Source organism: Zingiber officinale, chromosome 6B (assembly GCF_018446385.1).
Source record: "Zingiber officinale cultivar Zhangliang chromosome 6B, Zo_v1.1, whole genome shotgun sequence".
Lineage (NCBI taxonomy): Eukaryota > Viridiplantae > Streptophyta > Magnoliopsida > Zingiberales > Zingiberaceae > Zingiber > Zingiber officinale.
The window spans coordinates 77,665,985-77,738,073 of NC_055996.1; the positions used below are offsets into that span (position 1 = coordinate 77,665,985).

Below are 72,089 nucleotides of genomic sequence, written 5' to 3' on the forward strand. Positions count from 1 at the left end.
TCTCCTGAGTGGAGTAGATGAGGACGCGTTCCCCGTAGAGGGAACAGTAGGCGTCGGGTCGACCTAGGGTTTCCGGTCGGAAATCCGAAGTCAGACCCGGACAGTCCGGAGACTGTCATAATATTCGTTATCATATTCATGCTGCTGGTTATGCTAACTTTGTGTTGCAGGATAGTTGTTTGGACTAACATGTCTTGCAGGTACAAAATAATGAAGTTTTCCCTCGGATGAACAGTGTCCGAGGCGCCTCCATGGAGCTTGGAGGTGCCTCGGGTGCAAAAGCTGACCTGGCTGCGAAGCTTCAATGGAGGCGCTTTGAAGGGAGTATAAGGCGCCTTGGAAGGCGCCTTGAGTAGGGTTTAAGGCGCCTTAAGCAGATGAAGTTCGACCAGATCAAGCTTGATCCACGCGAAAGACTCGGCAGCATGGAGGCGCCTTGAACAGCCTTCAAGGCGCCTTGAACACCCTTTATAAGGGGGTTTCGACCAGCACTTCAGATCATCAAGTTCCAGGCTTTCTTTCTTCAACATGCTTCTAACAAAGTCATTCCGAAGTGCTGCTGTAACATTCTGACGACCCGGAGCTCTGTTTTTTCTTCTTCTTTAAGTTGTCAGTATAAAGTTATTTTAATACTTTCATTATAATTTGTAATTCTTATCGAGCTTATAGTTGTTGCCCACCGGAAGCGATCAAGGATCGCGGGCCTTCGAGTAGGAGTCGCCTTAGGCTCCGAACGAAGTAAATCCCTTTGTGTCTTTGTGTTTATTCTATTCCGTTGCGTTTTAATTACTCCGATAGTTTTCTGATAATCGAACGAAATAGCCGCGAGCGCTATTCACCCCCCCCTCTAGCGCTTCTCGATCCAACAGGACTCTTTAAAGACATGAAAACTATTTTTCATGAACCTTGGAAGGTGGTTAACCTTCTTTTCAAAACATGCTCAAGGTTGAGCGTTTGAACTTTAATGGGGAGTGGATATCCTCATTGTTCAAGTGGTTTAAGTTAAAAAAGCTCACGGATGGCCATTTGACTACATTAATGGGAGAATGTAGGGTTAAGGATAATGAAGGGTATGAGACTTTCATTATCGTGTTGATCACAACGAGTGAAGTTGTGAATAACGATGAGCAACTCTTCAGGGGGAGAGTCTCAAAAGGGAGAGTTTTCAACAAGTGAATTTGTTGATGTATGCCCAAGGATGGAGCATGTTGTTGATGTGTGCCGATAGGGGGAGAATGAAGGGTTTAAGTTAGGACTTCATTACGTAGAGGGAGTTTGCCCTCTAAGGAGGAGAATGAAGGGTTTAACTTATGCATTCATTACCTAATGGCATGAAGGAGGTTTAGGCTATGGGATTAGTCTAACTTACAAGTGGTATTGTCAAATATCAAAAAGGGGGAGATTGTTGGTGCAATATTCCTTAGGTCAAGGTTGACCTGTTTGACTGGGCTTGAAGTGAGTCAAGCTCGAGTCTTGATGATTTGGTTTCGATGTTTGACAATACTTGTAGACAACACATGAACATTGCAGGTGCAATTGTTCATGTGGGGAGATTGTGAAGGAGAGTCAAGTAGGTCAAGGTTGACTGGATACTTGACTGAAAATCTTAGTGAGTGAAGCTAGGTGAAAGTCCTGGTGACTGAAGCCAGACAGAAGGAAACCCTAGTGAGTGAAGCTAGGTGAAAGTCCTGGTGAGTGAAGCCAGGCAGATGAGAAGACCTAGTGAGTGAAGTTAGGCAGAAGGGAAATCCTGGTGAGTGAAGCCAGGTGAAAGTCCTAGTGAGTGAAGCTAGGCAGAAGGGAAATCCTGGTGAGTGAAGCCAGGTGAAAGTCCTAGTGAGTGAAGCTAGGCAGAAGGGAAATCCTGTGAGTGAAGCCAGGCACGGTGAAATCCAGATGGGTCAAGGTTGACCAGACATCTGGTGAAAGTCCAAGTAGGTCAAAGGAATTAACCGGATACTTGGCAAGAGGAGAAAAGTCCAAGTGGGTCAAAGGGATTGACCAGACACTTGGTGAGAGAGTCCTAGCTGGTCAAGGGTGACCGGATGCTAGGTTTTATGTACCAACAAGTCATGGTTGACTGGATGTTGGTTTAGGGGGCTTTGGACTTGCTTTTGGGCAAAAACCAAGATATGGATTGATCAGTTGATTGATCCGGCAGATCTGGATCGATCAGCCGATCGATCAAGCAGATCTGGATCGATCAGCCGATTGATCCAGTAGATCTGGATCGATCAGCCGATCGATTGGATCATACCCAATCGATCAGTTGATCGATCGGGTGAGTCCCCACGAACAGAACACCTTTGGATCGATCCAGAGGTACCAATCGATCAGTGGATCGATTGGGAGCTGCTGTTTTTACGCGATAAGCCCTGGATCGATCAGCCGATCGATCCAGGCTATTCCAGAGAGCACAGAGGCGCTCTGAATCGATCGGTTGATCGATCCAAAGCCTCCCCGATCGATTGGGAGCAATCCAATCGATCGGGATCCGACCGTTGGCGTCGTATTTAGCTGCAGACGAGCGTTTCCTTCAGCAGAGCTTACACGATTCATCTCCGATCTTCACCAACGACTCCACAGCTCTCTCTCAAGTTCAGATCGCCAGTTCTTGAAGATTCTTGGAGGTTCTTCCAAGTTAAGAGGCGGATCAAAAGCAAGAAGCGAAGTTAGGGTTAGGGTTTATTGTAAGCTTTTGCTTGTATTTCATATCCTTTCCTTTCTTCTTGTATTGAGAGTTTGTAAAGGCTTCTCCGCCTTCGGTAGTTACCGTAGAGGAGTGTGTTTTATAGTGGAGGGTGCGTGAGTGTGTGGATCCTTGGATTAGTCACCTCTTGTGAGGTGGATACCAAATAAAATCCATTTGTTAGCGTTGTATTTTGTTTTCTTGTACATTTCCGCTGCACATCTTTGAAGAAACAAGCAACGCCAACCACGAAGCATGCGACGAGCTATTCACCCCCCTCTAGCTACTTTTCGGTCCCAACATGAACATCGTGGGGCCCTTCCCCATGGCGATGGGTCAAAGGAAGTTCCTGCTCATTGCAGTGGACTATTTCTCCAAATGGGTTGAAGCCGAGCCGCTGGCGAGGATAACCAAGTAGATGGTCATGAAGTTTATTTGGCAACACATCATTTGTCGGTTTGGGATCCCGCACCAGCTCGTCTCCGATAATGGAAGACAATTCGTGGGCTAGAGGCTTAAGGAGTGGTGTGAAGGGTATGACATTCAACAAGCCTTCACTTTGGTAGCCTACCCTCAGAGTAATGGACAGGCGGAGGTTGCCAACCGAGAAATACTTCAGATCCTGCGCATTCGGCTCGACCACATCGGAGGGAACTGGGTAGATGAACTCCCCAACGTGCTATGGGGGATCCGCATGACTCCCAAGGAAGGGACCGGGGCAACACCTTTCCACCTGGTATATGGCGGCGAGGCGGTTGTCCCCATCGAAGTCAAGGTTGAATCCGATTAGATACAACACTATAACGAAGACAACGTCGATCGGAGGCTTCTGGAGCTGGACGAAGCACGTGCTAAAGCGGCCAACCGGCTGATGACATACCGACAAAGAATGAGGCAGAGTTACAATCGAAGGGTGATCCCAAGATCATTTCAAGTCGGCGACTTGGTGTGGAAGAAAGTAAAGTCAGTTGACGATGTCACCAAGCTAGAAGCCTCATGGGCTGGACCCTTCAGAGTTGTGGAGAAGCTCTGTTCGGGCGCTTATTACTTAGAGGACAAGGACGGGCGGCGAGTAGAATGACCGTGGAGTGCGAACCATCTCCAGCCTTACCGAGCCGGATGAGAGGTGCGTCAATGTGATCAATGTACCTTTATATCCCTGTGTTCCTTGGATGCAGGACAGGAAATAAAAGATTAAGCTTCCAAGCTTTGTGCCGAATGGCATGCAAAACGGTCGAACGACGACCTTAAACCCCGGTCTTCACCAACGGTCGAGCGACGACCTTAAACCCCGGTCTTCACCAACGGTCGAGAGGCAACCTTAAATTCTGATCTTCATCAATGGTCGAGCGGTGACCTTAAACCCCGATCTTCACCAATAGTCGAGCGGCGATCTTAAACCCCGGTCTTCACCAACGGTCGAGTAGCGACCTTAAACTCGAGTCTTCATCACATCATCGAGCAGTGACGTTAAACCCCTGTCTTCACCAACGGTCGAGCGACGACCTTAAACCCGAGTCTTCGTCAGATTGTTGAGCGGTGACGTTAAACCCCGGTCTTCACCAATGGTCGAGCGGAGACCTTAAACCCCTATCTTTGTCAAATCGTCGAGCGACGACGTTAAACCCCGATTTTCACCAACGGTTGAGCGGCGACCTTAAACCCCTATCTTCGTCAAATTGTCGAGCGGCGACGTTAAACCCTGATCTTCACCAACGATCGAGCGGTGACCTTAAACCCCTGTCTTCATCAAATCATCGAGTGCGCGACATTAAACCCTGGTCTTCACCAACGGTCGAGCAACGACTTTAAACCCCTATTTTTGTCAAATCGTCGAGCGGCGACGTTAAATCCTGGTCTTTACCAACGGTCGAGCGGTGACCTTAAACTCGAGTCTTCGTCAAATCGTCGAGCGACAACGTTAAACCCCAGTCTTCACCAACGGTCGAGCGGTGACCCTAAACCCATGACTTCACCAACGGTCAAACGGCGACCCTAAACCCACGACTTCATCAAATCATAGGATGGCAACGAGCAAGCACGAGTCCTCATAAATGATCGAGCGGCGACCTTAAACCCGAGAGAAACAACCCTACTGATTTTATCAGCGGTCGAACTACGACCCTAGCTCAAATATACTGTCTGCTCGGGATGATACAGTCAAAAACTTGCTAATAGCGAAGATAGCAAGACAGACCGGTGGTTATGCTGACTGGGAGGATCAAAAGCGGGCATACGAGCAAGGAAAATTTGTAGAAAATAAGATCTTTCATTAAGAAGAAGTGAAACAGCCGAACGGCTAACGTACAGACATACTTCAAAAATTCTTACAAACCCTCCGACCTCACTCAAGATAATCGAAGACGTCATCAGACATCGAGTCGTTGAGCTGGCTGCGATTGATGACGCCGTCAGTCAAGGCCTCGGGGAGGTGACGACAACAGTGACACGTGGCCCACGCCTATAGGGCAGTATTTAATGAATGCCATTAACATGCGTGGACGCGTGCTCAACTTTAAGGGAGACGATTTGCACGAATGCCGAGGGGATTCGGATGATGTCAACGTTGATCGCTCTTAGACAAGGATCAAAACTGCAAACTTCTCAAGTGCAAATATGTGAAGTAACAATCAACCTCAATGAACAATCACAGGGTTGCCCGACACCCTCGGGCAGACCGGACGGGGTCCAACCAGTACCACGACCAATCGACCAACCGATCTCCAGACTAACCCGTCCAGTCAGTTGGACTTGCAGCTTCATTTGAATAGACTTGAGGGGGAGGCATGTAATCTGGTGATGAGGAGGGGACCGATCAGCAGGGTGGTTAATGACATGGTGGAGGTCACAGTCAAGATTGGTCAACGCCCCGGTATCATCGTCCGATCGGGCAACCCCCTTTCCCAACTGGGAAGAAGAATTGTCGAGCCTACATGAAACAGATGTTAGCACAACTCGGTCATGTACCGAGCTTCCGACGCTCAAACAGACAAGGTATGCGCCGAGCGGTCAGCCCTCTCGGACTCACATCGGCAGACACTGACGACCGAGCATACTACATTCAGATACAACTTCTCCGTTCTGTATAGCAGTGGAGCTCGAACAGTGGGATATTGGCCGAGTAGCCATTTCGCTCGACTCGAGGACACGATCGCCCAGACGACCGATAGCTGGCCGAGCGGGTCTTCCGCTCGGCCTGCAACAGATAAAAGGAGGATTAGAGGATATCCTTATTGGAACCTGTGCCGTCGATAGACAACATGCTTAGCGGCATGGTCAGACAGAAGATCGTACGATGAAAGGTTCCACTGTCTTGTCAGAGACGTGCTTGGGTCGTTGACGTATGGTGTCAGGGATGCTTTTCTGACATGATTTTTCAGGGTATACTTTGAGGAGCATGCACGTCTCGAGAAGCGTGCACGTGCTCCTCGGGAGTGCTATATAAAGACCCCCAAGTTTCGACGAAGGTATGCATAATCTCTACTGAAGCTACAGTTACCCTACCGTTTTGCTTCCTCGTTTCTTCCACATCGCCGGTGTTTGATTTAAACGTCGGAGGGCCATCGCCGGGGAACAGGAGCGCCACGTCCCCAGCATCCATCGTCTCTACTCTCGGATATGATGACGATACATATCAAATCCAATCCAACAACATATCAAATCCAATCCAATATGGTATCTAATCCAGTTCAACAAAGATCAATATCCAAGACATCTCAAATTTTACTAATAAACATCTAAATCCAATAAATTGAAACACATTACCATCGATAATAAATGTTAGGACCGAAAAGTAGCTAGAGGGGGGAGGGGGGGTGAATAGCTCCGCGTTTGCTCGTCGTGCTTCGGCGTTGCTTGTTTCTTCGAAGATGTGCAGTGGAAAATACAGAAACAAATCACACAACGCTAACACGGTTGGTTTACTTGGTATCCACCTCACAAGAGATGACTAATCCAAGGATCTACACCAACACACACACCCTCCACTAAATAAAACTCTCCTTTATGGTAACTACCAAGGGCGGAGAAGCCCTACAAGACTCAATACAAGAAGAAGAAAGGGTAGTAAAGAAATACAAGCTTACAAGCTTACAATGAGTGCACAAACCCTAACCCTAGTTTCTTCTTCTTGCTTTGATCCGCCTCTTGACTTGGAAAAGCCTCCAAGAACCTTCAAGAACTGGCGATCTCGAGCTTGAGAAGAGCTGTGGAGGAGCTGGTGAAGATCTGAAATGAATCGGTGAAGAAGTGCCGAAGACAACGCTCGCCTGCGGCTCAAATACGACTCAACGGTCGGATCCCAATCGATTCGATTATTCCCAATCGATCGGGGAGGCTTTGGATCGATCCACGGATCGATCCAGAGCGCCTCTGTGCTCTGGAAAAATGCCTGGATCGATCCGCGGATCGATCCAGCGCTTATCGCGCGAAGCAGTAGCGTCCCAATCGATCCATTGATCGATTGGGACCTCTGGATCGATCCACTGATCGATCCAGAGGCTTTCTGTTCGCTGGGAAAGGTCTGGATCGATCCATTGATCGATCCAGAGCCTGGATCGATCCACTGATCGATCCAGTACTTGGTTTTTGCCCAAAACCAAGTCCCAAACCTCTCAAACCAACATCCGGTCAACCTTAACCTGTTGGTATGTCATGCCTAGCATCTAGTCACTCCCTTGACCTGCTAGGACTTCCTCACCAAGTGTCCGGTCAATCCCTTTGACCCACTTGGACTTTTCTTTCATGCCAAGTATCCGGTCACCCTCTTGACCTACTTGGAATTTTACCTAGCTTCACTCACTAGGTCTTTCACCTGGCTTCACTCACCAGGATTTTCCTTCTGCCTGGCTTCACTCACCAGGACTTCCATACTGCCTAGCTTCACTCACTAGGACTTTCATCTGGCTTCACTCACCAGGATTTCCATCTGCCTAGCTTCACTCACTAGGACTTTCATCTGCCTAGCTTCACTCACCAGGACTTTCACCTGGCTTCACTCACCAGGGTTTCCTTCCAGTCAGGTATTCCTACTTGACTCTTCTTCATTCACACTGATCAGTCCCTGATCAGAATCTCCCCATATGAACAACTGCACCTGCATTGTCCATGTGTCTACATGTATTGTCAAACATCGAAACTATGACCAAGACTCAAGCTTGGTCAAACTACCCAGTCAACCTTGACCTAAGGGATATTGCACCAACAATAAAAACCTCATAGATATATCACATCCAATCTAATCCAAAACTAGTTATTAGTATCTAATCCCGTAGAAAGTATAATACCATAGGTTATTAATTAAATAAGGAAAAAAACTAGTCATATATCATCAGAATTATATGAATCAAATTGATTTTAAAGTAAATGGTGAACACTATAATAAAAATATATTGGCTAGACAATAGTTTTATAAGTTAAAAAAAAAACCTGAATGCTAGTTTGGATATCTGCTGCTGATGATGATATATAGAATACATTATTATCTAAAATGTTCTTGAAAAGATATAATACAATTATAGATGCATCTAATATCAAAATTAATAGATCTATTTTACATGTTTTATGAGTGGTAAACAAAAAAAAAATTAAAGGTGAACACACCTCTCAATCAGCTACTAATCAGTATCATGAGGATCCTGAATCTACTCAGAGTCAAAAATCATATGGCTTTTGATTCATTCGAGCCATGAATTCTTGCATTTCCTATCCAATTTGTTCATATCTCATTTGGGCTTGCCGAGACTCTTCAAATTGTTGCTCTAATGTTGAGAGTCAATTCTTCAAATCTAGATTTGCTTCCCTTAAGATTTGTACTTCAGTATTTGATCCGCTAGGATGACCCCCAGCTCTAGGAGCCATCACACGATCATATACGACTCTCGTTTGTGAGTTAATACCGTAGAGGGAGGAGGTTTTTTTCCTTCCATCGACCTCATCATAATAAAGCTCATTTAACTGGTCGATGGATAGAGTTTGGGCCTCATCTCCCTCTATAGCAGGCTGAGAAGCTTATGCAACTTTAGTAGTCATTTCATCCTATTTAAATAAAAAAATATTCATATCAGATATACAATTAGAAAAGCTATTAATTGTTAATCTTAAAGGTATTCAAGTTTATATTCTTACATCTAATGTCTTCGATCGACGATCAACAAATGCATCATCCTTTTTCTTGTGTCTTGCTAAATTCCTCCCAACAAGAAGGAGGTCGCTATAGTTCATTTGCTTGAATATTAATAATGTAATTCAATCAAAATAAATCCATTGATAATTAAAAAAATTCTTATATAAATTTATTAATTGTAAACTCACCAAGTCTATGGCATACTCTACGATCAATCGAGATTTAGCTATATGCTTTGTGAATTAGGTACTAGGGCCAGTTAGCTCAGTATTTCTATTAACTTGAGCTATCGCTAAATTTGACTATCATATTTCTACAACCCAAATAACTCGCCATACATCCTAAATATCTTCTGATACAAAGGATGACATTGTTCTCTTTCTTCTATATTTGTATAACATATCCTTGTAGAGTTTAGCACAAGTACTATTTCAGGTTGCATTAAAGTCCACCTCCTGCTCTGTCTCCCAAGTATATTTTTCTGCAATAATAAGTTCAAAAATTAGTATAAAATAGAATAAAATTCCTGATAATAAAAAATACTTACAAAAATTTTTGATAATAAAAATCTCACATCTCGTGGTCTACACGCCTCTATAGAGTTTCAGTAGCGCACACTCATTCTTTAAATTTCATTCATATAGACATCGCCACCCGATGACCATCTGGAGTAAAATTGCTGAAGAAAAATGAATGTATGAGAAATATGTTACAAAAAAAAAATTAGATAAATTGGAAATTACTAATAACACCAATACTTACCAACTCCTAACAATTCACGCATAGTCTAGCCACTGGGTGCTGCCACTTGATCTGACATATCTATATGTACACAATAACATTATAATACATATACATTTGAAATAATAATCAAATCAGAACAATAATATCTTATATAGTATAACTAGTGAGATTTACATCTAAAAACAACAATTACAACTTCTGAATTGGTGAACATTAATGCTAATATTTAATCATTATTATAATCTAAATCATTAACATTAACATTTTGTAAGTCCTCGCTAGACTATGTTAGTTCAACAAGCTCCTCATTGTTGGACCTCTATCCATCATTTATCTCCTCATAAGGTACATTAACATCTACAAGTAATTGAGATGCTGATTAAATATGTGAATCTACTGAATGTATCTCTATTTCTTTATTTTAAAATGCATAATGGTTTTGGGCCATGAAGGAGTTTAATATTTCTATTGTTGGGTGAGGCTTTATTTGATAAACTGCTAACCATTCACTAGCTCTTCTTCTCTTCGTTGGGTATTCAAGATAGAAAATGAAAAGTTTAAACCTGTTGAACCTTTTGTTTACATTAACCTCAACTAAATTATAGTTCAAATATATTCTGGTACATATTCTTGGAGTCGGATCATACCAAGAACATTTGAATAATACACACCTTTTTATAGGTAAGGCAGGATATTCAACCTCTATGATTTTTTTCAAGTTTCCTGTAATAATCAAACTCAGAATTATTGTTGTTGATACATACTTTTATGGAAACACTAGAATTAAAGGTTAGTGTGCATGAATCCTGTTGTGCCACTTGAAATTTGAAGTCATTAACATAGTAACAAAAGTATACTCTTATGTTACGGAGGGGTCAAGATACAAGATTGGTTATTCTTTCATCTTGCACATTTGATATTCTATGATCCTTCACCTATAAAAATAGTTATGAAATAAATTAGGTGGGAATTTGATATAGATGTATGAAAATTAATTTATTCTCTAATTTACATAGATTTGAAACCATAATATAAATTCAATCTCAAACTTTTCCTTTACATCACTTGCACCAATTGATGGATTTTGTATTTGTAATTGTTCGTAAAGGCTATCACGGAAGATAGTTTTAAGACAATTGAGATACTAAACAAACATAAGAGGATAAGTGTTTGATTATATCAGTCAACTCACCTTATGTAGGGTTTGACCTCATTACAGTTCAGGAGTATGTATATTCTTGCAATATGGTATTCTTGGTGATTTAACCATATCGAAACAGATGCACCCATTAACTTATCAAGAAACTTAAAAATCAAAAACATCTATGAGTCTATTAGTTGAGCATCATTAGAATTTCAAGGATACTTACACTGTCTGATTTTTACATTATAAGAAAAATAATATGAGCAGAAAGAAAATGCTTCTTCAACCAAATAAGAATTACATATTGACCCTCAATTCTTGCTTTGTTGCGAACATTATTATTTAATTTCCTAAATAATTGTTCAAATGGTTACATCCTTATGTACTACATAAGACCAGCTAGTCATGCCTCGTAAGGTAAATGAACTGGTAGATATTTCATTGAATCAAAAAAATTAGGTGGGAATATGCGCTCAAGCTTATATAGTATGAGATAAATGTATGTTTCTAGTCGAAGCATATCGACCGTCATAACATATATTGCCATCAAATCTCTAAAATATAGAGTCAATTTTGTAAATATTTGTCAAACATTATTAGATAGTAAGTCATAGAAAGTTATTGTAATAAGTCTTTGTATGAAATATGACAATCATGACTTTTTATTCTAAACATTTTTAACTTGCTCATATCTACACATCGGGCCCTATTTGAGGCATACCCATCAGAGAATTTGATTTCTTTCAATCAACTATATAAAACTTGTTTACCTTCTTTGTCCAATGTATAACAAGCCTTTGAAAATTGATTTATTGTTTCATTTTGATGCAACTCAGGTCTACTAACTAGTTCTTTTAATTTATCATGTGATTTTATAGTGTCTTTAGTTATTCCAGGAATATTTATCACAGTATTGAAGATATTAGCGAAGAAAATTTCTCAATATTCATTATATTTAAATTATGTCAAATGAGTAGATACTTCCAATAGGACAGCTCCTAAAAAATGTTTATTTTCTTCCAAGTTGTCTATTTGGTCAATGATTTCTTCACACTTACACAATCTAACAATGCATTTATTTATCTCATCAAAATTAGGCTAAGATACTAGTAGAATCCATAGTTGTCTATTTGGTCAATGATTTCTTCACTAATTGATTTGATTGTTGGCAGGAGTTTTCTGGCTACAACATTCTTTATGAAAACTTTCTTATTTCATCTGAAAGGGTGTTTAACTAATAAAAAATTTATGGTAATTATCAAACAAAAATACCTTCCAACTAAAAGGTAATAAAAATATATTAGACTCTGTCATGCAATGTGAGCATACTAACTTACCAGTCGTGCTCCATCCTGACAATATTGAGGATGTTGGAAAATCACTAATTATTCATAATAAGGCAACATGCAAGATAAAATTAGTTTTACTTGAAACATCATAAGTCTCTGACATTACATTCTATAATTCATTCAACTCGGCAATCAGAGGTTGTAAGAAAATATTTATCTTCTCTTTCAGATTCGTTGGCCTGAAATAAGTACAATAAGGAATATGAATTTGTCTTTCATGTACATCCATGACAGTAAGTTGTACGATGTTAATATAACAGACCAAGATAAATATTACTTTCCCAACTGACCAACTGACTAAAATTCATTTGCAAAAAGTCACAGTCTCATATTACATAATTCCATTACAAAAGAGGGAAATGTTATATCAAGATGTTTCCATGCAAGAGAATCAAAAGGATGGCGCGTTATACCTCATTCGTGCACATGTTCATGATTCCACCTCATGTGGTAAGTTATTGCTGTAGATGCATATAAGAATTGAAGTCTAGCAGTTAACGGAAAATAATATACATAACTTCCCATGCAATATTTTTCTTCAACTTCCTTGCTATGCTACTACGATGAGGGTGAGCATAGATTTTGCATTGAATCAGTTCCTTGTATTCATTCTAAAATATCATCCAGTTGTTTATACAACAATTAATCTTCTCTACAGGTAAACTTAAACTCTTCACCAATTTCTTTGTATTGAAGAGACTATTAGTCATTAGACGATCAGTAGGGAGCTGACATTAATTGATAAATGTCATCATAATATCATTCTGAAAAATGATGTTCTTCCTTGATGTCCAATAACCTTACAATAACTAATAGTTAGGAATGACCAGATAAAATGTCTTTCCACAAATCTCTCACTAGCTTTTAGCATGTCATGATATTATTAAACTTCAAGTTCTAGTATTTCATCTATATTAGAATGATCAACTAGATTTATAGCATCGTAAATCATTGATTGCATTGCATTCTCATTTGATGATAATTCCCCTAGAGCAGTTGTGCTAGATGAAGAAGCAGTCAAAATTTCAATTGGATGAAACAAATAAGGCTCTTCGTGATAGTACCAATTATAATAATTTGGAATAAAATTATTTCTACGTAGATGTACTTTCACAGTATCCTCATCATGCAAAAATATATTTCTACATTTGCAATAATTATACGAACAACATAACATGACACCATTTATATATTCTAGATGACTTTTAGCAAAGTTCACAAACTCTTCAACTTCAGTAAAATATTTATATTAGATAAATTCATTTTCTAATCTATTGTATATTCAAATTTTATTCATATACATTGTAACCTAATGAGAAATAAATTTTTAAGGAGATTAAACATGTTAAATTAAGCACGCAAATAGTTTAAACTTAATCTTAAGCACTTAGACTTAATACTATCAACAACACTTAAACTTAAATTAAAAATTAAGTAAATCTGAGAACTATTTTCAGCATAGTGAATCTGAGAACTTTGACGAAATATACTTTCTGCAGCCTGTAGTTCTGTCAGAAGTTCCGCTAACGTATATTATCTTTTGTTCATGTTATAGTTCAGGCGGAACTGCTCAAAACTTTTGGGTAGCGTTTGGAGAAATATATCGACCTGGGTTTCCCCATCGATTTCTCCTCCAAGAACTTGTATTTTGTTCAGATAGGCCATCATTTTAAGGATATGATCCCTTCATTTTAAGGATATGATCCCTTACGGGTGTCCCCTCAGACATGGTGGCTATCATTAGCTTTCTCATTGCCTCTTGCCTAGCAGTCCAACTCTGGTGCCCAAAGAGTTCTTTGAGATTGTTCATTATATCATAAGCTGTTAGTAAATCTTGATGCTGATATTGCAATACATTTGACATTGATGCCAAAATGTAACACCGCGCCATCTCATCAGCTTTTACCCATTTCTTATGATACTCAATCTCCTTTGAGGTAGAGTCATCGTCAAGTGCATCAGGGCAAGCCTCAGTCAGTACAAACTTATAGCTTTCAGCAGTAAGGACAATGTCCAGGTTTCTTTTCCAATCTATGTAGTTAGGTCTAGGAAGTTTGTTCTCTTTCAGTATAATGGCCAGTGGGTTGAAAGTCATCCTAAGAATCACAAAAATAACTTTGGTCAGGACTCTAAATTTAGAATAATATTGATTCCTCTAACAATACTATTTTTAATTAACCAACACCTCAAAACACCGTGAATTTTGTATGCCACGATAGTGTGGACGTATACAAATTCAACATTTGTAAAAGGAGGGTGTAACCCATTAATTTTATTATCTTGTCAACCTAACTTTTTGACAAATAAAATTAGTAGTTGGTTTCCTTCGGTCACACAAATAATAGCAGTGACTCCGATGGGGATGATACTATTAGACGTGCCTAAGTGTATACCATTACTTGACACTAAGTCCACTAATAAGATTATGCCCCTTCCGATGGGGAAGAGCACACGCTCTTAATTAATTTCCTATAGTCATCCAAAATGGAAGTTTGATCTAGTGATCTGCAAACAAACTCATCCGATATGGAGGAAGGCACTCAGAGCCAACACCCAAGTTTGTTTGCATCACTTACAAACCAGTAATAGAGACCGTGGAATTTATTAAAATAAATCTCTCTCCCACTTAGTTATTTAAAGTGAGGAATTTTAAACTATCCTAGCATATATCATATGCATACACACACATCACAATAAATATGGAAATTATTTTTCAACTATTATGGCATTTTTCTGTTACTGTCCTCCATGTGCTCCAACCCTAGCTGCTGCCATCTTTAGCCACCGCCATCGGGTCGAGTCGTCGCATCCATCTTGCTTCTTATTCCGCTGTGCCTCTGGTTCTCCATAAGTACCACGCCTCGCAAGAATCCGATCCGCAACAAAAAATAGAATTTTACATATATCGATCCTATATTCCACGAGGGAATGTACATGTTATCTAGATCAAAAATAAAATTCTAAAATCCTAGAGCTAATACAGCTCCTGCTGTATTAGTTACATACAATCATGCACACACAAAATATTGCCCTTGACATGTCCAAGGGTCCAATCACACACAACATCAATAAGTCATAATAGTTGGAGCCTGCAACCAAAGAGTTAGCACATCCTACTATTATCCTGCCTAAATTATGTATGACATGTGCATAACCTATTTGAATTCTAAACACACAGAAGCAAACCCTAGCTCTGATACCAATTGTTGGTTAGTCCTAGGAAAACGAACCGGTTCCACTGTACAAAATTTTTGTACAAGTGTCGAACCTTTCCTTAAATAACCTATTGTGTTCTTTAGAAATTAAATTAGGAATCGCAGACGGAACTTAACATCATTGATTCCAAATTTAACTTATCTGTTCTTAATGGTTTAGATTTGAATCGCAAGCAGAACTTAACACTATTGATTCAAATCCACCTATGTTATTAGTTCCATTAAATATTAATTTCTAAAATTGGCTTCCATGACTGCATGGCGAGGCACATGACCTTCTTAGATATGGGAGCAACCACCACCGTCTAGTCAAAGTCTTTTAAGGAAAGCTAATATTTAATTTCCTTAAATAACTATAGGTTAACCAAAAAGAACAATCAAATCACAAATTCGAAAAAGAAGAAAACACAAACTCAAAAAAATAAATTCGACAAACTAGATCTAATTGCCTCTTGTATTTAGAATTCTTACAAAGAAAATAACTAGTATGATGTGGAAGAAAACTACTAGTTATACCTTCTCTTTGTAAGATAATGACCTCAAGATCTTCTGCCGTATTCCTCGCCTCGCCTTGGACGTCGTGTGGGCGACGATCCTCCAAGATAAACACCACCCAAAAGCTTCTTCCTCTTCTTCTAAAATCCGACCACCACCACCACCAAGGAGAAGAGAGTAAAAGGGAAAAGAGAAGGGAGAGGGAGAGGGTCGACCACTTGAGGTTCTCCAAGCAAGAGAATAAGAATTGTGTCTCATGAAGCTCCCTCACCCCTTCTTTTATATTACTTGCCCAAGGCAAATAAGGAAAATTTTTTTTACAAAAAATAAAATCATCCTCTAGTTTTTCCTTTTCCCTTTTTATTTTTTCTTTTCATTCCTCTTGATTGAATCAATCACCAAAATTAATTGATGATGATTTTATTTATTTTATTATGGCCGACCCCTTGCTTGGGCACCAAGCAAAGTGGCTAGCCACCTCATCAAGGGAAAAAGGAAATATATTTTTTATAAAATTTTACAAGAAAAACTCTTATAAAATTTTACAAGCTCTCTTTACTAAAGTAGGAGTTAAAAAAGGAAAGTTCTAAAAATTAAAACCATGTTTTAAAATTTAAAACTTCTCTTAAAAAATTTCCTTTTTTAACATGAAGATAGAAAATTTTAATTTTAGAACTTATCTTTCTTTTTTCTTAAACCATGAGGATGGTTAAAAAATGAAAGTTTTAAAACTTTTAAAACTCTCTATTAAAACATATGGCCAAATTCAAATAAGGAAAATTTTTAAAATTAAAATCTCTCTTTTAAAACTTATAGTTTTCTACAAAGAGAAGATTTTAAAAATTCAAAAACAACCCTCCTTGTTTGAATATTGTGGCCGACCCCTTCATGCTTGGTCACCAAGCAAAGGGTCAGCCCCTATAGAAGAGGATGTGGCCGACCCTTGCTTGGTCACCAAGCATTGGACCGACCCACTTCTTGGACACCAAGAAGAGCCTTACATTTGGATGGACTTGAGGTTATAATAAGGCTACGACAGGGACCTAGAGGAGAAATTGGTTTTGGCCTTCCGATGAGCTTGAGTATCCCGTGTTGGCCCCGAACACACAACTCAAGTTCATCGATAATAACTCATTCCACTAGAGAGTTATTATCGCACTACCGCATCAATCCCAAATTACATTATGGGCTCCTTCTTATCATGAGTGTGTTAGTCTCCCTGTGTTTAAGATAATAAATGTCCACTAATTAAGTAAGTTACTAACAACTCACTTAATTAATATCTAACTCTAAGAGTAGTACCACTCAACTTTATTATCATGTCGGACTAAGTCCACCTGCAGGGTTTAACATGACAATCCTTATGAGCTCCTCTTGGGGACATTCTCAACCTAGATAACTAGGACACAGATTCCTTCTATAATCAACAACACACACTATAAGTAATATTATTTCCCAACTTATCGGGCATATCGATTTATCGAGCTAAACCTCACCCTTTGATAAGTCAAAGAAATAAATATTAAATATATGTGCTTATTATTATATTAGGATTAAGAGCACACACTTCCATAATAACTAAGGTCTAGTTCTTTTACTAAGTCAGTACAAAAAGAACTTACCTAAATGGTCCTACTCAATACACTTAGAGTGTATCAATGTAATTTATTAGTCAAGATAAACTAATACTTAATTACACTACGACTATTCTGATGGTTTGTTCATTTCCATCTTAGTCAGCAACTGTTTATAATTTATAGAGAACCGACAATATGATTTTCTGAGTGTGACACCACACTCCATGTTATCTACTATATAAATTAATTGAATAATTACATTTAACAAATAAATGCACACATTGACCAATGTGATTCTTTTATTTCAAAAATAAATGTTTACAAACGCTAGACTTTTAGTATACACTCCAACACTACTCGGCTCTGCTTCTGCGCGTCTCTTGAGCGTCGGTTTGATTACTCACTGTGCCCAAGACGATGGGCGGTGCTCAACCCCCGATCGACGCATAACTCGCCCAACTTGCCAACAACATCCACCCATTGACCATCTTGACTTTGACCTTCACCGTGGCAGCAGGGTGGGGCCCCGCCTAATCACCATATCACAAGCCCTCCCTTCAAGTCTAGTCGAAGGAGGTTATAGTCCAACTGACTGGATCCTTGTGTGAATAGATTCCCTCCTGATCGGACTTCTTCATTGTATAGACTTCGAACGGGATGTGGCATTTCTCGCCGATCAGCCTGCTGAAGCTTGTTGTTCGGGCATAAGTGTGTTCCATCGATCCGACCGGACGGATGAAGGTTTGCACTTGTAGAATTTTCCTTGGGTTGTCTAGGGTGGGCTAGGCTGGCTGACGTCACCCAGATCTCTTGGAAATCATGCAATTACTGCGCATTAAGGCTAAACGTGTTTCCATGCTGTCATTAAATGTCTACCCATGGGAATGTGCCATGTGTCGCGCCCGTCGAAACTGCACGCCTGACGTGACAGAAATTGATTGCGACGTTTGTCGATTTAAATTTGACGACCGGATCTTGACCTAGGTTTTAGCGACCTTGATCAGATGGCTGCGGTTGGGCGAGCCTGGGGTATATGAACCCACTGCGTCGCCGCCTTCTCTGCGCTTTCGTTGCTTTGTGTTTCCGGCGACCCTTCTGTGCTTCTACGCGATTTACTCCGGCGGTTCCTCACGTTTCTTTCCCGTTGATCTTTTTTCAGTAAGCTCTCTTTCCCGTCACTTTTTCTTTTGTGCTTTCTGCTTTCCTCTGTTCCGGTGACCTTCTGGTGGCTGCCTTTCCTTGTTCGATTCGCCTTTTTTTCCTTCTAGTCCCTTTTTCGCCTGTTTTTGTAATGGCCAGCTCCTCATAGCTGTCGGCCTCCATCCCTGGGCTCTGGTACACCACCATGGAGTCCAGGTTCGATGAGGGTGACGCTGAGGGCCTTAGGAATGCTTTTAAAAATCCGTCCGACCATGAAATCATTCTGCCTTCCTCGTCCGATCGGCCAAATACCCCACCGACTGGATGCATCTGTATGTTCAGGGACCACTTCACCATTGGTTTGCGGTTCCCCATTCACCCCTTCATCCTCACCGTCTGTAAATATTTCCGCATTTCCCTTCCCCAACTTGTGGCGAACTCTTTTCGTTTGCTGTGTGGCATCGTTGTCTTGTTCCGGTTGCACGACATCCCTCTCCTTCCTTGGGTCTTTCATTATTTTTACTACCCGAAGCAATCCCAACTAGGGACCTTCCTATTCCAATCCTGGCCAGCTTAGTGTTTTTTGATAAAATGCCAACTTTCAATAAACATTGGAAGAAGTATTTCTTCTTCCTGCATCTTCCCGAGTGGCTAGATTTTTCGACCCACTAGAAGCTTGAAGTGGCGCCTCAACCCCCACTGAAGACATATAAGAGCCGATCGGACTACTTGAATGATGCGGCCATGCTGGCCGGTCAGAAGTACGACATCCACGAGTTGCTGCTTGAGGGTGCCCTCTACATCTTCGGCCTCAGTTGATCCGCACCCTGCTGCCGACCAACCTAGGTAAGAAACCTCTTTACCTCTTCCTTTGATGCTAACTGATTTTTCTTTTTATCTTGCAGCTGAAGTCATATGCGAGCGTGTATGGCCGGCAAGGCAAAGCTTAAGGACACCGCGATTGAGGCGGTGGCTATTGAAGAGATGGCAAACCGGGGCCTGCAACCGGTTGGCTCCCACGAAGATCCGCTCGCCCTGAGCGAGGAGACGCTCGTGGTGGTGGGAGAAGGTGAGTCTAGCCATGCGCCGAGCTAAGGAGCCGCCCAGGGCTCACAGCTTCCGGCCGAGCAACGCCCCATCATTCCTGTAGAGGAGCCATCGGGCTCGACCTCCTCTGAGGTGCCCCTGAACTAGTGCAAGAGGCACCGAGCCACACTCTCATCACGCTCCACCACCTTAGGTTCGCAGTCAGCCGAGCAGGTCGAAACTTCGACCCCAACTCCGATTCAACCAACGGTAGCCTCCGCATCTTCTGATCAGATGTTGTCCCTTGCCGAGCTGCCGTAAGGGACTCTAGCAACTCCACCGGTGGCCTTCATGTCGTCGACTTCGAAGCCTTCAAAGGTGAAGAAGTCCGGCATCCGTCCGACATCCACCTCTTGGTCGTCCGACAGGGTGACTTTGACGCAGTCGACCCCGTGCGGCCAGCACCATATCACGACGATCCTCCACTTGCCTACCGAGGAATACAACAAGCCAAGCACTGGATCTCGAGGTCCCGAGCACCAGATTATCATTCAAGGGATGCTCGCCAAAATATGGGAGGGTGCCCGAGCGCGTGCGGTGATGATGCCTCTGGGAGCCCTTGCGAACAATCACACCCAAATGTCCACTGGAGTAAGTATTTTAATGTAAATTCAAATTTTACCTCAGATCGACACTTATGAACTCCTTTTTGTTTGTCCACATTACTGGGTGGAGAACTTGGCCATGTGCCACAGGCTCGCGTATCTGGAGGAGGAGGTAAAACAACTGAAGGTGTCGAGCGGCCAATCCTCTGCCACTCAAGAGAAGACCGATGCCGAGGTGGCCAAGCTCCAAGCCACTCTAGAGAAGAGCGAGAAGTTACTCGAGGCCGAGCGGGCAAAGAGCGTTGGTCAGGCCACCATGCTGGAGCGACTTAACAAATAAGTCGCCACTTTTGACAACAAGATCGAGTCAGCGAACGTGAGGAAGAAGCGGGCCATCGCCGACTTGGACGAGAAGAATAAGGAGGCCTGGGCCCTCGCCAGAAGTTGAAGGAAGCTGAAGACTTCCTGGTTACCGAATGGCATAGTCGATTGGCCGAAGAGACGCCCCTCTGTGACAAAATTGGTACCGCCAAGGATGAGCTAGAGGGCTCCCAGGCGGCGTTGAGAATTTATCAGGATGCCGAGGGGAGTAGGTTTGAGGCCATGAAGCAAGCCTACATCCGCTCAGACGCATTCTGCGATAAAGTCACCGACCGAGCCCTCCGACTGTTTGACTTGGCGATCGATGGGACGATCAACCAGCTCCACGAAGGGGGCCATTTACCAGCCACTCTGACCAGCAACGTCATCAGCCGGGATAAGCTCACCGCCTTTCTGCCAGACGACGTCTTAGACTATCTTGAGTGAGGTTGAGAGTCCCTGTAGTTCTGATGTTTTGTAAAAAATTTTGAAGTTGCAATGTATGCTCATCCGTTCGGATGAGGTTTACCTTCGTGCATGTTTTTCGACTTCTAATTGTTTTCCAAAGCCCTTAGCTTTGTTCATAATTTTTCTATCAGGCGATTGCCCCCTCTGTTATTCGAAGTTGTGATTCTACGATCTCCTGCTCGACCCCGGGAGTATTTGAGAGAATAGCGCCGAGTGGATGGTACATTCTGAAGACTTCGAGCTTTTGAGTAGCTCGGGTTCACGGTTGGCTGTGCATCAACGTTTGCCTGCTCACTGAGCTTTCGCAGGCTACTCGACCCCGAACGGGGAGACGAGGAACCCCACATGCTGGTTCAGGACTAGGGGAGATAGGAGATTCGATATGCTGATCCATGACTAGTACCTCTCGACTTGATGAAGACCCAGGTTTTAAGTTGCCGCTCGATCGTTACTGAGGCATATGTGAAGACTCAAGTTTAAGGTCGTCGCTCGACCATCGGTGGAGACAAGGGTTTAAGGTCACCGCTCGACCATCGATGGAGACAAGGGTTTAACGTCGCCGCTTGACGATTTGATGTAGTCATTAACTATTGTGAACACGCGTTTAAGGTCGCCGCTCGACCGTCGATGGAGACGACGGTTTAAGGTCGCCGCTCGACCGCTGGTGGAGATGAGAGTTTAACGTCACCGCTCGACAATTGGTGGAGACAAGAGTTTAACATCGTCGCTCGACGATTGGTGGAAACAAGAGTTTAACATCACTACTCGACGGTTGGTGGAGACGAGAGTTTAACGTCGTCGCTCGACGATTGGTGGAGACAAGAGTTTAACGTTGTCGCTTGACTGTTTGATGTAGACTCGCGTTTAACGTCGCCGCTTGACGGTTGGTGGAGATGAGGGTTTAACGTCGGCGCTCAACGATTTGATGTAGGCTCGCGTTTAACGTCGCCGCTCGACAGTCGGTGGAGACGAGGGTTTAACGTCGCCGCTCGACGATTTAATGTAGGCCCGCGTTTAACGTCGGCGCTGGGTTAGTTTGTGTCTTAGGCGTGGAGGTTGGCCTACATCTGCTTGCAGAGATAGAGAGCCACAGAGGACACAGTGGAGGCTATGCTGATACAGTCATTAGTGGGAGTATTGCTTGTTTGTATAGTTGTATGGTTGTCTGGTTGGGCTTGTGCCCAAGATCCTGTGTATATGTGATGATGGTTGGTGTCTGCGTACGCCAGCCTACTATTGCGATACTAATGCCTAGCCTTGTGCGGCATTGTATCTCTAGGCGGCCTTATGGATTTCTCGTTCCGATCTGGCATTGGTCCGGATATGATGGACGAGGACCTATGCGCCATAGGTTGCTGTACATTTCTTTCACTCCATATATGATAATTTACCTTTCATAAAAAAATTGTTTAAAGTTGCCGCTCGACGGTCAGTGGAGACGAGAATTTAACGTCACCGCTCGACGATTTAATGTAGACTCGCGCACCCGGGTTTAAGGTTTCCCACAAACTGCGCCAAATATGATTCTGTCCGAAAGTCGAAGAGTCGGATGCTGGGGACGTGGCGCTCCTGCTGACCTCCGATGGACTCCGCTCCCGCCTGCAACACAAGCAGCATCAGTGCCGAGCCAGGGAAGAGGTCTCCGGTGATGACCCTCCGACGCTCAAGTCAATCTCCGGCGAAGCAAGAAGAAGCAAAGAGAACTGTAGCGCAACAGTAGAAATCGTGAGAAAAGCATACCTCCGTCGATGTTTGGACCGCCTTTATATAGAGGCGAGCACACAACTCAAAGTTTTTCCTGAAAAAACGTGTCAGTAAAGTGTCCCTGACACAGTACCTTAACAAATGGAGCATATCTTTGAAGTGACAGTGGAAGCTTCCGTCATACGATCCTCTATCTGACCATGCCGAATGTCAGCGACACTAGCTCCCAAAAGGATGTCGAAGGATATCCCGCTTTGTCTGTTGCTTGGCCGAGCGGAATGACCACTTGGCCGGAATTTTGCTATCCCTACGGTGTCCTGCTATCACGCCGAGCGGGATAGCTACTCGGCTGAAAGTCCACTGTTGCGCCGAGCGGGAGAGTCGTTCGGCTGAAAGTCCACTGCCCCAATGTCACCTGCTGTCGGGTCGAGCGAGATAACCATTCGGCCTGAAACCCACTGCCCACATGCTCGGTGAGTAGCTCACTATTTGCGTGCCCAACTGATGTCGAGTCTGTTGTTAGGCTGAGCGGGGAGTCGCTCGGCTCAGCTTCTGCACGTCTCTTGAGAGTCGGGTTGATTACTCACTGTGCCCTAGACGATGGGCCGGTGCTTAAGCCTCGATTGGCGCATAACTCGCCCGACCGGCCAACAACATCCATCCATTGACCATCTTGACTTTGACATCCACTGTGACAGTAGGGTGGGGCCCCGCCTAATCATCGCATCAATTTCGATCGCTAATTTAGTGATGGGAAAAAAACCTATCACTATTTAAGAATTTTTTTTGTAGTGCAAGTTATGTATTTATAGATCGATCCATGTGTTCTAACAAGCCACATGGTATCCAACGTGTTGTACCAGTTATGGTGCAAGCCCATGGGATATGGAATCAATTGGGTCAAAGGGTCTCACCCGCTAGGTAAAGGATAATCAAATCGAGGAGATCGAAAGGAATAAGCTAGGAGTCCTATAGGTGGGAGCGTCCAGTCGACGAAGCCGAGCAAGGAAGGAGTTGAGTGTCTAGTTGGCAAAGCTAAGCCAACCAGACTGATGGCCTTGAGTCAAGGGAGTTAAGCCAATTGAGCGGAGTGATGGGATTGGGAAAATTGATCCGACTGAACTGCGAGTTGATCCGATTGAACAAGGCGATCAAGGAGGAATAAACTGACTAGTGGTAGGCCGAGATGGAATGACCTTGTTGACCTATTTTGACTTTGACTTCCATCTCAACTTGGCTACTGATTTTTTAGGACACGGGGAGGCTTCTAATACTTCCCACATTAGAGCTCAAATAGTATTCCAAGCATCCATGATTTGAATATCAACTACGACGTACTGTATAACATTTTCCTTCGATAGAATAAAAAATTTAAAATATTAATTATTGGGCGAGGTACCACTTAAACTTTCGAATTTACATGATAATCGATCTCTACGGCAGGTACGGATATAAATGAACCAAATAGTTTGCAAGCTATTCAGAGTTCGATTCAGTAAAAAGCTTGCTCGAGTTCGTTCGATCTTATCGAGCCAAGCTCGAGCTCGATTTTGAGCTCGATAATTTTATCGAGTCGAGCTCGAGCTTAAGGATATTCGGCTTGTGAGCTCGCGAACATGTTCATTTATAGGCTTGCAAGCTCAGGCTCAAGCTCGACTCATTTAAAGGGTTCGAGAACATGTTCGTTTATAGGTTCGTGAACTTGGACTCGGGCTTAGCTCAATTAAAGGGCTCGCGAACATGTTCGTTTATTGGCTCGTGAACTCAACTCATTTAGGGTGACACATAAACATGTTCGTTTATATGGATTGCAAGCTCAACCTCGAATTTGGCTTGTTTAAAAGGCTCGAGATCAACTCGTTTAAAGAACTCGTGAACATGTTCGTTTACAGGATTGTGAACTTGGACTCGAATTTAGCTCACTTAAAGGGCTCACGAATATGTTTATTTATAGGCTCGTGAGCTCAACTCATTTAGGGTGACATACAAACATGTTCGTTTATATGGATTGCAAGCTCAAGCTCAAGCTCGAATTTGGCTTGTTTATTTGGCTTGATTTTTCTACATATTCTTGAATATGCGCGCCCTATATGGCTCGTGAGCGAGCTCAAACTAGGATAAATCACAAGATTTGAATGCAAGATCTTATTGAAATTAAGATTTATGACAAGATTTTTTTTTCACAAAAATTTACACCACTAGTCATATGCACGTTAAGAACATTTAAAAATTATTATACTTAAATATTATTTTAAAACCAACTTATTCAATAAATATAACTAAAAAAAATTGATTGATTATTTAGTTTAGAATGTTGAATGATCTGTTGAGTTTATATTATTTTAATTTTAGGTTTGTTGAATATTTATTTAAATAAGTTTTCGAGCTCGTTTAACAAGTCTACAAAACAAGCTTTAAAATGAGCCTTAAAACGAGCTAAAATGAACTTGAAAACGAGCTTGAGCTCGCTTAACAAATTAGGCTCGTTAACTATGATAATTGAGCTAATAATAAGTCGAGCTCAAACTATTTACAAGCTTAATAATTCTAAAACAAGCCGAACTTGAGTCTTGTAATATGATACGGTACATGATGGTGGGGTTCGGTTATCGAAAGTCAAGGGGACGTGACAGTCACAAGTCAAGGGGATGTGGCAGTCAGAAGTCAAGGGGATATGACAGTTAGAAGCTAAGTCAAGGGGACATGACAGTTAACATACGGAGTAGGACCTCTAGGGGGCATTCGACGTATAAGACCAGGGCGGGGTTTAACGATCGGGAAACCAGGTCTGCGGCAGGACGAGTGATCAAGGCAAAACTCGACCTGGTTTTTTCAAGCTAACTCACATAAATATACTTGCCACTCTTGGTCGGGCCTGAATCACAAAAGCTGGTAAAGAGAAACTCCGATCGCATCCCCATCCATCCAGCATGTTCATCAACATGTAGTAGACCGGCAGAGAGGCCCCGACCACACCCAGACAGGATAGTAAGCACTACGCGACAACATGTCAGGGAATCGTAACCATCTGTCAGAGAATACCTGCTGTATGTCAGGGAATATTCCAACAGTTGAAGTCATCCGCAAACAGAACCTTCCTCCAGTCTATAGGAGAAAGTCATGTGTCCTCCACCACCCGACAAGTCCTGACACCCGACACCCTCTGACAAGGGTCAGTCTCCAGAAGGTACGCACTGTCATATAAAAAGGGGCGCCCTCTCTCTTGCGCAGGTACGTTCACTCGAACACTCGTCTACTTTTTTTCTTCCTTCGTACGTTGTTTTTCCGAGGAAAAAGTATCTGACTTGAGCGTCGGAAGACTTGCTCTGGGGACCTTTTCCCTAGTTCTTGATCTCTAACGTTCCGCGTGCTTGTCTGAGTATGTGCAGAGTGTTAGTACAACCAGCTCGGGCTCAATAGTCCTTTAAAACCACGTGGGGGTCTGCCCGTCGAAATCGACATGACTGCAACATCATAGTATCTCCTCCGTCAATACCAATAACACCTCATTCAATTTTCATCTTACTCATATTTTCAAACAGGATCATAATAAAAATTTAATTTAAACTCTAAACGAGCTCAGATTGATGAGCCAAACTCAAGTTTAATATTATTCAGTTCAATTATATTTATTTATATCCCAAACGGCAGGCCGTCAAACTCAAGCATAATATTATTCAGTTCAATTATATTTATTTATATCCCTAACGGCAGGCCGTCCACAGACTGATCTGAATTATAAAAAATAAATTAAAATGACGGCAAGGGACCTTCGTGGAAAAGCACCATGCATTTATTAATAATTGTACTGCGTAACTATTTAGGGTACCCCTGCCTCTATTTGCACATAATTGAAGGCTTTAGACAAGACTAATTACGTCGCTTTAATTTATTTCTAATGTACAAATATTAGATTATTTGGAACCAAACATAATTTAAGAGTGATAAAGGAGAAAGAAACTTTGATGCCATATTTTTAACTATTTATGTAGTGAATATAGTAATTTTGCCCAAATGGTTAGATCTAGTTGATTTGACTAGTCACAAAACTACTACATGAATATCCCTATTCAAGTAGTTATGTAACAATTTATAGTTTTGGCTGGTTAAAATTGCTGAGGGGTATGCATTAGAATAAATTTTTTTTATCGATGATTAGAATAAATCAAGAAACTTATAATCTATAAATTAAATATTCTTAAATCAAGTATCTATTAAAAAAAATTATCCATTAATTTATCAAAATTAAGATTCAACTTTGCATAATTTGAGAATTGAGAAAGCCTTTTGTAGCTGACTAAAAAAATAATAAATAAATAAATAAAAATAAAAAGGTACTTTTTTTAATTTCTATGCAAGATTTTGTTTCTTTGTTAGATTTAACTCAAAAAAACAAAAGCTAGAAAATGCGGCAGTAGTATACCACATAAAAATAAAATGAAACATCATTGATCGTGCACTCTTGTCATTTTCATTAAGTTTTACATCTTTCCACCAATAATATGATTGTGTGCAGAACCGAGTCACGAAATGAAATAAGTGCATAAAAATGTACGATTTTGAGAGATAAAAGAGAGATTAGCTTATGAGCTTTTGATGCCAACATTAGCATTATCACTGATTAAAGTGCTTTTGCTTTGTTAACGTCTTTTTGCTCCATTAACACAGTTAGATAACACACATTAACCAACCGGATCCCTGCTCGATGCTAAAAGATTCCTGTACTGTTCATGTTGCCAGTGCTTTTGTCGCCATCTTGCTTGGAGAATTAAAGAAGTTCCATGATTCCAGAGCTTGACAAGTCACTCATTTACAAGGTCGGAAAGCAAGAAGAGTTGGAAATTCTACGAATGTTATCGGTGCAACGATGCCTTGAATCGCATCGACAACAGTGATTTTCCAGTTCTTCGTCGCAGGTAAAGGCGAAAGATGGTCTTTGGTACAATTCGATGCAGGGCTCTGAATTGCCGGTCGGCTTTCGGTTGATCGCTTCGCAGTTCGCACCAGGAGTGTTTTTTTGGATGCGAGGTTTGGAATTCAGAAGCACTCCCACAGGAATGGCTCCTCGATCGGGAACTCCGCCCCGATCGAGGAAGAGTGGTCGAGGAGCAGATCCGGGAGGTCGAAGACCGTCTCCTCGTCGCCGTTCTCGGCCGATGGGGTGGCCGGAGACGACTGCGAATCCGGCGGGAACGTCGCGGCGGCGGCGAGGGCGGCGGCCGCCTGGATATCCTTGGGGGCGGCGGTGGCGGGGCGGGGGAGGGCGGCGGCGAGTTCAGGGAAGTTGAGGTGGGCGGCCTGGCCCTTTACGGTCATCGCGGCCACGTCGTGGGCGCGCGCGGCCATCTCAGGGGTGGGGAACGTCCCGAGCCAAATCCGCGACTTCTTGCGCGGCTCGCGGATCTCCGACACCCACTTGCCCCAGTTCCGCATTCGCACGCCGCGGTACAGCTGGTGCTTCCTGTCCTTGCTCTGCTTCTTGGTTTCTTCGGCGGCGATGGTGCAGTGATCCCGCTTCTTGGATCTGGCGGCGGTGGGATTAGAGGAGGCGGCTTCGTTCTCATGGATGATGCGAGGAAGCAGCTCTACTTCCATGGATGAACTGAAGAAGGAAGCTTGAGAAGGAAGGAGATCGCAAACTGGTGGCTCCTTAAATAGCAGTAATGGGATGGGTCTATATGTATTTCTAAAATTGTTTAGAACTAAAGCAAAGTAGTGTTTTTTTTTTCTATAAACAATGTGAACAACAATATATTTGGTGGTTGGGGAGATAATTAATTAAATTTGAAGGTCCCATTTTGAAGAGTGACGGGACAAAATAGTGTCTTACCCCTCACAATGTTTAAACTCGTTCCATTTCACCATTTACAATGATGATTGAAGTTTAATAATGCAGTTGCTTGGGTCAATATTCAGCGTTAAGTTTGCCCCCGAGACTAGAGGGAGTGACAAGATATTTAAATTATCACTTGAGTATTTATAATTCGATTTCTAACTATAATAAATTATCCACCATGATTATTTCCCGATTTATATTAATGGTTAGAAAAAAAATTTCATAAGATCAAACCGATCATCCAAAAATTAATTAATGAGATTAGTTAGATTTATCATGTAATATTCAACGTTAAGTTGTGCTTACGCATGGCCATAATTGATATTTATATAGATATTTACTTAAAAAATTTAAAATTAATTTTTAATAGATATAAAATATTTTATTGAATGTCAATCTCTTTTATATAAAATAAAAAGACGGCTACACTAAGCAAAATACGTCCATAATGTATCTGTATGTATATTACAATGCGAGTAATTTTTTCTTTCAATGGGATTACCGACTTGGGAACGCTTACCATGTTCAACAGAGAGCACTTCTCAACTTGTGATGAAAAATTTTTATGAGACAACAGATCACCTCCCGTATGTGCCTTTTAAATATTCAGCATTAAAAGCGTATATAAAGTTAAGACTGACTTCACATGCCAACTTACATTATATAAAATCAAAACCATTTATATATGGTGTTCCATGTGCCTTTTAAATAGCATATGCCCCCAATTTAATTCACTGGGAAAATTATATACTTCTTCTATTTAAAGCTTTATAACTCTTCTTTTGTCTAATTCAAAAGGGTAATAAAATCTAAATGGCATATGAGCTCTCTATTATTATCTTCCAATGTAATTTGTTAGGGGTCACTAAAGTTATATCTCACAATAATGACTCCATAATTACGGGGGGAAAAAAAATTGAAACCATCACCTTGACGATCTTTTCAGGACGGTCTTACATACTCTAAAAGGAGATAAATCACGAGAACATTTGCCCTATGAATGGAAGAGGCTAGACATCTAACGAGCCATTTTCGTACCAGTTGAGAATTAACTTTAAGATCTATTACCGTAAACATTCATGCATATATTAATTGCGTCAATCTATGATGGCAATAATGACTCCATAAGGAACTTTACCTAATCAAATCAAGATCACATCATCATATGCATACTTACTATCAATCCCCTTTGACAAAGAGATTTATGATTGAGAAAAGGAAAAGAAAGGATTACGAAATTGTACATAAATGATGAAGTTGTCTTTCTCATCCAAGCAATCCAAATCTTAGGGATCATAGACTTGTGGGTGATGACCATAATATGTTTCATATTGACTGTGACATTAATTTTGGAATGATGGCTTTACGTGATTAGTGATAAATCATAAATTGGCCACATGTTTTGCATGAAGGTGACTAAGTACTGGTCCAAGATTCTCTATCTTGTTCAATTTGGCTATTTTTAAGCATGGAAATTACTACTCAATCATGTTATGCTCTGTATAAAATGTTGAAGTCAAGTAGTTAAGCAAGTGGGTGTTCTCATGCGGTGGGCGACAGTAAAATGGGAAAATTTTCATCGATAAATAACTACTCATTTTATACTTATATGACAAAATATAATTAAAAATGTGTAATCAGTTTCACGAGGAAGGATGAATAATTACTAAATAATTCTTCGACAAGGATTAAAAAGCTACCAGACATGAAATATATTCAAATTATAACATCATGTTATTATCATTTGATTTTCCTAAATATATTTCCACTATACAAATATAAAGTTTAAGTCAATTATGCTATACGATCCCTTGACTAGTTTAGCATGATATTTGACCAAGATCTGGCACACCAAATTATAAATTTGATGGGGTATGGTTGAGTCATTTGACAACGACTCGATTTATTACGCTTTGCCACCTAACAGAACTCATTATAGTGCCTTTAAACTATTGCATGAATTCATTTATTAATTGATCAACAAATGATCCAATTATGCTGGGTGATCTAGATTTATTTAATTAATTAGTTTAAACTTTTTCTTGTCAGTAGTCAAGAAGAAGACAACGAGATGTACCCTAAGTAATATGTTTGAAAGGAATACTAGTATGGCTTTTGTGCGTATTTTAGTATTAAAAGACCTAAAGTTCTAAAAACAATATGATGTCTACCAATCTAAAGAGTACATATTTCCGCAAACAAGTATGTTATAAGCATAGAAACAATGAAGTTAATAAGTTTCCAGAAAGTTACTTGTCCATGAGAAAATTACTGCTGAATAGGTTGCATCTGGTTCATCTCCTCTTCAAATATCAACTTTTCATGAAGCAGTCTCCAGGAATTCATCCAGCGCAGTGTCTGATAATTGACCCTCCCACCTTGCAGGAAATTTTATCCAGGATGTTAAAATGATCCATAAAAAAGCATCCCAACTTCTAATTACTTTGGGTTACCTGAATCCAAAACAAAATATCAGATCATCAGTACCGAATGAGACTTCAGTAAAATAACTAACTAGAAATTTGCAAGCAAGTAGTCGACTTAAAGAAAAAATGCTAAGAGAAACTGGCACAAACTCAGTCAGACCATAGTTTCTGTCATCTTCAGAATATGGTGTACATTAGGTCATTATAAAGTTCATCTTTTAGCCATTATAAAAGATTGTTCGATTGTGATTTGGATTCTTACTGCACTGTGCTACATTCATTGGATAAGCAATTAATAGGTTTAATTGGTAAAGCATCTCTGGTTCATGAACCTAAAAGAACTCATTGCACAACCTCAATTAATTCAGCTGGATCACACCGTCATAATCAAAATTTTAAAAATGAACAAATGCACTAAATTTTCAGGAAATATGAGAATCGTACCCTGAATAAAAGTTCGATGGATCTTAAAACGATCATGATAAGAAAATATACCAAAAAGGGATCCAACTAAGCAACTCGTAAGGTATACCCAGAAGCAATTGGAGCTGAAGCACCATCTCTTTCTATAGCTGAGGAAGTTCTATGCAATATGTACGACACACCATGATAGCAATATTATTCGGCTCCAGAAGCAAAAAATAAAAAAATATAAAAAAACAAACGCAGCATTACTTTTCATAACTGTGCCTTGTCAAATTTATAATATTCTTACTAGACTTTAACATATCCCAATCAGAGTTCACAAGAAAATGCAGCTTTAACTCAAGCCAATTGTATTCTTCACAAACATGGAACCAGGCATTATGAGTATTTTCTGCTCTATAAAGGGAAAAGAAAGTACTTGGCTTCATTAAGACTACAACAAATACATAAAGGCTAAATAAAACCGCCTGAGTTGTATGTTGTCCACATACTGCTTCAAGTATATTATATCTTTCCAGCTTCTCTTCAGGAATGATTAGGTCCAGATAATTCTTCAAAGTTTGCTCTGGAATCAATTATGAGAAACTTCTCTCATTAAAAGAATGATGAAGAAAAAATTCTATGATTTGCAGGCATTGTACTTCATCATTAGCTCAATGTTGTCTGCTATAGTTGAACCTGGAGTGCCCACAAATCCTAATGATGCACAGCAACAAACTGATTCTTGTACATATAAAAGAATATCCGGTGTGAACACTGGGTCACAACGTTTCTTCTTATTAAATCCATCATAATTTCTTGGAAGGAAACTAGACCTGATGCCATGTTCTGATGCCATTAGTCTTTTGCCAGCCTCTACAACCAATTGAGAACCTTCATCCAAAACATGCAGTTGATAGGAAGCATCTTTTGCAAGGTCGTCTAAGTAAGTGTCAGTCCAGTTAACAGTAGGTAGATCTGTCATCAGAAAAATATGAATTGGATCATTGCTCATATTGTCAGTAGGTTTCAAATCTATGGATTTCAGCTTCTGCTCGACAGCTGAAAAAGTAGTCTTCCAATGGTTCTTAAACTGCCCATCCAACAACCTAAGCTGGGCACACATAAAAGGCTGCTTAATACTGTTCAGAGCAAACTTCCTACCAGTAGCCATGATTTCTGGGGTAAATGGAAGGTACTCAATTTCCTTGAGCAGAGATTGTACATGATTTTTTCCTTGTACTTCATGAATATCAATATACAGCTCTGAACCTTTGTAAGGTGCTGAGAAAAGTGTGCCAAAAGCCAGCAGTTTGGACATTTCAGCTTCTGACCCAGGTCCGAGAGCTTTACTTATATCTCTACGCTTCCTGACATATGAAAATTTCTTCTTAATTAGTAACTCCTTGTCAGGCTGGAATGAATCCAATATTTCTCTGTTGCTCTCAAGATATGTCCAAACTGTTGTCCTACAGTCATCTTCTACGGCATACACACACTGGTTATCCTTACCCTGCATACCAGAAAACAATGATCTGCACTGGTCAAAATTGCCAGTTATAGCTCTGTCGGCAGAAATGGTGCAGCATAAGTTGCCAGAACAAGCACGCTCCATGTTTAATCCACACCATGTTGACAAAAATATCCGAAAATCTACCGTTCTAACCACAGATGATGGCAATCTTGATAAATCAATTATGTCACCCATTGACACATACCTGAGAAAGGAAAAGTATATTTCTACAAAAATGTAAGTCCAGCAGTGTATTGAAGGAAAGTAAAAGTCAGCATATAAAGGTAATATATATTAACATTGACCTACAAGCTAACATTTATTCATTAGCCACCATGAATGAGTACCTTTCAATTTGCTTTTTGACATCGTCCTTGTTCCACCTTTAATTCAAAGGGGCTATTAGCCAGGGAACTGAGAGAATAGCAACTGGATTATCTGTACGCTCTACGGAGCAGCTTGACAAGAGTAAATGACTCTTCACAGGAATGAAGGTAAAATAATGCCCTTTGATAGCTTCAAGCTTGCTACGGCTAAATTCTTATACTGCCCTATGAGAGGTAAGGCTTATGTTCATATTTACTTCATGGGCAAATTGTATTTAGATCAAGGCCGCTTGGAGTCTTATCAATCAACTTATTGACTCATTCTTGTAAGTATGATTTATTACATTATTCTCATTTATGCTGCACTAGAAATCCATCTTTGATGAGACTAGAATTTCTTGAGCTTTACATTTATAATACATCTCTTTTCTATGATTTCTTCTCAGGATCTTAGATAATATAAAGGAGAAACTACAGAATTAAGGATAACGACTGAAGCATAGGTGCAAAGGATTGGGTATTGGTAGGCTACTCATGCATCTAGAAAATTTATGGATGACTTAGGCAGAAAGACAATTGTTCCAGGAAGCATTATAACAATGGATAGAAAAACAAGTTGATCGCACTATTGAAATTTGAAATATGGAACTCATAATTCCAAATGTAGATTCTACTTTCTAACAGAGGAAGCAGACAGTAGCTAGTGTATGTGGCTAGTCATTGCCCATGCTCTACACTCGCCATTCAAAATCAGAGATCAACCCGTTATCAATTGCGCTCGATAGACAAATGAATGACGTAAAACTCCATGATTAGCGCTTGCAAAGCAACAGTTTGGCACGTATAAAAAACAATTGCTGTTACATGAAATATCTTACTTTTACGCAGTGTGAATTTTAGTGCTGATAATTCCTCAACATAACAGAAAGCAAGCAGGCAAATCAAATTAATTGTCCGCACCTCCGATCCCGAACCAGATCCATGATGTGATCAAAAACCCTCGTGCGGAGCTCCGTCGGGCTGGTCACCCTGAATTTGGGACAGCTACCTAGGGCGACGGCGTGGTGATCGAGCACGGGAGGCACGATGAGGGTACGGTTGAGGATGGCGGCGAAGAGGATAGCGTTCTTGAGCTCCGACAGCTGATTGCTGAACCCGCTGTGGGGGGCGTACCATAGGAACCGCTCTCCGAAGGGAGAGACGCCGCATTGGTGCGATCGGGCGGGAGCAAGGGTTGCGGTGGAGGAAGCGGCGGGAGAGGATGAAGAGACGAGGGATCGGAGTAGATCGGAGGGCGAGGAGAGGCGGAAGGCGAGGAAGAGGGCGAAGAGGAGGAGAACGGCGACGGAGAGGAGGAACAGGGGTTTGCTTCGCGGGCTTCGCCTGCGCCACCGGCTCATCGCTTCGAGCGGCTCGAATCTATAACCGTGATCCACTCGAATCGACCGCTTTGTAATAATACCATTCGAAATCGAATATTATTAAGGAAAAGTCGGTGTAAAAAAAAATATACTTTAAATAAATTAGGATTTGAAATTATCTTGATGAATTATATTCCAAAAATCATATTACCGTACCCTAACTCGTCATCGGAAATGTTGCTCCGCGGTAGAAGCTCAACCAAACGAGTCGCCTTCTTGCTTCGTTAAGCCGATCACAACTAGGAGGAATGGAAGGTACCAAGTCGATCTGAAGCTTTGGTTCTCTGCAATCCCTAATCTGTCCCTTACTGGCACTTCTTCCCAGTCCCGGCAGGTAGATCAAAGGTCAGAGGTGGAAATAGGGTAAGAATCACAGCGTCCTAGTTTATCTCGCCTTAACCTTCTCGTTTCTTGTTCTTATTCTCCTATCTCATTGCGTGTTGGCGGAGATATTTGAGGAGGAAAGGAGGCTGCTTGGAGGACGGCGGTGGGGATCGAAACGGGAGTGATGAGGAATCAGGGGCGGAGGAGCTGATAAGGTTCGCCGGAGGGAAGCTTTACCAGAGCAACGCGGCTGCGCTTCTCCAGTTCATCCCGAGAAGTTCTTCGTGTGCCCTTTTTATGCTGCAGGAACTCTAGCTCAGTCAGCTCTTAAAAGGCGAGTGCTTTTCCCCCCTTCGTTATCATGTAGTCATTTCATTTTCATCGACAAACTATTCATGGATTGGCATTCATTCATAATCATGGAATTTGGGAAGACGGTAGTTTCAAGGATAAAAAAAGTATGAACTGTTGGATGAATGATTGGGATTGTAAAACAAATAGAAACGATGAAAGATTGATCCTACTCCTTGATTTGCATTCACTACAGCAACTTTAGGCTTGGAATTTTCTGCCTTTCGCTCTTAATTTTGTTGTAAACTTTTTAAGTACTTGGTTTGCTATCAGCTTGATTTGCATTCCTCAATCCTACATGAGTAAAACACAATACAGAAGCATCCAAATGATCGAAGGTGGGTGCTCGTCAAACGAACAAACAAGACAATGAAGCTTTCTTTCGGAAAAAAGAAAGGAAATGAAGCCAACAAGAACAACAACAAACAACGCAAGTTCAACCTTGAAGAAACCCCTGACCTAATTGCCATGCACGAAGACAAGCAACAATCTGAAGGTAACATCTATACTGGTTTACAAGATTTTTAATGAAGTTGCATCCATCTGCACTGTCCTGCCTCCAGACACACGAGTAGTAGTCTGTCTGATCAAACTGCAGTCGGTTACAGTGCTGCTATTGCTCCACGCTCACAAGAAGCAACAACAAAAGCCAGCCTTGTGCTGTCAGCCTTTCTTTCACGACAACTTGTCGCATCTTTTCATTGGTTCTTCATGTAGAGTAGTATACGAAAAATCACTAGCATGAACAACTTAAATGTGGAAGATATAAAGTGTGCCATTTAACTTGTCCGGGACAACTTTTCTGAAAGCCATGTATCTTTCTCACTTCCCAAACTCCACAGTCCATCATTAATTCCATTCAACTGATGCCATCTCCCACACTTCAATGTCTCATCATCATAATCTTGATGCCAAGTATCCCAAAGCAATCTCTTTCTTTCACTACTGTGAGTGTCTTGCCCCCAACAAGCATCGGACACTTTGGGTTGTGGGCAAGAAAACCTGGAGGGAATGCATGGGGCTGGGCAAAGGACACAATGATGCTAAAGCAACGGAGGAGGAGGCGGGGGCGGTGGCGGTGGCGAAGCAAAACAGCTAGCAGCTCTCCTTATCCATCACTTTTTTGCTGAGTGTGTCAGTGAATGAATGCTTCTACTTCCTCTTTCCATTTATTGTGCCCTGATCTGATCTGTAAAGGGTAAATGACTGAGAAATCACCATGCTCATGTATTCGTAATTCTGTCTAAGTTTTAGAATGACATAAATGATGGAATTAGTCATTCTATAAATCACGTGGTTACTTTTCAACTCCTTAAAGCTATCTCCCAGCATTTCGCTGAACATTCGAAGAAAGCCAACACTTTTTTTTTTATGTATTTTAGTTGAGACAGTGTATTTAATTTAGGTTGATTAATTTTAGAATAATTGATTTCGTCTGATAAAATTTTTTTATTAGTAAATTAGAAAACGAGCGCAGAATCATCAATGGTTCATTAATTTCTCTTAGCATTTATCACCGTGCTATTTGTTTTACTTGTCTTTTTAAAATAATACATGACAGCGTAGAGTTTGTTGCTAGCGTAGTGCAGCACCTTCTATTCGACTGCACACATGGTTTTCTTTAAAGGACTGCACGTGAATTAATAACCATATCACCTTGAAATGGCAGCAACATGATGACAGCAGAAGAGACCAGGGGCTGGGTTATGGGCCACCTTTAATTCCATCAACTGTCCGACTTCAATTTAGATCCTGATAATAAATAAAGAATACTAATTCTGTCCAAAAGTTGAAGAAGTAGATGTTGAGGATATGACATTCTTGTTGATTTTCGGTAGACTTTGTTCTTATTTATAACACAAGTAGTGTCAGTATAGAGTTAGGGAAGGGATTCCTGATGATGACCTTTCAACGCTCAAATCAGTCTCCGCCGAAGCAAGAAGCAAAGAGAATTGTAGCGCCACAGTAGTAATCGTGAGAAAAATATACCTCCGTCGATTCTTGGATCCTTCTTTATATAGAGCTCCTGTAGCGTGTATGCACGCTTCTTAAAGCGGACACACTATCTCAAGTTTTTTCCGAAGAGACATGTCAAAAAAGTGTTCCTGACACGATACCTTAACGGGCCGAGCATATCTCTGAAGTGACAGTGAAAATTTCCGTCGTACGATCCTCTTTCTGACCATATCGTCCGTCAGCAGCACTAGTTCACAAAAGGATGTTGAAGGACATCCCACTGTATCTGTTGTTTTGCCGAGCAGAATGACCGCTTGGCCAGGACTCTGATATCCCTGCGTTTGCTGCCACACCGGGCGGAATAGCCGCTCGGTTAAAAGCCCCTGTCCAAGTGTCGGTTGTTGCTGGGTCGAGCGGGATGACTGCTCGGCCAGAAACCCACTGTCCACCTACTCTATTACTTGGCCGGGCGGGATAGCCGCTCGACGAGCAGTTCACTGTCCATGTGCTTGACTGGTCTCGAGTCTGCTGCTAGGCTGAGCGGAGGAGCCACTCGGCTTGGCTTCTGCGCGTCCCTTGAGTGTCAGTTTGACTACTCTGTGTCAGAGACGGTGGGTCGGTACTTAACTCTTGGTCGAAATATAACTAGTCTGATCGATCAAGATCATCCATCCGTTTACTGTCTTGACTTTGACCTCCATTGATCTCTACCGTGAGGACGGGTTTCTTATCATCACCACATCAGATTCATTTTGTTTTAAAAGAATAAATCATCAAAGAAAAATAAATAAATTACTGCAATCCACAAATAGACCCCCGACAAATCAAATCAACCATCTAATAAAATAAAGCCCCCTCCGAATATTGCCGAGTATTTTTTCTGAAATGTTTTAATAGAATCAGATCGATCAGATTACTGGTGTAAACAAAAACATCTTCTCTCGTCAGCCTTCCACGTATTCACATCCCCAAATCAGTCCTTTATCATTCAGTTATATTCCTTCTGCTTCATTCCCGTCGTAGATTCTGGGACGCCGACAGTCGCCGTCGTCCGTCAAATGCCGACGGCGTGGATCAAGTCGATGCATTGCAAGAGTAACGCCCTAGACGACGTTGTCTACCCTTCACGCTCGTCCTATTCCGACAAGAAGTCGCTCCTCTCCTCCGTCTCCTGCGGCAACTCCTCGCGCGCCGTCCAGGACAGCGTCACGCGCTCCTCCATGAAGAAGCCTAAGTCTGAGCCCAAGCGGAGCCCGGCACGGTCCTGCCCCACGCCGGCTCCGGCCATCGTGCTCCCCGGCCACTTCCCCTCCCTCTCGGAACTCCCCCGGGGTCACTCCTCCCGCCGGGTTGTCGAGATCATATTCACCTCGAGCTGGTCCCCCGACGCGGCGTTCCCCGGCGAGATCGAGATGCTGTTCCGGGTCCGCAACCCGGCTCGCACCGTCACCCGCTTCGAGGAGCACCGCGCCGCCGTCCGCGCCCGGTCCGGCGCCAGCGACTCGCGTTGCGCCGCCGACGGGAACGAGATGATGCAGTTTCGCTGCGGCGCAGTCGTCGGCGACGCTGCCGCCGCCGTGGCGTGGTCGTCGGCGGAGCGCAAGGCGGACGGAGTCCGAACCTTCGCCGGAAGCGGAGGCGCACACGAGAGCGGGCTGGGCAGCGGCGGGGCGGGCGGTCGGCGCGCGATGCTGGTGTGCCGGGTCATCGCGGGCTGTGTCAGGAGCGAGTTGTCGCCGGACGCCGACTCGGTGAGTCTGGGGAACGGGGAACTCGTGGTGTTTGATCCGCGTGCTGTGCTTCCCTGTTTCCTCATCATCTACAAGCTCTAATCTTAAAGCCAATTATTGTTTAATTTCCTCCAATTTTTCTCACATTCTTCTCACCTCTCTCTTTCGCTCTAACTCAAGTGATTGTAAAAAAAACTTCTCTTTTTGTTCTTCCTTTCAATTTTCTATATTATTCTCGCCTTGAGTGTGACCATGGAATAATGGAATGATTTCACTAGTCATGTGATGTTTGTCGTCTTTGATGCATATTTATAGATTTTGTGTGGGACTCTGTTCTTGAATTCACAACAGATAACCAAAAAAAACCAAAGATTTATTAGTTATGCACTAGAAAAATTATCCATAGGAGTTATAAGATTCATTTATTTAATGTTATCGATCAGATTCAGGGGATTAGATCGTCCCCACTGCATTCATGGCATGTTCCCAACCTGGATTCAAGTCTGTGACTGAGAATTTATCAACTATAATTTTGAAGGCACGAAGGAATACTACGAAGATAAATGTAAAGTAAGGATAAATGTAAAGTAAGGAACGACAAGATCCTACTAATGCGACAATGAAAAGAAAGGCACAAAATGAAATCAATGCAAATTACCCCGCCGTATTCAGTCTAGTTGATACTCGAATGATAAAGTATTACATAGAAGCAAAGGTAAAATTCCCTATGATTTATTATCTTAAGAAATAAATTCCGTTTCATGAATTATAACAATACAAGCATGACCGAGATTAATGGCCGAAATTTCGGTCGCTAACTTCAATTAGTGATGGAAATTAAATTCTATCGCTAACTTTAGCGATGGAAAAAATATTTCGCTAATTTTCAGTAAAATTTTGATAGAACCCCTAAAATTGATTTTTCAATCTTATTTACAAATATTAACGATATTAACAACAATATCACATACACCGATATCAATATCAACAAGATATTAACAAAAATATCACATAAACAATTATCGATATCAACAACAATATCAACATCAACATCAACAACGATATCAACAGTTACATCAATATTTATCGTACCAACAAAACAAATGTTGAGAGTAAAACCAACACAATTACAAAATAATGATACATTCAACATTCATTATATTAATAAATCATCGTACATGGTTCAAAATAGTGTCAATAAATAGAACTATCTCTACACAATTTAATTACATTCAATGATTCTTATGATACAATAGGTTTACAATAATCCTTATAAATAGTGCCTAAACCTTAGACCTGGTAAAATCGTAACAAAATTTTATTATGAAAAATCGTAACAGAATTCTATTATGAAAAAAATCGTAACAGAATTCTGGCACGAAAAACTTTAACAGATTTTTTCCTTCTATGGTGCCCCTCGCATTGGTTTTCATCTAGATATGAATCACTCGACAACAATCTCTATCTTGGTAAATATTCATCCCTTCGAAGAACACAAGTATCTAAACAAAACTTCACCTGGATTTCTGGATCTAGGCTTCCTTCCTCTAGCATATAGAGATATAGATCAAGTTCAAGCAATGCTTGAACTTCTCTAGGGTCACTGGTTTTGTCAACATGTCTGTAGCATTATCTGCAGTGTGAACCTTTTCAAGTTGAATTTTTCCGGAAGCAATCAGCTCTCTGATCTTGTGAAACCTCACATCAATATGCTTGGTTCTCACATGATATACATGATTCTTCGCCAAATAGATAATACTATGACTATCACATAACAACTTGACTCTACCTTGTTGAGCACCCAGTTCTCTGACTAACCCAATAAGTCATAAAGCTTTTTTCGCTGCTTTAGCTACAACCATGTACTCCGACTCTGTAGTAGACAATGCAACAATAGATTGTATCATAGATTTTCAACAAATAGATCCTTTTGCCACAGTGAACACGTATCCTGTAGTAGACCTTCTGTCATCTAAATCTCCTACATAGTCTGCATCTACGTACCTAACAACTGAAGGATCTTCCAGTTGTCTACTTAACATGATATCATAATTAGTTGTATTTCTTAAGTATCTAAAAGCCCACTTCACTGCATCCCAATATGGTCGACCAGGATTTGAGAGAAACTTACTCACTGTTTGCGCCAAATCTGGTCTTGTGCAAATCATGACATACATCAGACAACCAACTGCATTAATATAAGGAACTTTTGATATCTCTTGGATCTCGTCATCTGTCTTTGGACACTGGATAACTTGAAGTAATACGCCACGGGCATGCTCACCAACTTTGCATTCTTCATGTTGAACATATCCATCACCTTTTCCACATAGCTACGTTAAGACAACCATAATTTCTCAACGGCTCTATCCTTGTGAATCTCCATCCCAAAAATCTGGTCTTGTGCAAATCATGGCATACATCAGACAACCAACTGCATTAATATAAGGAACTTTTGATATCTCTTGGATCTCGTCATCTGTTTTTGGACACTGTGTACTGGATAACTTGAAGTAATACGCCACGGGCATGCTCACCAACTTTGCATTCTTCATGTTGAACATATCCATCACCTTTTCCACATAGCTACGTTAAGACAACCATAATTTCTCTACGGCTCTATCCTTGTGAATCTCCATCCCAAAAATCTTCTCCCCCTCTCCCAAATCTTTCATGTCGAATTCCTCACTCAGTAGCCTCTTCAATTTGTTGACTTCTTTCATCTTCTTTACAACAATAAACATATCATCTACGTTTAGTAGTAAGAAAACCAGTCATTCATCTTCAAGACTCTTCACATATATGCAGCAATCATACTCACATCTCCTATATCCATTTTAAATCATGTATGAATCAAAACGTTTGTACCATTTCCTAGGAGATTGTTTCAATCCATAGAGCAATTTCTTTAACTTGCAAACCAACTGCTCTTGTCTGAGCTGACTAAACCCCTTAGGTTATGATATAAAAAATATGCTCCTCTAAATTTTCATGAAGAAATGTCATCTTCACATCCATTTACTCTAGCTACAAATCATGATGTGCCACTAAAGCCAACACCGCTCTAATAATACATGTCTTACTACTGAAGAGAAAATTTCTTTATAGTCAATCTCCTTTCTCTGTTGATCCTGTCCGAATGAAGGAAGCTGGAAAGCTGAGAATGGGGTGACCACTGATGGAAAGAAGACTTCGATCTTGTAAAACAAAACTAAACTAGGGAAGGGGTCCCTGGCGTTGGCCCTCCGACGGTCAAGTCAAAATTAGGAAGAGAGAGTAATCAAGAAAATGATAAATCTTGCCTTTCCTCATACCTGCGTACCCTTTTATACCTTTCTTTATGATCGTTCATCTACCCTTATTTAATGATATTGATTGTCGGAGGAAGGCTTCTTTGTCTTGACTTCCGTGCATTAATGATATATGGAGTGCCCTTCTTGTTGGATCGTAAAGTTCGCTAGAAGGGGGGGAGAGGTGAATAGCGATCGTCAAAAATCGTAAATCGAGCAAGCAGCAGAAACAGAAAAATTGAAGGAACGCTAACAAATCAATTTTACATAGTTCGGAGCCTTCGTCGACTCCTACTCCAAGGCCCGCACATGAGAGTGCTTTGGTTGGGCAATCACTAATAATTCGCAAAAGTATTACACAATTTTAGTATAAGAATTATAAAAAAATACCGACAACAAGGAAAATGAAACTGAGTAGCAGGTTGTCGGATGAGTTTCGCAGCGTCGCAGGAGTGTCTTTGGAGCAACGTGCAAGAGAGCAATCATATAAGAAGTTATGTTTGGCTCTTGGTCGAAGACTGCTTATATAAGTAGTTTCGGGCGCCTAGACCGTGACGTCGGTCCAGCCAATCAACGCGCTCCACGTTTGCAACGAGATAAAGTTTTGCATTCTAGGCGCCCGAACCAACTCCGAGTGCCCGGATCCCTTCCGAGCACCCAGACCCCTTTTTCCAGCAAAGCTTGTTCTGCAAGAAAAAGATTAGTCCGAGGCAATAAGCATTATACTACCTTGCAAAATAAAAGTTAGCACAATTTATAAAAAATAGAGTAGTAATTAGATTCTGTCTCCTCGAGACCAGAATCTAGTCAAGATCTCAACTTAGATTTTCGAAATGGATCTAAGTTGGATTGACATCTACCATTCCCTCAAACGGGGAATGAGTCCTCACCAAGTCACTCCCCTCCAGTGACTTACCTTAACTTACCATTTTGTCAGACATCTGGTCAGCCTGTCAACCTGTCTGGGCTTCGTGCTAGCTATCTAGTCAGCCCGTTGACCTAGCTGGACTTCGTGCCAGATATCCAGTCAGCCTATCAACGTATCTAGACTTCATACCAGCTATTCGATCAGCCCGTCGATCTAGCAGGATTTCTTGCCAGATATCCGGTCAGCCCGTCGACCGATCTTGACTTCTCCTGCACACTTAGTTAAATCGTTAGATCATAATAAAACTAACTTAATTTACTTTGTCATTCATCAAAACCCGAGTTCGACCGTTAGTGCAACCTGCACCAACAATCTCCCCCTTTTTGATGCAATGACAACTTGGGTTAAGTTAGGGAAAAAATAATATGAAAAAAATGATATGGTTTTTAAGTTAGTCTTGTTTTAATGTTATATCTTTGGTATTTTGCTAACTTAAATCACCTAATCCTCCCTCTTTGTCATTCATAAGAAAAATAGAAATAGACAAGTCATGAAAAATTTGCTAAGTATGTAAAAAAACAATTGACAATAGAAAAATTTTCAGGATTACTTGGAGAATTTAACTTAGAAAATAAGTCAATTAACTTTAAGAAAATCTTTAAAGACATCCTAGAACATGATTTTCAAGAGTAAAAAACTTTATGTTAGGATTTTCAATAATGTGATTTTGAAATTATTTTCAAAATCTACTTAGTTTTCAAAATATAAGATTTTCAAAAGATCAAGAATTTGATAAGTCTAAATTTTTGCAAAAGTACCTTAAAAGATTTGAGATTGTTTTCAAAAGCTATTAATTTTTCATAAGGGTTGCAAAAGAAAAGCTTTTGCAAAAAGTACTTTAAGGTTAGAAAATTCAAAATTAATTTTCAAGAAAAATTGTATTGAAAATAGCTAGGTTTTTAAGATAACTTTTGAAAACTTTTTCAAGAGATGGAATTTTGAAGAAGATATAAAAGATAAATAAAATGGTAAAACTGAGGTAAGATTGTGAAACTCTTTGAAAACTGGATCAAGTTGTTTTCAAAAATAATTTTTAATTCAAAACTTGGACATTTGTCAAGTTTTTTTTAAAAAAATATCTTTTAAAGTAATATTTTAAAGCTTAAATAGTTGTCAAACTAATTTTTGAAGGTTATCTTTTTAAAACACTTTTGAAGTTTTTTTTAAATTTTACAACTTTGAAAATGCTAATAAAAAATGAAGCAGTTTTCAAAAATATATTAAAGTTATTAATCCTCCCCCTGAACCTGACATTAATTCAAAATAAACAACTAAAAAGTATCCTTAACTGTCTAACCATTTGTTACTTACTAACTATCAGAAGATAGCAATTTTCACTTGGTTAGTCAGATTAAGTTAATTTATTCAGTTAGTGTTTGACTAAGCTAAAAAACTTAACCTGATTACTGTTAGTTTGGTTTTTAACGCCCAGACTTGAATTGATGCATTGATATAAGCATCTTAAGTCTAGGCAATCTGCCTATGCATCTCACCCCTTTCTAAGTTTAGCAATACACAAACAAGGTAGTCCTAGTGTGTTGGTGAGATGCTCAAGTTCTAAACCTATAGGAGCATGCTTTCTAAGGGTTTGATCTAGACTAAGGTTAAAAGTAATTTTAAAAATTCTAAAATAAGGAAAGTTTTGAGAAAAATAAATAAAAAATTTTAGAATTAAAAAAAAAATTGAAATCAATTTTGAAAGTAAGAGTCCTAGTCTATTAAGCATAATATGACAAGTCAATATCTGAAGTTAAAAATAATTCAATATACAAGGACAAGGCAAAATACACGGAGATAATAACAACCTAGTCTACTATGATGATGAGGAGCATGGTCCAGAATCCAAAGAGCGTAACATCTCTATTAGCTCAACGTGACGAGTCTGGTTATCCTCTCAAGAGTTGGATATGTCTCGTCGAAGATTGGAGACATCCTGCCGTATGTCTCGTCCAAGATCAAAAATCTTCTGCTGCATGTCCCGCCGAAAATCAGAGACCTCCTGCCGAAGACCGTCATAGTTGTCTCAAGGTTGGTAACTCGGTCGGCTAGAGTGCGAGGGGTGAAACGTGGTGCTCGAGCTGGAGGCGGTGTTGGAGTAGGGGGATCACCAAAAAGTGCATCCATGAACTCATCCATCCCTGCCTCCTCCCCCTTGGCATCTGGCTGTGGCTTGACGCCCGGGTCAAGTTGGTGCTGGGCCCCCCTCCGCCAGGACAAGACACCCTCATCATCGATATGTATACCACCTAAAGAAAAGTTCCTAGATCCTACCATGTTAAACTCAATAAGGGCTCTAACATCACCTCTGGTGACATCAATATCTAAGGATGTAAGGTATGCGGTCAAGATGTGATAATAGGGCATGTGAACTCGTCTGCTAGTGATGAGTCCAGCTGAGTAAATAATGGCATGAAAAATATGTAAACTAATATCTATATCTAATCTATACATAAAGCATATAGTAAGAATGAGTGAAAAGGATGCATCATCGCAACGTCACGAGTGGTCAACGACAAAATGCAAGAGACTAAGACTCTATAAAGAACATAGTCCTGAACTCTAAGAGAGACTAACCTAAATAGGATAACTGTGGGTACTCGCTCTTCTAAAAAAATACGAGTAAATCGTATCAAGTGTGATGTGTGAGTAAGGAACACCAAATGGTGGATCCCTAGGGGGATAGCACTGAAAATTGCATGTAGATGGACGTAAACCTAGAAAGGTACGGATGATAGTAGGGGATAACGTGATATCAATACTAGCTACCCTAGTGGTGTATATAAGGTCATTCACTCTAACTAGGTTATTGTACAGTTCAACACATAGATCTATGTTAACTGAACTGGTACAATAAACCAGACGATGTAAACTGTAGTAGTCAATGACTTCTACAGCAGGAATGCATGAACACATAAAAAAACTATCTATCTAAACACCTAGTCTATATAAGCATGTAGATAGTACTAGCAAACCTAATCCTAAGTTCCTCAATAGGAAACCTAGGGTCAGTATTAGCAGTAGAGGGTCCAACACCAAGTCTAAAATATTTCTTAATTTATCAAAGAAAACTAAACTAAGCATAAAATACTAAAACAATAAATAAACAAAATTTAAGAAAAGAAAGAAAATTTACTGAGGCATTGTTAATAAGGATAATAGAATTGACGATCTTGGTTGTTCTACTGCGGCGTAATAATCTTGGTTAAAGCCTGGTGAAGGCCTTTGCAAAAGAGAAAGGGGAGGTGCAGCTATTTGGGATGCCCCTACCACACGTTATATAGGGTGATCCGGGCGTCCGAACAAGGTCCGGGCCTGGAGCAAGGTGGCGAGGCGGGGCGCCCGGAGCACGTTCCGAGCACCCGGAACCGACTACCAGGGCACCCACCCCTGGTTTTTGCCTTTAATATTTTTTTAAAAAAATTTAATTTAAAATTTTAATTTTGAATTAATTTAATTTAATTTGAATGTTAAGTTAATTTGAAATTTAAGTTAAGTTTATTAAATTAAGTCTTAGTTTAAGTTTCATTTTAAGATTTAATTTTAAGTTTTAATTAATTTAATTTTGATTTAGTTTGGTTTAATTTTAATTTTAGTTTAGTTTTAACTTAAATTAATTTTAATTTCCTTTTTAATTTAAATCTAATTTAGTTTAAATTTAATTTTACTTTAATTTAATTGTAGTTTAATTTAATTAATATTTTTTTAAAAAAAAATTAAGTTAAAGTTAATTTCTAAATTTAAGTTTTTTTTTAAAAAAAAAAAATTTGAGTTAAAGTTAACTTTTAAGTTTAATTTAATTTTTTTAAAGTTAAAGTTAAAGTTAATTTTAAGTTTAAGTTATTTTTTTAAAATTTGAGTTAAAGTTAACTTTTAAGTTTAATTTATTTGTTTTTAAGTTAAGGTTAAAGTTAATTTTTATTTTTAATTTAAATTTAATTTAATTTGATTTATTTTAATATAATATAATATAATATAATTTTAATTTAATTTATTTTAATTTATTATTATTTGATTTGATTTAATTTAATTTAATTTTAATTTAATTTTAATTTAATTTAATTTATTTTGATTTAATTTTAATTTAAATAATTTTAATTTTAATTTTTAATTTTCCTTAATTTTAATTTAATTTAATTGTAATTTTAACTTTAATTTAATTTTAATTTAATTTGATTTAATTTAAATTTAATTTAAATTTATTTTAATTTTAATTTAACTTTGATATATTATAATTTATTTTGATTTAAATTTAATTAATTTAATTTAATTTAATTTAATTTAATTTTAGTTTAATTTAATTTAATTTAATTTGTTTTAACTTTAATTTAATTTAATTTTAATTTCTTAGTCATCTCACCCGATCTATGTTTTCAATTAGAGAATTCTATATTTTTTGTGAGATGAGATAGGTCCAATTTCAAGGTTTGGTTTAACTTTTTGTTAGATTCAGGTTTAGTGTTGGGCTCAATAAACAGATATTTTTTTAAATAAACTTCTGGCTATGGTGAGTCACCTGAATATCATTAGAGTCACCTTAGTACAAAACTTTGGTCTAACTAGTTAGGATCCATAAGAGGTAGCTTCAGTTAGTTCTGCTAAGTCAAATGCACTAGGTTGAAGCTATATGTTCCTAGACATGCATAGACAGAGCTTCCCTAACCTACTATCATCCAAAACTTCACCAGTACCGTACATCAAGTTAAACTTTTATCCCTTTTTACTCTAATCCTAATTACCCTGTCGTGTATGTTACTTTTGGAGGTGCCAACTAGTTTGGAGCCTCCCCCTGAATTATTGATCAGAATTTTTAAATTTTAATTTTGGGTTTATGTAAATTACTTTTGTAATTATAATAGACTTGATGATAGTTTGGGGTTGAGTTTGTTCTATAGTTATTTTTATGATTTAATTTTTGTTTAGCTGATTTAGTTTTATAGTTAGGGTTTTGAATTGGGTTGATTGATTTTACATAATATATTTTATTTTTAGGTATATAGTATTCGTTAATTCCTACTTGCGTGGTTAGACACGCTTTTCAAACCCAAACTTTAGTTTGTGTTTTTTTAAGTTACAAGTGACATAAATGATTTATTTGTTGAGTTAGACTTGTATCCAAGCCTAGATTTGATGTATACAGCTTTTTAATTTTTTAGAATTAAATCTAAGTATTTAGATCTAGTTGTAAAGTTTTCCAACAACCCTTTAAGTTTATTAATTTTAATTTTTAATATTGAGTTTCCCTCTTCAAGTTTTACAACTTGATTTGGATTAGAATTTTTAATTTGTTCCTTGAGGTGTTGATTTTCCTCACGGAGCATCTTATTTTGATTTTCATTTTCAGTTAATTTTCGATTTAAGCATGCGATGACTTTAAAAAACTTTTTTCCTAAATTAAACCATACCTCATTGGAACCTTCGGAAATGAGTACGGACTCGTGACTTGATTCGGGTTCGGACCCGTCTTCCGATTCGTTCTCCGATTCTGATTCACGGGCCATCAGCGCGAGGTAGCTTCGGTGCTTCTGATATTCAGCATCCGATTCATCTGATGATTCATCCCACGTCGCCTTGAGTGCATTCTTCTTGGTTGTTTTTTTTTTGTCATTCTTCAGCTTTGGGCACTCGTTCTTGTAGTGACCCTTCTTGTTGCATCTGAAGCAGGTCACATTTTTTAGTTCATTAGTGGAGTTGATCTTCTTCAAGTCATTTCTGCTGAAGTTCTTTCTCCTAGTGAACATTTTTCTTACCAAGTTCACCAGGTATTCTTCATCTTCTGAGTCTTGGTCAAACTCACCTTCAGATTCAGGCTTGGTTCTTGACTTTTCCTTGGAGGAACCTGCAAAAAGAGCAATTCCTTTCTCGGCCTGCTTTGAGTTAGTTTGCTCATGGAGTTCGAGTTCACAAAATAATTCTTCAAGTTTTAATTTAGAAAGATTCTTTGAAATCTTGTAAGCATCCACAATGGATGCCCACAATGCATTTCGAGGAAATGTGTTTAGGGCGTACCTTATTAGATCGTGGTTCTCCATTTGGTGGCCGATAGTGTGAAGCCCGTTGAGGATGTCCTTTATCCTCGCGTGGAGTTGATTCCTAGATTCTCCTTCCTACATTTTAATATTAAATAACTTATTCAAGTAGAGGTCTCGTTTGGCTACCTTCACGTCGATGGTTCCCTCGTGCAGTTCGATGAGCTGTCCCACAGTTCCTTCACATTTTCATGTGGGCTGACGCGGTCCAGTTCCTCCTTCGTTAGCCCACACTGGAGGGTGTTGAGAGCTCTGAAGTCTATTTGAGCTTTCTTTTTCATCTTCGGATTCCACTATTTCAGGTCCATTGGATTTTTGGAGTTGTTGACGGGAGCCTTATAGCCTCTGGTGGTGTTGAACCACTGGTCGAAGTCGATCTTTAGATAGACATCCATTCGCTTCTTCCAGTGTGGGAAGTCATCACCGTTGAAGAGGGAAGGATGGGCAGTGCTGAATCCCTCGATTTGGGCCATAACTCTTGCACATAAAGAAACAAGAAAGAGGATCCCAAGACTTGGTCTTGGATTTAGCAGTGTGGGAGAAAAAGTAAAAATTTAAGACTGAATTGGTGTTGCACCAATTCAATTTAATTTGCTACGAAAAAGAATTTTCCAAAGAGGTAAATATACCAATTTGGATTATGTTGAAAAACTTAAAATCAAAAAGAGAAAAAAAATCACCCCCTTTGCTTGATTGGTGGTTACACCAAATCAGAGTGATACCTGCTCTGATACAACTTGTTGGATCGTAAAGTTTGCTAGAGGGGGATGAATAGCGATCGTTAAAAATCGTAAATCGAGTAAGCAGCGGAAACAAAAAAATTGAAGCAATGCTAACAAATCAATTTTACATGGTTTGGAGCCTTTGTCGACTCCTACTCCAAGGCCCGCACGTGAGAGTACTTTCGTTGGGCAATCACTAATAATTCGCAAAAGTATTACACAATTTTAGTACAAGAATTATAAAAAAAATACCGACAACAAGGTAAATGAAACTGAGTAGCAGGTTGTCAGAGGAGCTTCGCAACGTCGCAGGAGCGTCTTTGGAGCAACACGCAAGAGATCAATCGTAGAAGAAGTTATGTTTGACTCTTGGTGGAAGACTGCTTATATAAGCAGTTCCGGACGCCCGGATCCCTTCCGGGTGCCTGGACCGTGACGTCGGTCCAGTCAATCAGCGCACTCCACGTTTAGGACGAGATAGAGTTTTGCATTTCGGGCGCCCGGACCAGTTCCGGGCGCCCAGACCAGTTCCGGGTGCCGGAATCCTTTCCGAGCACCCGGACCCCTTTTTCCAGCAATGCTTTTTCCTGCAAGAAAAAGATTAGTTCGAGGCAATAAACATTATACTATCCTGCAAAATAAAAGTTAGCACAATTTATAAAAAATAGAGTAGTAATTAGATTCTGTCTCCTTGAGACCAGAATCTAGTCAATATCTCAACTTAAATTTCTGAAATGGATCTAAGTTGGATCAACGCCTACTGTTCCCTTAAACAAGGAACGTGTCCTCACCAAGTCATTCCCCTCCAGTGACTTACCTTAACTTACCATTTTGCCAGGCATCCGGTCAGTCCGTCGACATGTCTAGGCTTCATGCCAGCTATCCGGTCGGCCTGTTGACCTAGCTAGACTTCGTGCCAGATATTCGGTCAGCCCGTCGACCTATCTAGACTTCGTACCAACTATCTGGTCAGCCCGTCGATCTAGCTAAATTTCTTGCTAGATATCCGGTCAGCCCGTCGACCTATCTGGACTTCTCCTGCACACTTAGTTACATCGTTAGATCATAATAAACTTAACTTAACTTACTTTGTTATTCATCAAAACCTGAGTTCGACCGTTAGTGCAACCTGCACCAGCACTTCTTTGTCTCGACTTCCGTATATTAATGATAGACAGAGTGTTTTCTTTTATTTTCTCTCCTCTTATGTAGTCATTCCTTGCACCGAACAGGTGGTCCGAGTGGCCTGCATTCCTACCGATCAGAACAACTGACTACAGGCTTGTTTATTCGTCCGACCAGCTTATAATGTTTGCTGGTCTAACCAGCCAGGTGATCTGCTTATCTGACCGACCAAGTGATCCTCTCGACCTACTCTTTTGCCGATCGGAATAAATAGACAACCACCTTTGGCGAGTTTCTTTCCGTAAGCCCTGACATTGACCGCCTTGACTTTGACTGACACTGTGTCAACTGACCCGTGATAGGTGGGCTCTCCCTTATCGCTGCATCACTAGCCTCCTCCTCAAGTCTAGCCGAAGGAGGCTACATGTCTGACTGACTGGACAACTGGTTTCCTTGGTGATTTCTTCGTCCGATCGAAGTGTTCTATCCCTAGTATTTGATCGGTGCATCAACTAATGTCACTCGGTCGTTGTTTAACCATAGCAAATGGACGATCGGTCCAGTAACCGGATGCAGGGCGGAGCGAAGAGCAGCCATACTTTGAGAATTTTCCAAATGTGTTTCTTCGAGAGAGCGCAGTCATCGCCGACGTCATCCTTATTTCTCGAAGCCCATACAAATCCTTGACAATTATGACCGAGCACGCGACCATCCCTTTTAATTAAGCTCATTAAATGATGTCCGATAACGGCATGCCACGTGCCCCTCTCTCTGCCGTCGCACGTCGAACAAGACAGGTAGATATCCTTTGTTGACGTGACCAACACCTTTTTGAATTCCACAGTAAGGTCTTTTTTCTAGGTTTTTGAAACCTAGGATCGGACGACTGAGAGCGACTGGCCACGTGGTTTATAAGCCTCACGTGTGCCGTCGTCATCTCCACTTTGTGCCTTCGTCTTCGAGCTTCGTGGCTGTGGCATTTCGCTTCTTCGCTAGTGATCCCCTTGTACTCCGGTAATCTCCCGCTTTTATAATTGATTCTGTTGTAATCTTCCTTGTAAGTTTTTTGATCAATTCGGTCTAGTGTTCTTTTAGCGACCATCTTCGATCTTGTTCTTTCGTTCTCTCGATGGCAAGCTCATCTCAGCCTCCCGTCATCGTCCCTGGACTCTGGTACACCACCCTTGAGTCTAGGTTTGACACATGCGATGCGGAGAGTTTGAGGGCTTCATACGAAATTCCACCTAACTATCAAATTGGTCTTCCTTCTGCTAATGACCGTCCGGATGAACCGTCGCCCGATTTTGTAACATTTTTCAAGGACCAATTTACCGCTGGCCTGCGGTTTCCGATCCACCCTTTCTTCTCAACTGTTTGCAAATATTTTCGTATCTCCTTATATCAATTAGTGTCGAACTCCTTTCGGCTGCTGTGTGGGGTCATCATTCTATTCCGCCTGCACGACATTCCCCTTACTCCTCGTCTCTTCCATTATTTCTACTATCCCAAGTTGTCCGAGTCAGGGACTTTTCTTTTCCAAGTCCGACTGGGCCTTGTTTTCTTTGATAAGATGTTGTCCTCCAATAAACATTGGACGGACTACTATATTTTTATTCACTTTCCCGAGTGGCCAGACTTTCTGACCAGATGGCGATTAGAAGGGCCAAATCCTCCAGAGCTCAAGAAATATAAGAGCCGACCGGACTACCTCCACGTAGCTGCACAATTGGTTGGGTAAAAATACCATATTCATAAATTACTGCATGAGGGAGTCCTCTACATGTTCGGCTTAAGCCCAATCCGCACGAAGCTTCCGTTTAGCTTAGGTACGCTCCTTCTTAGCTTAACTTTTGAATCTAACTATTTTTTCCTTCTCTTTTGCAGCTCAAGTCATGTTGTGTGCATGTCTGGCCGGCAAAGCCAAGCTTCCGAACACTGAGATCAATGCGGCAGCCGTGATTGAGCTGGAGAGCTGTGGTTTGCAGTCGATCGACTCACAAGAAGACCCTCTCGGAGAGAGCGAGGGGAGCGCCTGCACTAGCGAGCGAGGGGATAGCCAGCCGAACGCCCAGTGGTGGAGCAGTTAGTGCATCGAATCCTCCCCCAGCACAGCTTCCGGTTATTCCGGTCTTGGGGGCGTTGGACTCGACCTCTTTGGGGGAGCCACTGATAAGCCGTAAGAGGTACCGGACGGAGGCTACATCCTGCTCCACTTCCTCCGTTATGCGGACACCCACGAGAATTAGCCCGGGCCTTCCTTCCGTCGAGCAGGTTGAAACCTCGACTCCAGCTCCTGCCATAGAGACCGTTCCCCCTACATCATCTGATCGGACACCATCCATATCCGGTCCGCCCCAGGGAACCATTTGCGCCCCGCCAGTTGCCTTCGTGTCACTGCCACTGAAGATTCAAAAGTTTGGCATTCGGCCGACATCATCATCTCGGCCGTTCGACAGAGCCACCACAGCCCAATCAGCCCCGAGGGGCCAGTACCACATAACAGCAGTTATTCATCTTTCGACTGAGGAATGGCGTGAATTGGATGCTGCTGAATCCTGAGCCCCCGAGCATCAGATAATCATCTAAGGGTCGCTCGCGTAGATATGGGTGGATGCCTGAGCCCGTGCAGCAGTCATGCCTCCAAGGGCGCTCGCGGATAACCATACCCAGATGTCTACTGGGGTAAGTTTTTTGTACGTGCTTAATTTTCTCTGATCGGCTTATAATTTCCTGATTCCTCGCAGTATTGGGTGGAGAGCCTGAGTATATGCCAAAGACTTACTTTTTTGGAGCATGAAGTTAAGCAGCTGCGTGCGCTGAGCGGCCAATCATCTAATTCACAAGCGCAAGTGGAGCAGATGAATGTTGAGATGGTGCAATTAAGGGCTAATCTAGCTAAGAGCACTGAGTTGCTAGAGACGGAGAAGGGAAGAAATGCCGAGCAAGCCACCCAATTAGCTTGGCTCAATAAACAAGCCAACACCTTTGAATCAAAAATTCATTCGGTCAACCCTAGGAAACTCCAGACCATTGAAGACCTGGAGATCAAAAATAAAGAGTTCCGGATGTTGGCCCAAAACTTGAAGGATGCTGAGGCTACCTTGAAGGCAGAGCGGGATGGATGGTCGACCGAATAGACTGCAGCGAAGGCCTATCTTGACACCAAGGATGAAGAGCTGACCAAATTAAAGGAAGAGTTGGAGGCCTCCCGAGCTGCCTTAGAGACTTATCAGGGAGCTGAGTCGAGTAGGTTTGATCTCATGAAGCAAGCCTACATATGCTCAAATGCTTTTAATAACAAAGTCGCCGATCGGGCTCTTCGTTTGTTCGACCTGGCGATCGAAGGGACATTCGGCCAACTTAGGGAAGGTGGCTACCGTTACGCTTCCGCAAGTGCACGAATACGTCATCAGTAATAAAAGATTATCGATCCCACGAGGACTGATTATAAGCACTAGTGATTGTTCACGTAGAATTAGCTAAACTACCAATGGTTGTAAGTGAATTGTTTCTTGAGAAGAAAAGAACTTGGGAAGTGGACGTGAGAACTGGAGAGAGAGAGAGAGAGAATTTTACTTGATTTGGGAAGAGATCTAGGAGTTAGATTTCATTGTGGTGGTAACTAATGCATTATGTTCTATCCTTTCCTCATTGTTAATCAACATGTACTCGTAGGAAGTTATAACTACTACCCTTAAGCACTAAACAGAGAAGATCCCTATGAAATCCTGTTACGGTTAACCCCTGTCACTATGGCGCCTCGGTAGATCACAAGAATGCAAACCTGATTGGTATCATTAAGGATAGAGATAGGGGTTTGGTTTGGTTTCTTACTTCCTTGTGGAGAAATTACCTCTCCTTTCGAGGGAGTATCCTAGATGTCCATGAACAGGTTACCCCTGTCACTAGGGCTCCTCGGGTATACGATCTAAGATCTTCTCTTTACGAAATTAGCAATCCCAACACAATCAATTAATACGACATGACAAACAAGTCTCATGAATATCAAATTGAAACAAGACAAGCGAAATCATTCAATGAGTGAAAGTATAAGCATGAATCTTACATCATAACATATCCACAACTACTCCCTGATCCTAGAACAAAGAATCTACTCTATAGACGCAGGGGAAAACCCCAAAGACATAGTATAATTAAACATTCAATCCCTAGACAAGAAGAGAGAGGGAATATAGATGCTTATTCAACGACGTCGAGTGATCTTCGGATCCAATCCTTTGCTTCTGGAGTTGATGTGGTGATGGAGGTGATCTCGGATCGTCTAACAGAGGTCTGGGATGGCGTGGAACCGACATGGCCCGTGCACTCTTCTCCTTGGGTAGCTTTGCACGGTCGTGCCAGATCTGCACGACCATGTATTGTTCCTTCTTTGCAAAGGCCACACGGCCGTGTGGGTTCACACAACCTGTGTCATTTCCTCCTCTGTCAGCTTTACACGGATGTGTATATTCACACGGTCGACTCCCTTACGCGCGTAATGTCTCGCTCTCCTCCTTTTTTACCCCTCCGACGCTGCCACACCCATGAAATGATCACGACCAGCTCATGGAGGCTAATGCACATCCTGAAAACAAAGATCCAAGAATAAAAATTCTTGATTGAACTAAAATGGAATGACAGGTGGATAACGAATTAAAACGAAACCCTTGGGTTGCCTCCCAAGAAGCGCTTGTTTTAGGTCTTTAGCTCAACCCCGTATCAGTTAATGTGGACTAAACCCATGGAAGCACGACTCTCCTCCTAGGGTTAAGCTCCAGTTTGCACCTTCAGTTTCACTCGTACAGGACAAATATACTTTTTATTGTTTGTTGGGGGCGACCTCTCAAGTTTTGCCGAATCATGCATCATGTTGATTCGGCGGCCTCCCATGGAAATTGCATTTCTCAGTTTTGTGTATATTCGACTTGCTGGCATTTCCCTGAAAAGAAGAAATGCAATTAGGAGAATCAGATAAATCGAATTCTAACATTTCTTTACCGATCTCCAGGGATAGCTTGTGACGTTTCACATCGATGAGGGCTCCAGCGGTGGCAAGGAATGATCTTCCTAGGATGATTGAGATCTTGGGATCCTCCTCCATATCTAGGACAACAAAATCTGTGGGAACTATGCATCCACCTATCTCTACTGGCACGTCCTCCACTATACCCATTGGGTATCTACATGAATGGTCAGCCAATTGTAGTGCCATAGTAGTAAGTTTGATGTTCTAGAGTCCTAGTTTCTTGCATAACGAGTATGGAAGTAGGTTGACACTCGCTCCCAAGTCACAGAAAGCCTTGTGTATGAGCTTAGAGCCAATCTTACATGGTATAGAAAAATTTCCTAGATCCTGGAGCTTCGGGGGAGTGTCTGTCGTGAGAAGAGCGTTGCACTTCTCCGTTAATGCTACAGTCTCGAAGTCGCCCTTTTATCTTCTGTTAGAAAGAATACCTTTTAAAAATTTGGAGAACTTCGGCATTTGGTGCAGTGCGTCTATTAGAGGTACTTCGATGCAGATTTCTTTAATCTTCTTAAGGAATCGGTGGAACTCTTCATATTTTTGGGATGTTATTAGCTTTTGAGGGAAAGGAATTGTCTGACTTTGTGGGGGAAGTGGAAGAGTCCCTTCAACCTTCTTGGTAATCTCCTCCCTATCCTTGTTCTGGACTAAACTAGGCATGAGAGGAGAGAGCTCTTCTTCTGAATCAATTCCTTTCTAAGCACCCATTTGGGGATCTCCCAAAGTCCGTCCGCTCCTCAGCTCAATGTAGTTGCAATGTTCCACCGGATTTATGTCAGGATTTCCCGAAAATGCACCCTGTGCTCTTGAAAAGGACTGGGCTATTTGAGCGATTTGGCTATCTTGCATCTTTTGATGCTTTTCAAAATTCTCCATTCTTTGATTCAATTGCTTGATTTCATTCTTCATCTCTTTTTGCTCCAAGAGAGCTTCTTCAAGCATCTTTTCAATTCTAGACAGTTGTGAAGGTTGCCGTTGTTGATAAGTCTGTTGTTCAGATTGGTGGTTTTGTTGCCTAGGTTGGTAGCTTGGCTTTGCTGGTTCTTGATCTTGATTTCCCCGGTAATAAAAATTTAGGTGGTTCCTCCACCTAGGGTTGTATGTGTTGGAGTAGGGATTGTTTTGCCTTTGGTTATAACCGACTATCGCATCGCATTGTTCAAGTTGATGTATTTGTGCTTGTATTGGCCCTAGGGGGCAAGTATCTTGAGCATGATCCGAACTTCCACAAGTTTCGCACACACAAACTATTGCATTGGCTATTTTGTTCCCCATGGTCTCAAGCTTTTTGGTCAGAGTATCCAGCCTTGCAGACATGAGTGTGACTACATCTACGTCAAATTTTCCTGATGCCTTTATTGGATTCCCAAAAAAGGAACCTCCGGATCTTTCTGTTGCCCACTGATGATGGTTCTGGGCCACATTCTCTATTATGTCTTCAGCTTCATCAAGACTCTTGTTCATCAACGCCCCTCCTGCTGCAGAATCGAGGGGCACCTTCGTGTGATAATTAATTCCATTGTAGAACGTGTGCAACACCAATCACTTCTCGAGGCCATGATGGGGGGCACTGTCTCAGCATACTCTTGAATCTGTCCTATGTTTCAAATAACGATTCTGAGTCTGCTTGTTTGAAGCTTGCAATTAAATTCCTCATTTGTGCAGTTTTACTTGGCGGGTAAAATTTGTCTAGAAATTTTTGCTCGCATTGCTCCCAAGATGTAATGTTGTTTGCTGGTAAAGAATTAAGCCACTGCTTGTCTCTGTCTTTCAGGGAAAATCCAAAAAGAAGTAACCTTACTGTTTTTGGAGGGACCCCGTTCAGTTTCATAGTACTACAGATCTCATAGAAAAACTCCAAGTGATGATTGAGATCATCGTGCAGTCCTCCTCCAAATTGATTTTGCTGAACCATGTGGATCACTGCAGGCTTGATTTTAAAATTGTTAGCTTCAATTGGTGGTTGGGTGATGCTAGACCGAAGGCCTCATGCATAAGGTGATGCGTAATCCTTCAAAAGCTTGTCAGCCATTTCTGAAGTTTCTTGTTCTCCTTGGAGTTTTTGTAAGTTTCTTCTCCTCATGAAAGTTCTATCAATTTTTGGATCGAACGACAGAAGTTTTCCTGAAAGATTAGCTCTTCACATGCAAAAAAAAAGATATTAAATAATCCAAGTGCAGAATAAAAGAAAGAGTTAATATATATATATATATATAGATGTATATGCAGAAAGTAATGTGAAATAAAGAAAAATAAGGTCTAGTCTAATCCAATATGATTATCACTAATGTAATAAGTGCAGTCCCCGACAACGACACCAAACACTTATTATGTTTCTACAAGTGCACGGATACGTCGTCAGTAATAAAAGATTATCGATCCCATGAGGACTGGTTATAAGCACTAGTGATTGTTCACGTAGAATTAGCTAAACTACCAATGGTTGTAAGTGAACTGTTTCTTGAGAAGAAAAGAACTTGGGAAGTAGATGTGAGAACTAGCGAGAGAGAGAGAGAGAGTTTTACTTGGTTTGGGAAGAGCTCTAGGAGTTCGATTTCGTTGTGGTGGTAACTAATGCATCATGTTCTATCCTTTCCTCATTGTCAATCAACATGTACTCGTCGAAAGTTATAGCTACTACCCTTAAGCACTAAACAGAGAAGATCCCTGTGAAATCCTATTACGATTAACCCTTGTCTCTAGGGTGCTTCGGTAGATCACAAGAATGCAAACCTGATCGGTATCATTAAGGATAGAGATAGGGGTTTGGTTTGGTTTATTACTTCCTTGTGGAGGAATTACCTCTCCTTTCGAGGGAGTATCCTAGATGTCCGTGAACAGGTTACCCCTATCACTAGGGCCCCTCAGGTATACAATCTAAGATCCTTTCTTTACGAAATTAGCAATCCCAACATAATCAATTAATATGACATGACAAACAAGTCTCATGCATATCAAATTGAAACAAGACAAGCGAAATCATTCAATGAGTGAAAGCATAAGCATGAATCTTACATCATAACTTATCCACAACTACTCCCTAATCCTAGAACAAAGAATCTACTCTATAGACGCAGGGGAAAAACCCAAAGACATAGTATAATTAAACATTCAATTCCCAGACAAGAAGAGAGAGGGAATAGAGATGCTTATTCAATGACGTCGAGTGATCTTCGGATCCAATCCTTTGCTTCTGGAGTTGATGCGGTGATGGAGATGATCTCGAATCGTTGAACAGAGGTCCGGGACGGCGTGGAACGACACCAAGGTGTTTCTCTTGTTTCGGCTCCCCCCTCTCCTCAAGGGAAAGGGTTAAGAGCCCTTTTATAGGCTAGGGCATGGGCACCGCACGACCCGTGCCACGACCGTGTGAGATCCGCACGACCAGCTCCTCTCCTTCTTCGGGTAGAGTGGCACTGCTATGCTAGATCCGCACGGTCATGTCTTCCTTCGACTTTGGTCGTGAGGCACGACCATGCAAGGTCGCACGGCCGTGTGCTGCTCTCTCTCGGGAATGGTCACACGACTATGCAGGGTTGCACGACCGGTGTCAAGTGGTTTTCTGCTTTTGCTCCGATGCATCGACAATCGCCATTTTCACTCCAAAAGTTATCCCTGTCAACACAAAACTAAACAAAGAGCAGACCTCTGACACAAGAGTAATTAATACTGAATAAACAATAGGAGAGATGATCATGCGAAGAATATATACAAATAAAGCAAGTGAATGTGCGTTAAAACATGCATAAACGATCATAATATCTACGCACATCAACTACCTCCTAACCACTCTATCAAACAAGGTCATCAGCTGGGACCAGCTGACTGTGTCACTGCTGATGATGTCTTAGATTATCCGGAGTGAGACAGTTGAGAGTTTTGCCTCCTATAAAAATTTTCAGTTTCAATGAATTCTCGTCCGTTCGGCTAACCTTTATTTTCTTCTAGTATTTTAATTTTGCAAGCGTCGCGTAAACTTATATGACCTCGTATTTCTTCTAATCGTCAACAACTTATCTACTTGGCTGATTGATCCATTTTGTTTTCAAGGTCGTTGGTTGACTGTTTTAGTGTAGACAATGGTTTATGGTCGCAACTCGACCGTTGACGAAGATAGGAGTTTAGGGTCGCCTCTCGACCGTTGATGAAGACAAGGGTTTAAGGTCGCCGCTTGACCATTGATGACGACATAGTTTTAAGGTCGCCGCTCGACCATTGATGACGATAGGGGTTTAAGGTCGCCGCTCAACCATTGATGACGACAGGGGTTTAAGGTCGTCACTCGACCATTGATGTAGACAGGGGTTTATAGTCACCGCTCAACTTTTAACTTGGCTTGATCGACCCAAGAGTCTCAAAAACTTTGGTTTTTATTCATGTTGGCCTTTATTCAGAATGCATATACACAAGTACATTTATACTTGTTCATGCACCTCTCCGCCGGGTCCGTAGGATTGAAGATGATTCGCACTCCATGGCCGCTCGAGCCATCTCCTGTTGTCATCTTCCAAGTAATAGGCCCCTGAGCGGAGTTTCTGTACGACCTTGTAAGGTTCCACCCATGGCACCTCGAGTTTGGTGGCGTCGCTGATCGGCTTGATTTTCTTCCACACTAGATCACCGACCTGGAAAAATCTCGGGATCACCCTCCTGTTATAGTTCTGCCTCATCCGTTGTTAGTAAGCCATTAGCCGAATGGCCACCTTATCACACACTTCATCCACCAAGTCAAGCTCTGTTAACCATCGCTCGCCATTTCCCTCGTCATAAAGTCGCACCCGGTCGAATTCTTCTCCAACCTCCATAGGAACCACCACTTTTTCCCCATATACCAACTGGAATGGTGTTACATCGGTCGCCTCCTTCGGAGTCGTGCGAAGTACCCACAAGACACTTGAGAGCTCGTCGACCCAGCTACCTCCTACGTGGCCGAGCCAAGTTCGTAAGCCTATGAGGATCTCCTGGGTTGTAACCTATGCCTGGCCGTTGCTCTGGGGGTAGGCGACTAAGGTGAAGGCCTGCTAGATGCCATAGCCTTCACACCACTCCCAGAGCTTCTGACCCGTGAACTGCCTCCGGTTATCCGAGAGGAGCTGGCGAGGGATGCCGAACCGACAGAGGATGTTTTGCTAGATGAACTTGATGACCATATGCTCACTTATCTTTGTCAGGGGCTCAACTTCCACCCATTTTGAAAAGTAGTCCACAACAATGAGTAGGAACCTTCGCTGACTAGTTGCCATGGGAAATGACCCCATGATGTCCATGCCCCATTGATCGAATGACAAGATGTCGTAGATGACTTCATCTTTTCGGTCGGTCTATGCAAAATATTGTGATACTTTTGGCATGACAAGCATGTGGCTGTCGTTCGAGCAACATCCTCTTGGAGAGTTGGCCAGAAGTATCCGGCCAGGAGAATCTTTCGAGCTAGTGAACAACTGCCCGGATGGTTTCCATAGGAGCCTTGGTGCACTTCTTGCAAGATGTATGATGCGTCCTCTGGTCCAACACACTTGAGTAAGGGCCTAGAAAAGGCTCTTTTGTATAGCCAATCTCCGACCAAGGTGAACCGGCCAACCCTCTTCTTGCCTCTTGATTGATCGACGTACGTGTCGATCGAAGGAATTCAATTAATGGTGTTCTCCAATCGCTCGGAAAGGCAACTCCCACCATTCGATCGATGTGCGCCACCAGCGAAACCTGTTCGGTTGGCTGACTAATCATGACCGATGATAATTGATGTGCGTATGTTATATACACTTTTGTGCATGTCTTGACACACATCTACTTGTATTTCATTGACATAATCTATGTCTATTGCACCCTATTTCTTTATAATGTCATACTTCCATTATATTTTGTTCGGAGATCTACTCTTTGCTTGTTTTGATTGACAGGACCCTATTTGGAGCGAAAATGGAGCTAAAACGCACACAGGAGCAGGGGTCGTGTAGGACACATGACCGTGTGGCCATTATCATGCCTTGGCCGTGTCAAATGGCATGGCCATACTCCTCCACCAGAGCCAAAGCAAGCCACGACCGTGCCAACATTTCAGTGACCCGAAAGGCCACGGCCGTGTGAATCCACATGGCCGTGTGGCCTCGACAAAGAAGAAAAGGGCCACGGCCATGTGAGCCACACGGCCGTGTGACTCAACCAGAGAGGGAGTTGTGTGAGGCCGTGTGGATTCCACACGGCTGTGTGACGAAGAACACGGGCCGTGCCACGCCAAAACAGAGCTGTGCTGAATTCTGGGCAGATTGCAGACTGATCGTAAAACGGCCATAACTTTACACTCGATTGGAGTTTTTGGATGATATTTATACCAAAACGTAGCTGACTTCAAGATCTACAACTTTCCTTCAGGTCCAAAAGAGAGAGAGACTTGTCTTCCCATGCTAAATGGCACGGCCGTGCCTCCCAACCACGGGTTCAACTGGACCTCCGCCCAGACCGCAGACCAAACTTTGAACCGCCATACCTTTCGCATCGGTTGGAGGCAGGGCTCGATCCAAGTATCAGATTGAAGATGATTTCAAGAGCTACAATTTGGTTCAGGGTGAATTACGAGAAAACCTAGTTTAGCGGGTGAAAAACTCGGTTTACCAGACCCCTATTTTCCTGGTTTTCCTAGGTAGTTTAGAGGAGGTATATAAGAGTCAAGATCTACACTCTTTGACTTATCTTGGGAGATCTTGGATCTTGGAGCTGGGACTTCATCCCTCTCCTTGGGGGAAGGGTTCTCCCCTTAGGGGGAAACCCTAGAGCTCCATTCTCCTCCATCCCTTGGCGATCAATCCATCTCCAGAGCGAGGAAGCATCCCCAAGACATCGGAATCATTGGCAAGCATCTCTTCTTCCCCTTCTTCTCAAATCTAGGGTTGTAAGTATGCTTTTCTTTATGTTTTGTGGCTGTTCTTCCTTAGCAATGGAGTAGGTCTCTAGATCTAGGATATAGGAAGTATTTGTGATGTGATGGGGATGTAAAACTATATAGATTTGCCATGTTTTCTATTCAATGACTTGTTGATGCCTTGTTCATGTTTGATGTAATGTGTGTGTGAATCTTGTTTATATCTTTTGCATGTTTTATCAAATGGTTGTATAGAATTGTTAATCCCATAAGGGGATACCCTAGATCGATTATCCGAGGGACGTTCGTGACAGGAACATGCCCGTGTAAGGATGATTTAGGGTATTACCTTGAAAGGAGAAGCAAATCTCCACAAGGAAGTAAGGGATCAGGCATAATCAATATTTCTATTTCTATGTTATTATGTGTTAATGTGTTTCTATGTTGATTATCCGAGGGACGCACGTGACAGACAAACCCATGTAAGGACAACATAGGAATCATTCTCATTTAATAGCATAGGACATGGAGTAGGGGATCATGCCGGCTTGACCACTGCAGGAGAGAGTCGATAATGAATCTAACTTCCTACAAGAGCATGAATATAGAGGATAGGAACTAAGCAATCTATGTAACATCACCTAGCATTACAAGGAAGTCGAAATCCTAGAATCTATCATCCACCATCCTCTTGCTCAACCCCTCTCAAGATCTATTCTCTCTCTTTCCTCTTTTCTTTCTCTACTTTCTTTTCTCTTACTTCCTTACGTTTGTCTAGATATTTCGCCGTGCGAAGTTAATTAGTGCTTAATCAATAGTCCCTGTGGATACGATATCTTTTATTATTACTGACGACGTAACCGTACACTTGCGGTTCGTAACAAGTATTTGACACCGTTGCCGGGGACTGTTTTCGATTAACATTAGTTGATTAGCTTATGAGTTACTCTAGATATTTTTCTTTCTCTTTTTGCATTTTCCTTTTTGCTTTTCATTATGCATTTTATTTCTTGCCTTTAATTTTGCATTTTTAGTTTTTCTTGTAATGTTTTTAGATATCTTGAGCACTAACATGTCAAGCAGGGCTTCAAGAGAATTTTTCACACCCATGAGCGCAAGATATTCCATTAATGAATATTATGATTCAGAAGATGATCAATTTGAGTTTCTTTGTGGAGTGTGTGGAAGCACATCTCATCCAGCTGCTATTTGCCATTTTTTCCAAAAGACTGTTATAACTCCGGAACTTCAGTGTTTGGTTCAACCTCTACATCAAGATACATATGAGCAAGTTCCTGATACTTATGGCTATGACTGGAAATATTATCAAATTCAGAACCTTCAACCCCAGCTAATTCCAGAGCAGAGTGAGCAGTCATTATTTCAGCAGCAGAACTCTGACCCACCTCAGCACTATAATCAGGATTGGATGGATTATCAAAATTTTGATTATAGAAGCATGCAAGGTGTTGATCATTCTTTTCAAGCATCTCAGAGTTTCAGGATGATTTTTTATTGTATAGACCACATCATTCACAACCAGATGAGCCGATTGACTTGGAGGACTCCCAAGACACAAATATTTCTGCTCCAAGTCAGATGGAGATCACAACACAAGTTTCTGAAGAGCTAATGGTGTAACGAGGGATTTTATCTTTACGAATATTACTTCAAATTTCTAATAATGTTGTTGATCCCTCTATTGATGACATTAGTGTTGGTGGACTTTTCCCTACTTATGATGATGATGTGGTGGATAAAAGTATAGGGACATGTACTATGGAGGAAATGTACCAAGGGTCACCTCCTTTGATCGAACAACCAATTGACACTATGGAAGTAGAAAGAATGGAATTGGTTGATGACAAATGTGTAGGGACTTATGCAATGGAAGCAAAGCCCCAAGAATCATCAATTTTAGAGGCACCACCACTCGAACCAGAGCTAGAACCACTACAAAATTCTGAAGAGGTCACATCCACTTATTTAGAACTTTCAGGTACTTCTCAGCACTACAAGGTTAGTATTCTTAGTTATCTTTTAGAAAATTTCATAGAGGTACCCATAATTGACTTTGTTGGATGTGATTCAGTTTTTATTACTTATTCATCTTATCTTGATATGGTTCTAGTTCTATACTATATAACATGCTTATGGGAGGTTTTTTTTTTCTTTTTGGTGTGTAGGTTTTCAAGAGGCCAATAATTGGATGCTCACACTGAACCGTTTCCGACTGCCGGAAAGGACTTTTAAGGAGACGAAGATGAAGAGAGCAGTGATGCACTACATTGTTCTTATAATGATAACTCTCTTCATAATAAATTGGGTCATTGGAAGAAAAGTCCGGAAGTTTCTCACTCCGGCAAGATCACGATTTTGATGAGTCTACAAAGGGGTCGAGCTAATGACCTTAAACAAGCGCTTCTTGGGAGGCAACCCAAGTTCATTTTCCTTATTTTCATTCATGTCTTTAGTTCTTTCTTGTTTTCATTTCTTTCTTCATAATAACTCATACCCTCTACTTAAGTTTTCTTGTCTATTATTGTTTTGTAGATTTCAAAATTGTGGAGGAATGTGAGCATTGGCTAGAGGAGTATTTTCAAGAACATGAATGTAAATCATTTGGAGCTCATCACTTGGTAACTTCTCTAAACTCCATAAAACCTCCTCTATATATCATTTCTAGTTTTCATTGGGACAATGGAAATTTTAAGTCTGGGGGGATGCATTAGATGTATTTGGTTTAGTTTGCTCATTTCTTTTTGCCTAATAAAATTTGCTAGTTGCATCATTCATCACATCTTGTTTGTTTGTCCTTATTGAAAAATACTAGCACGTTTATTCTAAATTCCATGTGGTTTATTGGTTACTTATGGTGCTATTATGTTTAGTGATATATCTTTTTTCTATCTATGATAGCATGAAGTGAGCAATGTTTTACTATAAGAGTTTAAGTATTGACCTTGTTTTATGATCTCTTACACTTTACCTAGTTTTGATGGTTGATAACTCTAAAATAGGCATGATTCATAGAATTGGACTAGTACTTGTGCTTCTATGATGACCTCTCAACTACATTTTGATTACTAGATAAACTCAGATCATGTAAGTTCATTTGGAAAAATCAATCCAAGAAAAAAAAAAGAAAGTTTGTTCAAGTTTGATACTTTGAAAACATTCAATGGAAAAAAAATAAGGGATAAACAATAGTTGTCGTGAGTGGAAGTTAGTAATTCACCCCTTTGAGACCGAGTTAGGTTACTGGGGAAATGAATGCTATATTTCTATTGATACTGAGTATTCTTTTGAGACCTTGTGTAGATGATGCATAACATTTTTGAGGGGAACGAACCTTGCGTGTGGCAGGTAAGTGCCTATCATCGGAAGTATAAGGAACACAATTTTATGATGACTTGACTAGACTTAGGGATTGAAACTTGATAAACATATGTCACTTTCGCACTGAGCACGGAGGACTACTATTTAGGTCATACTCAAACTACTTTTGTATCTTGCTACCAATGAAATCATTTGATAGGATTAGATTAGTTTGCTAGATATTATGATGTACTATTTAACCACATGAATCTAGATTGCGGGTTTTGCTTGAGGACAAGCAAAGATTTAAGTCTGGAGGTGTGATGTGCGTATGTTATATACACTTTTATGCATGTCTTGACACACATCTACTTGTATTTCATTGGCATAATCTATGTCTATTGCACCCTATTTCTTTACAATGTCATACTTCCATTATATTTTGTTCAGAGATATGCTCTTTGCTTGTTTTGATTGACAGGACGCTATTTGGAGCGAAAATGGAGCTAAAATGCACACATGAGCAGGGGTCATGTAGGACACACGGCTGTGTGGCCATTATCATGCCTTGGCCATGCCAAATGGCACGACCGTGCTCCTCCACTAGAGCCAAAGCAAGCCACGGCCGTGCCAACATTCCAGTGACCCGGAAGGCCATGGCCGTGTGAATCCACACGACCGTGTGGCCTCGGCAGAGAAGAAAAGGGCCACGGTCGTGTGAGCCACACAGCCGTGTGACTCAACCAGAGAGGGAGCTGTGTGAGGCCGTGTGGATTCCACATGGCCGTGTGATGAAGAAAACGGACCGTGCCACGTCAAAACAGAGCTGTGCTGAATTCTGGGAAGATTGTAGACTGATCGTAAAACGGCCATAACTTTGCGCTCGGTTGGTATTTTTGGATGATCTTTATACCGAAACGTAGCTGACTTCAAGATCTACAACTTTGCTTCAGGTCCAACAAAGATAGAGACTTTTCTGCCCATGCTAAATGGTACGGCCGTGCCTCCCAACCGTGGGTTCAACTGGACCTCCGCCCAGACTGCAGACCAAATTTTGAACCGCCATAACTTTCGGTTCGATTGGAGCCAGGGCTCGATCCAAGTATCAGATTGAAGATGATTTCAATAGATACAACTTTGGTTTAGGATGAATCACAAGAAAACCTAGTTTAGTGGGTGAAAAACCCGGTTTACCGGACCCTTGTTTTCCTGGTTTTCCTGGTTTTCCTGGGCAGTTTGGAGGAGGTATATAAGAGTCAAGATCTACATTCTTTGACTTATCTTGGGAGATCTTGGATCTTGGAGCTGGGACTTCATCCCTCTCCTTGGGGGAAGGGTTCTCCCCTTAGGGGGGAAACCCTAGAGCTCCATTCTCCTCCATCCCTTGGCGATCCATCCATCTCCGGAGCGAGGAAGCATCCCTAAGACATCGGAATCATCGGCAAGCATCTCTTCTTCCCCTTCTTCTCAAATCTAGGGTTGTAAGTATGCTTTTCTTTATGTTTTGGGATTTTTCTTCCTTAGCAATGGAGTAGATCTCTAGATCTAGGATATAGGAAGTATTTGTGATGTGATGGTGATGTAAAACTATGTAGATTTTCCATGTTTTCTATTCAATGACTTGTTGATGCCTTGTTCATGTTTGATGTAATGTGTGTGTGAATCTTGTTTATATCTTTTGCATGTTTTATCAAATGGTTGTATAGAATTATTAATCCCATAGGGGGGATACCCTAGATCGATTATCCGAGGGGCGTTCGTGACAGGAACATGCCCGTGTAAGGACGATTTAGGGTATTACCTTGAAAGGAGAAGCAAATCTCCACAAGGAAGTAGGGGATCGAGCATAATCAATATTTCTATTTCTATGTTATTATGTGTTAGTGTGTTTCTATGTTGATTATCCGAGGGACGCACGTGACAGGCAAGCCCATGTAAGGACAACATAGGAATCATTCCCATTTAATAACATAGGACATGGAGTAGGGGATCATGCCGGCTTGACCACTGCAGGAGAGAGTCGATAATGAATCTAACTTCCTACAAGAGCATGAATATAGAGGATAGGAACTAAGCAATCTATGTAACATCACCTAGCATTACAAGGAAGTCGAAATCCTAGAATCTATCATCCACCATCCTCTTGCTCAACCCCTCTCAAGATCTATTCTCTCTCTTTCCTCTTTTCTTTCTCTACTTTCTTTTCTCTTACTTCCTTACGTTTGTCTAGATATTTCGCCGTGCGAAGTTAACTAGTGCTTAATCAATAGTCCCTGTGGATACGATATCTTTTATTATTACTGACGACGTAACCGTACACTTGCGGTTCGTAACAATAATGAACTAACTAACTTAGCCAGTTCATAAACTACTTAATTGTCCGATCGGGAAATCTTCTGTACCGTGACTTATTGAAAATTATCTTTAACTTCTCGAAGGCTTCTGCATATAACTAGTCGAGGGTTGCTAATCTCAAACGCCCCTGTCAGCTGCTGTGTGACCAACTGGGAGTCCGAGTGAATGAGGACCTTTGTGGCTCCGACATGTCACGCTGCTTGCAAGCCGACTATCAAGGCTTCATAGTCAGCCTCGTTGTTGGTGGCATGATAATACAGTCGAATGAAAAGTTGCATTCGGTCTTCCCTTGGAGAAATGAGCAGGATGTGAATCTCACTGCCTTGTCGGGTGGAAGAGCCATCAACATATATTCTCCAATTTGCTTCTAGCTCATCATTCTGGATTTCTATGATGAAAATCAGCTAAGGACTGAACTTTTATAGCCGTTCGGGGCTGGTATTGAATGTCAAACTCACTTAGCTCAGTTGTCCACTTGACGAGCTGACCAGATGCTTCTGAGTTGAGGAGGACTCTTCCTAAGGTACTGTTGGTCATCACGATAATTGGATGAGATAGGAAGTACGGGCGGACTCTTCGAGTGGCTAGTACCAAAGTGTAAGCTAATTTTTCTAGGCTAGTGTAGCGAGATTCAACATCTTTTAATATATGACTTAAAAAATACACGAGATATTGCTCTTGCCCATTCTTCTTAACTAACGCCGAGCCAACCGCATTTTCGGTGGACAATAGATAGATCCAGAGCGGCTCTCTTGCTCTCGGCTTAGCTAATATAGGCAAGGAGTTAATCTTTGAGCTCTTCGAATGCCCGGTCGCACTCCTCATCCCACTGGAATTTTATCGCCCGACGTAGCACCTTGAAGAATGGTAAGCTCTGGTCGGATGATTTGGATTTGAATCTAGACAGAGCGGTAATGTGTCCGGTCAGTCGTTGGGCTTCCTCCAAGTTGCGTGGCGGTGACATATCTTGTAGAGCCTTGACCTTGCTCAGATTCACCTTGATCCCCCACTCAGTGACGATATATCCCAGTGATCGACTGCTCTTGGCGCCGAATAGTCACTTGTTTGGGTTCAGCTTTATTCCATAAGCCCTTAGAGTTTAGCAGGTCTCCTTGATATTTGTGCAAAGATCAACACCTCTTGGAGATTTTATCAATATGTTGTCAACATATACCTCTATGTTTCAGACGATCTGCTGCCGGGACACCTTGTTCATGAGCCTCTGGTAGGTGGCGCTAGCGTTCTTTAGTCCAAACGACATGATGTTGTAGCAGAATGTTCCGTCCGCCGTGATAAAGCTGACCTTTTCTTGATCTTCTCGAGCGAGCGACACTTGATGATAACCTTGATACGCGTAGAGCATGTAGATCAGCTCGCAGCCGGCCATAGAGTCCACCATCTGGTCTATCCGGGACAACAGATAGAAATCCTTCGGACATGCTTTATTTAGATCACGGAAGTCTATGCAGACCCTCTATTTTTTGTCCGGCTTGGGGACTAGTATGATATTAGCTAGCCAGCTCAAAAATTGTATCTCCCGTATATGGTCTGCCTCCAGTAATTTCTCTATCTCTGCTTGGATGACCAAGTTTTATTCCGCGCTGAAGTCCCTTTTCTTTTATTTTATTGGCTGAGCGTTCGGTCGGACGTGTAGCTCGTGTTGAGCTACATTTGGTGAAATACTAGAAAGTTCATGTGTTGACCAAGCAAACACATTGTGATTTTGTATGAAGCAGGCTACCAGCTCCCTCTCTTTCTCACCCTCTAGATTGCCAGCGATGAAGGTACTTGCTCCCGGGCGGTTATGGTGGATCTGAACTTCTTATTTTTCTTCTTAGACCAACATGGGGGGTTTTTCAGTAATGTCGTTCACCTCCAGGCGAGGTGTCTTCCGAGCGGCTCGTGCTTCCGTTCTGACCATCTCGACGTAACAACACCGAGCGACCAGCTGATCTCCTTTGACCTCACCCACCTTGTCCCCTACCGAGAACTTGATTTTCTGGCAGTAGGTGGAGACCACCGCTCGGAACTCATTGAGTGTTGGTCGACCCAAAATAACGTTGTAGGCTGAGGGCGCATCTACCACTATGAAATTTGTGGCCCTTGTCCGCTTCAAGGGTTCTTCTCCGAGTGAGATGGCCAATTTGATCTGGTCAATCGGCAACACTTCGTTGCCTGTGAAGCCGTAGAGCAGAGTCTTCATTGGCAGCAGTTCATTCTGGTCAATTTGTAATTGGTTGAATGTCTTCCGGTATATAATATTTACTGAGCTTCCTATATCAATAAAAATTTGATGGACTGTATAATTGGTAATTACCGCTCAGATGATTAATAAATCATCGTGGGGGACCTCCACTCCGTCCAAATCCTTAGGCCCGAAGCTAATCTCGGGTCCCTCAGCTTTCTCCTTGTTGCATCCAACAGCGTGGATCTCGAGCCACCGTGCATGAAATTTCCTTGATCGGTTAGAATCTTTGCCGGTCGACCCGTCGACGATCATGCCTATCTCCCCCCGAGCGACATTACTTCGATTATTTTCTTCCCTTGCGGACGACCTAGTCCGTTCGAAGGAGGCTTGGGCAGAGATTCAGTCCCTTTGTGGTTGATGGTGGCGTGGCCTGGTCGTCCTTTTTGAATTCCTTCATTTTGCATATCGACTTCGGTGATGCCGATTTGGAAGTGGCGATCGCCAGCGGTATCCGCGTGGAATCGACCTGCTAGCTGCCAGGTCGTTGCAGTCCCTGGTGTTGTGCATCGTTGATTGGTGGAAGGTACAAAACATAAGTGTCCACCTCTTGTTTCTTGGATGAGCGACCACCACTTGTTGTATGGCAGGCGACCGAGTTTCCTGGTGTGGAGTGGCTCCCGGCCGAGGCCCTTTAGGTGGTTGATGACTGGTTGATTGACGCTGCTCGGATGCTCTTGTAGGCTCAGTGGTCGTCTCCTTCTTCCTTACTGCCTGGGCTTCTTCCACATTAATATATTCGTTGGCCTTCTTTTGGAGATGACCAAAGTCCTTCGGCGGCTGTCAAATGAGTGACTGGAAGAATTCTCCCTAGGTGAGCCCTTGGGTGAAGGTGTTCACCAACACATCTGAGGAGGCTGTTGGAATATCCATAGCCACCTGATTGAAGGACTGTATATAGGCCCTCAGGGCCTCTTGAGGTCCTTGCTTTAGCGAGAACAAATTCACGCTTGTCTTCTGGTGGCGGCGACTGCTTGCAAAGTGATGTAGAAACACCGCTCGGAAGTCCTTGAAGTTGTAGATTGAGTTGTTCGGCAACCGTTTAAACCATTGTTGCGCCAACCTAGATAATGTGGTAAGAAAGACTCGATATTTCACCCCATCCGTGTATTGGTGAAGAAGGGTGCGTGGCCGCGTTGTCAAACTTGGGAAAATGGTCATCGGGATCAGTTGCTCCATTGCACTCGCCGATCATCAGAGGGGTGTAATGCTTCGGCAGAGGGTCATTTAGGATCCCCTCTGGAAATTGTTGATTGACCCGTTCGAACGA

At 41.4% G+C, this 72,089-nt stretch overlaps 3 protein-coding genes and 2 long non-coding RNA genes across 6 annotated transcripts; 3 read left to right on the plus strand and 2 right to left on the minus strand.

Annotated features, from left to right (window-relative positions):
* Nucleotides 1-27,069: 27,069 nt before the first annotated feature.
* Nucleotides 27,070-28,309, minus strand: LOC121992777 (ethylene-responsive transcription factor ERF039-like). Its single transcript, XM_042547340.1, has one exon. It carries the CDS (start codon nt 28,233-28,235, stop codon nt 27,678-27,680), a length of 558 nt encoding a protein of 185 aa, XP_042403274.1. The 5' UTR covers nt 28,236-28,309; the 3' UTR covers nt 27,070-27,677.
* Nucleotides 28,310-31,577: 3,268 nt separating this feature from the next.
* Nucleotides 31,578-34,865, minus strand: LOC121992776 (O-fucosyltransferase 30-like). Of its 2 annotated transcripts, XM_042547339.1 has the most exons (3): nt 34,724-34,865; nt 34,107-34,594; nt 31,578-33,025 (listed from the first exon to the last, which is right to left on the minus strand). In XM_042547339.1, exons 2-3 carry the CDS (start codon nt 34,544-34,546, stop codon nt 31,948-31,950), a joined length of 1,518 nt encoding a protein of 505 aa, XP_042403273.1. In that variant the 5' UTR covers nt 34,547-34,594; nt 34,724-34,865; the 3' UTR covers nt 31,578-31,947. The 2 variants fall into 2 exon arrangements, with proteins under 2 accessions (XP_042403273.1, XP_042403272.1); XM_042547338.1 differs by lacking the exon at nt 34,724-34,865 and having other exon boundaries at nt 34,107-34,684.
* LOC121992778 lies at nt 34,789-35,428 on the plus strand. The gene is made up of 2 exons (XR_006114995.1): nt 34,789-34,930; nt 35,017-35,428. It is a non-coding gene; the product is annotated as an uncharacterized LOC121992778 (long non-coding RNA).
* An 87-nt stretch (nt 35,429-35,515) lies between these two features.
* On the plus strand, nt 35,516-36,534 carry LOC121992779. The gene is made up of 2 exons (XR_006114996.1): nt 35,516-35,738; nt 35,851-36,534. It is a non-coding gene; the product is annotated as an uncharacterized LOC121992779 (long non-coding RNA).
* A 1,686-nt stretch (nt 36,535-38,220) lies between these two features.
* LOC121990326 lies at nt 38,221-39,093 on the plus strand. The gene has a single exon (XM_042544479.1). It carries the CDS (start codon nt 38,257-38,259, stop codon nt 39,028-39,030), a length of 774 nt encoding a protein of 257 aa, XP_042400413.1. The 5' UTR covers nt 38,221-38,256; the 3' UTR covers nt 39,031-39,093.
* Nucleotides 39,094-72,089: the final 32,996 nt, after the last annotated feature.

Coding starts and splice junctions, on each gene's coding strand:
- LOC121992777 (XM_042547340.1), bottom strand. CDS start 28,235: ATGGAAGTAGAGCTGCTTCCTCGCATCATCCATGAGAACGAAGCCGCC.
- LOC121992776 (XM_042547339.1), bottom strand. CDS start 34,546: ATGAGCCGGTGGCGCAGGCGAAGCCCGCGAAGCAAACCCCTGTTCCTC. Junction 33,026..34,106: donor GATCTGGTTCGGGATCGGAG/GTGCGGACAATT, acceptor TTCCTTTCTCAG/GTATGTGTCAATGGGTGACA.
- LOC121990326 (XM_042544479.1), top strand. CDS start 38,257: ATGCCGACGGCGTGGATCAAGTCGATGCATTGCAAGAGTAACGCCCTA.